The 72089-nt window shown below is 43.4% G+C and overlaps 3 protein-coding genes, 1 long non-coding RNA gene and 1 other non-coding gene across 8 annotated transcripts; all 5 read right to left on the minus strand.

Annotated features, from left to right (window-relative positions):
* Nucleotides 1-2055: 2055 nt before the first annotated feature.
* On the minus strand, nt 2056-2162 carry LOC125541847. The gene has a single exon (XR_007297692.1). It is a non-coding gene; the product is annotated as a small nucleolar RNA R71 (small nucleolar RNA).
* A 23939-nt stretch (nt 2163-26101) lies between these two features.
* LOC125540124 (cullin-3A-like) lies at nt 26102-31526 on the minus strand. The gene is made up of 2 exons (XM_048703713.1): nt 31191-31526; nt 26102-28318 (listed from the first exon to the last, which is right to left on the minus strand). Exons 1-2 carry the CDS (start codon nt 31349-31351, stop codon nt 26281-26283), a joined length of 2199 nt encoding a protein of 732 aa, XP_048559670.1. The 5' UTR covers nt 31352-31526; the 3' UTR covers nt 26102-26280.
* A 2314-nt stretch (nt 31527-33840) lies between these two features.
* LOC125534351 lies at nt 33841-35390 on the minus strand. Its single transcript, XM_048697602.1, has 3 exons — nt 34968-35390; nt 34723-34887; nt 33841-33872 (listed from the first exon to the last, which is right to left on the minus strand). Exons 1-3 carry the CDS (start codon nt 35289-35291, stop codon nt 33858-33860), a joined length of 504 nt encoding a protein of 167 aa, XP_048553559.1. The 5' UTR covers nt 35292-35390; the 3' UTR covers nt 33841-33857.
* A 203-nt stretch (nt 35391-35593) lies between these two features.
* LOC125534353 lies at nt 35594-36161 on the minus strand. Its single transcript, XR_007294459.1, has 3 exons — nt 35957-36161; nt 35776-35868; nt 35594-35693 (listed from the first exon to the last, which is right to left on the minus strand). It is a non-coding gene; the product is annotated as an uncharacterized LOC125534353 (long non-coding RNA).
* Nucleotides 36162-36172: 11 nt separating this feature from the next.
* Nucleotides 36173-37036, minus strand: LOC125534352. 4 transcript variants are annotated; one of them, XM_048697607.1, is made up of 4 exons: nt 36957-37036; nt 36784-36861; nt 36596-36688; nt 36173-36505 (listed from the first exon to the last, which is right to left on the minus strand). In XM_048697607.1, the coding sequence occupies exons 1-4, from the start codon at nt 36982-36984 to the stop codon at nt 36207-36209; spliced, it is 498 nt and encodes a 165-aa protein (XP_048553564.1). In that variant the 5' UTR covers nt 36985-37036; the 3' UTR covers nt 36173-36206. The 4 variants fall into 4 exon arrangements, with proteins under 4 accessions (XP_048553564.1, XP_048553563.1, XP_048553561.1 ...); XM_048697606.1 differs by having other exon boundaries at nt 36173-36508; XM_048697604.1 differs by having other exon boundaries at nt 36596-36697.
* Between the last annotated feature and the right edge of the window lie 35053 nt (nt 37037-72089).

Here is a 72089-nt window from a genome sequence, read left to right on the forward strand (position 1 = left end):
TATTCATGAAAGAGCATGTTGACTAGTGAATTGTTTGTTTTGCAGAAAAGTGCGCAAAGGCACTATAAACTTCAAGATTCGGTCGGACTGCCAAACGCGACGAGACTTGGGGCTTGAACGAGAGAACGAGGGACCCGAGCGAGAAGAAAAGGAGTAACCGAGGGGCAGAAGAATGATAGAAGGATCTTCTTGTGAAGAAGGAAGAAGAGATGAAGGGCCAATTAGCAAAGTGGCAGATGAGAGGAGGGGATCAAAATCCCTAGCAGCCTCCATTCCCAAACCGGGCCTGGATACACACATCTCTCCCTCACCCCTTCTTCTCCACCTCCGGCCGCCGCCATGGCCAGGCCGGCGTGGTGGTGCGCCCCTCACCACCGCGCCTCCATCTTCACCGCGACACCACCATGCTGGTCCTCCTCCTTCTTCTCCTCAACCTCCTGTTGTTGCCTCCTCTTCTCCAAGCCCCTCTACTTCTTCTCCATCACGAAAATGATGCCCCTCTCTTGCTGCGCCCTGCTGCTTCTTCTCATGCTGCTGCTACTCTCTATCCCCACGTCCCTGCTGTTGCATCTTCTCCTTCTCCTTACCTCGCTGCTGCTCCTCCTCTCACCCTGCTGCTCTATTTCTTCTCTGAACCTCGCTTGCTGCTACTTCCCCTACCTCGTTGCTGCTCTGCTTCCTTACCTCCGTTGTTGTTGCTTCTCTTCTGAACCACAAACTGCTGCTGCTCCTCTGAACCCCTACTGCTACTGCTCCTAATCTTCTCTCCAACCTCCTGTTGTCTCTCTCTTTCTCTCTCTCCCTCTCTCTCTGAAATATCAATGCAATTGAGATGTTTGAAACCTTGTAAGGTTCAGACTTTGTAAAATATAGAATTGAGATGTGTATGGCGTGTATTGTTTACATGACTAGTGCTCAAATTGCTATGTGTTTAGTTTTGTACTTTTAAATATAGTGCATCTTTTTATGTGTTCTTACTAGTTAATGTCCAGTTGATCAGAGAATGTTATGTCAGTGTGATTTTGCTCTGTGAATTAGTATTCTGCCATCCTATATGTGTATTCATGCATGTGTGTTCGTCCCTGTACTAGTTAATTTCTAGTCCTAGTATTGTTATCCTGACTTTTTATTTCCTGTTAGTAGTCCCTTTAGTAGAGCTCAATCATCTATAGTAAGTTCCCCTTTGTCCTGCTGATTTGTTGTGTGCCTTATTAAAATACAAAAATACCAGATCGACAGTGAGTGTATTCTAAACCTCCCTTTGCTATTTTGCATTGTCTTTGTGGATTATCTTCGGGAACAATCTTAAATAGTTTAGGGTTTTTTTGCTATTTTTATCACTCAAAATTGTATTACCTAGCTTTAGCCGAATATAGTTGTCGTCGCCTAGTCCCTGAGGAGAACACGACACTCGCAGTTTGGGTGCAAAACCCCACTGTATTTACATCTGATCATTTTGGCGCCGTTGCCGGGGACTAGCGTCAAGCGATGGTGTGAAGCTATAGACTAGGCTTAGTATATTTTTGTTTAAATTTCCAGTCAATTTATTTATGTGCTTCTTTTACCTTTTTTTTACTTTTTGTTGCTTCGGCTTATTAGGATACTAACTTTCTGACTAGTGTTTACTGTTTCTGAGTGTGCATAGGAAATCTGAACTAATTGCAGGTTGTTCTATAGTTACACTCGGTTAAGATGGCATTGCTTCGTGATCTTTGGATGCCCAAAAGTCAATGCTATATCACAGGACCGGTTTAGCCAACTATTGAGGCAGAGAACTTCGAGCTGAAACCTAGTCTTATTGTTTTGGTTCAACAACGTCAGTTTGGAGGACTGCCTACTGAGGATCCCTATGAGCACTTACACCGAGTCATGGAGTATTCAGGTACAGTCAAGTACCATGGAGTTCCTCAAGATGCTATCAAGTGCATGTTGTTCACATGCTCTCTCCGAGGTGATGCTCGTGCTTGGTATCGATCCTTGCCATCAAGATCATTTGGTTGGAATGAGATATCACGAGCTTTCTTGGATAAATATTTCCCACTACACAAGTAGTCCACAATTCAAGATGAGATCTTCAGCTTCGTTCAGCGTGAAGGCGAGAGCTTGTATGATGCTTGGGAGAGATACAAGGCCTTATTCAGGAGATGTTCTAATCATGGGCTCGAGAGGTAGTTAGAGCTACATATATTCTATGGAGGATTGACTTCAGACACTCGAGCTTACGTCGATATGGCAGCGGGTGGAGCTATTAAAAACAAGACACTTGATGATGCTTTTCTGCTGATTGAGAACATAGCCTTCCACCAACTTCAGTGGTACAATAAGAAGCCCACCTATGATTCATTGCCTTGCTTGCAACAAATCACTTCACCTCAGCAAGAATGTCTTACACAAAAGCCAGAACCAGCTTCTCTGTGTGACAAGATTGAGCTTTCATGGATTATCTTTGATGATGATGACACCATCTTAGTTGATACACACACTTCAGATCATATGGATACTAGTGTTGGAGATTCAGTTTTGCATTGTGATGATTCTTCCATGGACGAGCCTGAGCTGCAGGTAGTTGCTTTTGATATTGAGGAGTCACCTTCGGTTGATATAGATCATGTGCTGCCTGAACCATACATGGAGAAGTTCACCTTTTATGATGTTAGCCACATTGATTCTTCAACGCTTGAACCTGAGATGGAAATCTTCATTGTTGATTATGATGAGGTCACTTCAGATGTCAAGGAGCAAAGCTCTACTATTTCACTTGTCAATATGAGCCCGGTGAAAGTTTCCACTACCATGCCTTCCATGGTATCTTCAGTTGAGGTAGTCATAAAACTTCTCCAAGGCCATCTCAGGTATTATCTCAGCTTTCTGGATAAGTTATGCCATATCGCTGATATTGCCTATGCACCATGTGACTTGTTGTTGATACATGTTCCTGATTTGCTCAATAGATATACTTATATGATAGGGTACTCTATCGATGACTTAGAGGGCATTCTCTCTGTCACTTATATTGGCTAGGTTGTTGAGTGTTCTTTCAGGTTGATGCTTGTGCACCATTTACTGCGAGTTGACCGAGTTCGAGATGACATTCCCTGGGATCCTGGTGGATTCATGGCATGGTGATGAGGAGAAGCAATGGGCACACGCGAAGAAGAGTGGAGCTGGAGCAGGCATGGGGATAGAGAAGCAAAAGGAGAAGAGCTGCAGTTCAGAGAGTGATTGTGCGAGACCTACATCATATAAGCCCGGTGAGATGTTTCAGGACCCATTCTGAAATAATCATCCATTGATGCTTGCTGAATTAAATTGCTTTTTGGGTTGCTTGAGTCATTTCTTAAATATCGTCCCACTGAATTTTACCTTCGACATATGGTGCTTGATGTGAATATGTGAGTTGATTGTTGAATGCCTTGTAAACTAGTGATCTACACAATGCTTGCTTTATTGAAAGTAGTGGAAGCTATTAGTTTTGAGTGCTCAAATCCCTAGTACACTAGAAAACATCATCATTTTCTGCATTCACTTTGATACACGTAGATCATCAATTGTTAGATGTTGATTTTGTGCCAAGTGGGTTCCCCTTCAGAGCAATCATTCACCACTATGGAGTAGCATACTATGTTCCCTGGAACGGTAGTATGTGAACCAGACCTGGATGAGTGATGATTCTTGTTTCCTTTTTGTATTCATTTGTTAAAAAAGTAATAATGAATAAATAAGTCTGACTACCTACAGTAGCATGTCATGTTCCCTGGATTGGTGACATGTGAAATCGGGTTAGCTTGGGCAGTAATTAATAATAAAAATGTAATTGTCGAACCAGGTGTATACCATGTTCTCGGGATCAGTGGTATGTTCCTTTGGGGAGACAAACAAAAAAACTAATAATTGGTCGAGCCAGGTGTATACCATGTTCTCGGGATCGGTGGTATGTTCTTTTGGTGAGATCGATAAAATATTATCATTACTTCCTTCAAATTCAATAAGTGCTTCAACCATAATGTTATGTTCCGGGTAATAAGTTTTTTTTGGATCATGCTCTCTTTAGGAACCCTTTGGCACAATCAGCATTTGAACTTGTTGATCCACTTTTATCTTTGTAAAGTTTAAAATGATTGAGTTTACTAGTGTCCTATTGCTCTGTATCACTCTTAACCATTGATTTTCACTAGCTAAGTCCAAAGCATGCATTGTTTGGAGATTTACTTCACGGGGACATTCTCTAGTCAGTTCACTTTTCACTATCTTCCCTTTGTCATATTCCTTTGCTTGAGGACAAGCAAAGATTTAAGTGTGGGGAAACTTGATAAGCACATTTCATATACATAATTTTGGCATAGAAATATACCATTTGTTGAGTTATGACCATCAATTCTTGCTATGAAATATTTAACATTTGAATGATATTCATGAAAGAGCATGTTGACTAGTGAATTGTTTGTTTTGCAGAAAAGTGCGGAAAGGCACTATAAACTTCAAGATTCGGTCGGACTGCCAAACGCGACGAGACTTGGGGCTTGAACGAGAGAACGAGGGACCCGAGCGAGAAGAAAAGAAGTAACCGAGGGGCAGAAGAATGATAGAAGGATCTTCTTGTGAAGAAGGAAGAAGAGATGAAGGGCCAATTAGCAAAGTGGCAGATGAGAGGAGGGGATCAAAATCCCTAGCAGCCTCCATTCCCAAACCGGGCCTGGATACACACATCTCTCCCTCACCCCTTCTTCTCCACCTCCGGCCGCCGCCATGGCCAGGCCGGCGTGGTGGTGCGCCCCTCACCACCGCGCCTCCATCTTCACCGCGACACCACCATGCTGCTCCTCCTCCTTCTTCTCCTCAACCTCCTGTTGTTGCCTCCTCTTCTCCAAGCCCCTCTACTTCTTCTCCATCATGAAACTGCTGCCCCTCTCTTGCTGCGCCCTGCTGCTTCTTCTCATGCTGCTGCTACTCTCTATCCCCACGTCCCTGTTGTTGCATCTTCTCCTTCTCCTTACATCGCTGCTGCTCCTCCTCTCACCCTGCTGCTCTATTTCTTCTCTGAACCTCGCTTGCTGCTACTTCCCCTACCTCATTGCTGCTCTGCTTCCTTACCTCCGTTGTTGTTTCTTCTCTTCTGAACCACAAACTGTTGCTGCTCCTCTGAACCCCTACTGCTACTGCTCCTAATCTTCTCTCCAACCTCCTGTTGTCTCTATCTTTCTCTCTCCCTCTCTCTCTCTGAAATATCTGTGCAATTGAGATGTTTGAAACCTTGTAAGGTTCAGACTTCGTAAAATTCAGAATTGAGATGTGTATGGCGTGTATTGTTTACATGACTAGTGATCAAATTGCTATGTGTTTAGTTTCGTACTTTTAAATATAGTGCATCTTTTTATGTGTTCTTACTAGTTAATGTCCAGTTGATCAGAGTGTTATGTCAGTGTGATTTTGCTCTATGAATTAGTATTCTGCCATTCTATATGTGTATTCATGCATGTGTGTTTGTCCCTCTACTAGTAAATTGCTAGTCCTAGTATTGTTATCCTGACTTTTTATCCCCTGTTAGTAGTCCCTTTAGTAGAGCTCAATCATCTATAGTAATGTAACATCCCGGATGTAACTTACCCAATTTGTACTCCAACTCTTGCCGTTTCCGGCGTTAAGTTATTTTATTTTCTCGAGTTCGGGTTTTTTTGTCTCCGTGTGTTGTTATCGTTGTCATGCATCTCATATCATGTCATCATGTGCATTGCATTTGCATACGTGTTCATCTCATGCATTCGAGCTTTTTCCCCGTTGTCCGTTTTGCATTCCGGCGCTTCGTTCTCCTCCGGTGGTCTTTTCTAGCTTTCTTTCGTGTATGGGGATTAAACATTTCCGGATTGGACTGAGATTTGCCAAGCGGCCTTGGTTTACTACCGGTAGACCGCCTGTCAAGTTTTGTATCATTTGGACTTCGTTTGATACTCCAACGGTTAACCGAGGAACCGAGAAGGCCTCGTGTGTGTTGCAGCCCAACACCCCTCCAATTTGGCCCAAAACCCACCTAAACCTGCTCCATCACCTAGAGCGTTCGATCACGATCGCGTGGCCGAAAACCGCACCTTATTTGGACTCTCCTAGCTCCTCCTATGCCTATTTATAGACCCCCTCCTTCAAATTCACGGATTCCCCTCTCTGAAACCCTAAAAAAATCGCCTCCGCGCCGGCCGGACACGTCCGCCCCGACCGGACGCATCTCCACAGCCAACCGCCGCCGACCCCGCGCGCCGCCGCGGCCCGAGAGCCCAAATCCGGCCCCCGCGGCCCAGTCCCTCGCCCCGCCTTCGCCGCCTCCTTCTTCCCCGAGCACCGCCCGCGCCCGGAGCAGCGCCGCCGCGCGCCATTGGCTGCCACCACTCCGGTCGCCGTGGACCTCGTCGCCGGCCCGCCTGCGCCGCCCCGCCGCACTAGACGCCGCCGCGGCCACCTCGACGTCCGCTCGCGCCCGCGCCGACCTGCCGCACCGGATCCGGCGTCCCCCTCGCCGGATCGGAGATCCCACCTCGCCGGCCACCTCGAACACCGGCCGGTCATCCTCGTTATCCGCGCCGCCGCTACTGTGTTTTCCCGTCGGATCCAGATCCAGCTACAGTAAACCCTAGGTTGCCTCCTCTTTTTCCCTAAGTCTGCGATCCATGTGCTCATGTTCATAGCATCGTATCTCCTCATCCGTAGCTCCGATTTTGACGCATAGCATATCAAAATGTTCATCTCAGGGAGTACATCATTTCATTCCATTGCATCATTTTCATTTGAGCTCATCTTGATGCCCGAAATGTTGTTAGAAGAGGGCTACTTGAGATATTTGTCAGATCCGCTACTCCATTTAGATATTTGTCATTTTTGCCATGATTATTGTGTGCATGATATGCCCATGAGCTCTACATATGTTTTGATAAGGGTTTTGTCATCTTTCCAGAGGTGCAACCCATGTAGTTTTGTGATGTGTGTGGTGACTAGCACAAGCTTACGAAGTGAGGCACTTGGTAATTCTGATTTCAGGAACTTAGCAATTCCACTAAGTCCTTGAGCCATTTAGTTCATGCTGCCATATGTTCTTGTTGTTTCCTAGTGATCCTTGCCTCTCTTGAGGACGATCAGTAAGGATGTTTTGTTAATCTTGTAGTGCTCTATCCATCCATGTCTTTTTTTGCAATTATGGAGCACCCTAGCTTGAGTCAATCGAGCTCTACTTTTGCTACTTTGTGAATCTGGGTAGATTGTCAACTTGTTTGCAATTTTGCCGATGATGTTGTAGTTGATCCGTGCATGCTATGCTATTGTTCTTGCCATGTCTAGCTTGCTTTTTGTCTGTTCTTGATAGATGTATGCTTAGCTTTCCATGACTTGCTCCGTAGTGACTGCATCGAGCTCGTAAACATGCCTACTTGATATCTGTTTTCAGCATGTGCCAGTTTTCACTAAGTCTGAAAACTGATTATGCTTTTGCTATGTTCACATGCTTGTTAATATATTTTCTGATCCCTTTTGGCTCAAGGTCACTAAGGGACTTTTGTTAAGCTCTTTGAGTAGCTCCATGACATGCTTTACTTTGCCATGTTCAGGTCCTGTAGCATATAGTTTTGTTGCTCCGAAGAGTGCTACCTGATCTGAAATTCCAGACAAGTGTTAATTTCACTAAGTCTGAAATCTGTTTACCACATGCCTTTTTGCCATACTTGTTTGAACCTATTAATGGATGAATTGGCCGTAGCTTAGTGCTATACTTTTGTTAAGCATCTTGAATGCATCCATGCCATGTATTTTGTTGTCATGTTTGGATGCTGTAGCATGTTCATCTCATTGCATTTAGTTGGCTACTTGCTGTAAATCGCAGACCGGTGTCATATTTGTTTTGCTTGCCATTTCCAAACCGTAACTCCGATTCCGCCGTTCTTTATATCGTTTTCAAGCGATTTCATCTCATCTTTCTAGTGGCACACTTGGATTTCCAATTTGAGGCTAGGATCTTGCATTTCCTGTCAAATCTTGCATATGCATCCCGCATCGCATACCATCCTTGCATCATATTGTTTGATCCTTGCACGTGGTTGATTGTGTCTTTGTTGCTTGTTTGTCTTGTTTGGGTAGAGACGGGAGACGAGTTCGCTAACGAGGAGCCCGTTGAGTTTGCTTTCGAGGATCCAGTCAACTCTGACAACTTTGTAGGCAAGATGATCATACCCTCGAAATCACTACTATCTTTGCTATGCTAGATTGCTCGCTCTTTTGCTATGCCAATGCTACGATGCCTACCACTTGCTTTCAAGCCTCCCTATTTTCCATGTCAAACCTCTAACCCACCATGTCCTAGCAAACTGTTGATTGGCTATGTTACCGTTTTGCTCAGCCCCTCTTATAGCGTTGCTAGTTGCAGGTGAAGATTGGAGGCCGTTCCTTGTTGGAACATTTATTTACTTGTTGGGATATCATTATATTATCTTGTTATCTTAATGCATCTATATACTTGGTAAAGGGTGGAAGGCTCGGCCTCTCGCCTAGTGTTTTGTTCCACTCTTGCCGCCCTAGTTTCCGTCATATCGGCGTTATGTTCCCGGATTTTGCGTTCCTTACGCGGTTGGGTTATAATGGGAACCCCTTGATAAGTTCGCCTTGATTAAAGCTTTTCCAGCAATGCCCAACCTTGGTTTTACCATTTGCCACCTAGCCTCTTTTCCCTTGGGTTTCCGGAGCCCGAGGTCATCTTATTTAAACCCCCCCCGGGCCAGTGCTCCTCTGAGTGTTGGTCCACCCTGTCAGCTGCCGGTGGCCACCAGGGGCAACTCTGGGCTGGCCTACCCACCTAAGACAATCTGAGTGTGCCCTGAGAACGAGATATGTGCAGCTCCTATCGGGATTTGTCGGCACATTCGGGCGGTGTTGCTGGTCTTGTTTTAACCTGTCGAAGTGTCTTGAAGAACCGAGATACCGAGTCTGATCGGAACGTCTTGGGAGGAGGTCTATTCCTTCGTTGACCGTGAGAGCTTGTCATGGGCTAAGTTGGGACTCCCCTGCAGGGATTTGAACTTTCGAAAGCCGTGCCCGCGGTTATGGGCAGATGGGAATTTGTTAATGTCCGGTTGTAGATAACTTGAACCTTAACTTAATTAAAATGAATCAACTGAGTGTGTTACCGTGATGGCCTCTTCTCGGCGGAGTCCGGGAAGTGGACACGGTGTTGGAGTAATGCTTGCGCAGGTTGTTCTCTAGTTTCTCGCTCGCGCTTTGCCTCCTCTTCTCGCTCTCTTTTGCGAACAGGTTAGCCACCATATATGCTAGTCACTTGTTGCAGACCCACTTACTTTTACCTTGCCTTACCTATAAGCTTAAATAGTCTTGATCGCGAGGGTGCGAGATTGCTGAGTCCCTGGGGCTCACAGATTACTATTACACCAGATGCAGGGCCTGATGATTCCGCTCCAGGTGACGCGCTCGAGCTCAAGTGGGAGTTCGACGAGGACTCTCAACGTTATTATGTTTCCTTTCCTGATGATCGGTAGTGGTGCCCAGTTGGGGGTGATCGGGACCATGTCGCATGTTGGGTTATCTTTTATTTTGGCGCCGTAGTCGGGCCATGAGTGTTTGGATGATGTAATGTTATTTATGTACTTGATTGACGTGGCGAGTGTAAGCCAACTATGTTATCCCTTTTTGATTATCTATATTACATGGGATGTTTGTGATGTTTGCCTGACTTGCGACATATCCCTTCAATGCGATTATGCCTCTAATGTCATGCCTCTACACGTGGGAGATAGTCGCATCGGAGGGTGTTACAAGTTGGTATTAGAGCCTTCCCCGACCTTAGGAGCCCCATTGCTTGATCGTTTTTAGCAGCCGAGTTGTGTCTAGAAAAATGTTTTGAGTCATTTAGAATTATATATCGGAGAGTTAGGAATTCTTTTTACTTCCCAGTTCCTCATCGCTCTGGTAAGGCATCCTGACGTAGAGTTTTGACATCTTCTCTTCTCAAATTTCACTAAAAAAAATTTAGGATCACTGCGGGTATCTTGGAATCGTTCCGATGGTTTTATGATGAGAACATTGTCTTGGTGCCTCCTGTCAGGGGTTTTGTGGAAGTGTCCCGGGGAGTTGAGCTCTGAGGTGTTGTCGTCATAATTTTATCGTTGCAGTTCTGGAATACCTGAGTTTAGTACGCCGACATCGAAAATCTCTTTTATGCAGTTCGTTGGTGAGATAACCTCGACGCCACCCAGTACTGGGGCGGGAGTTCGGGAGTATCGCCATAACTTGTATAACGGATGCTTTTCGAAGGTTGAGGTAGATGGTTTCCGAAGTTTTTCGGTTATGTGTTGAAGGATGGGTACAGCTGGATGTAGGATTTGCTAGATTTGGGTGAGATATTATGCTTCCCCTGTATCCCCAACACCTGATTGCATAACCGGAAAGGTTCGGGAGTTTCATAGGTGGGAATTCTAGTAGCTCTAGTTCTTGTTCCACGGATATTGGTTTAGATTAGGATTTCTTACCGATTATTCGTTCTTGATCCGTACCTTATTGATTTATTTCTCTACCTTAATTCTACGTGGCTTCTCAATTTATGGATATGTGACCATTTCAAGAGGAATGCATTCGTTCATTTTGTTCGGATGTGAAGACTATATGTTGCAATTTTCATTCCGTTGGATTCAGCTTCAATATTTGTCTATCAATGTGCTAATGGATGTAAACCTCTTCAGGATGGCTCCTCCAACGCGCACGACTCCGAATCCTGATCCGCCACCACCTCCACCTCCTCCGGAGGCATGGCAAGCTATGATGGCCGCAACCAATGCTAACACACAGTTGATCATGCAAATTCTTCAAGAGCGCAATCAAAGCAACCAAGGGAACCAAGGCAACAATCAAAATCACTTTGCTACACTCAACCAGTTCCTTGCTAACGGGCCAAAGACTTTCAGTAATTGTGTTGAGGCAACCAATGCTGACGATTGTCTTGTGGATCTGTGCAAGCATTTCGAGTGCAGTAACGTCAGGCCTGAGGACTTTGTCAAGTTCGCTTCCTTCAAACTCAAAGATCAAGCTGCAGAATGGTTCCAGCAGTACAAGGACTCCAGAGGTGGACGTGTTATCACTTGGGATGAATTCCGTCAAGATTTCCGAGCTCATCATATTCCCTACAGCGTGGTTGAAAGCAAGCGTGAGGAATTTCGCAACCTGAAGCAAGGCTCTTTGTCTTTACAACAAGTTGTTCCAGAAGCTCGCCCGCTTTGCCAAGCAGGACGTCCCTGATGAGAAGAGCATGATATACCAGTTCAGGGGTGGTCTCAGAGAAGAAATTCAGCTAGCTCTTGTTCTCTTTGAGCCCTTGAGGTACGATGAGTTCTACAACATGGCATTGAAGCAAGAGGCCGCTGCTCAACTGAGGTGTGATGCTTCCAAGAAGCGAGTCAGAGATGCTTACTCCTTCTTCCTCTACTCAAGTGGCCAAGCAGCAGAAGTATTGGCTTCCTCCTCCTCCGTTCCGTCAGTCTATCAGCAGAAGAGCAAAGGTGGCAGTGGTTCTTCCCACCCACCCAACCCTGGCTTTCAGAACAAGACTTCGTCTCAAGCTCCAAGATCGAGTGCTCCGTATCACCGTCCTCTTTCAGAGGTCACGTGCAACAAGTGCCAACAGAAGGGTCACTATGCCAACAAGTGTTTCAACCAGAGGCGTCTTCCTCCTCCTCCTCCTGTGAGATCGGCAAGTACAGCTGTGGTCAAGCATAACCCCAAGCACGCCAAGGTCAACTTGATGAACGCAGCTCAGGCAGAGGACTCATCAGATGTCATCATGGGTAACCTTCCTGTTAATGATATTCCAGCTAAAGTTCTTTTTGACACGGGTGCATCGCATTGTTTCATCTCCGAAGACCGTTTTCATCTAAGCATGGTTTGGCTTTGCAAATTTTGCCTAGTCCATTAGCAGTTGTCTCTCCCGGTAGGCGCATGCATGCTAACTCCATTGCTCCGGATGTTACTATCACTTTGGGTGACTACAAGTTTCTGGCTTCTCCAACGGTTCTTGGTGACTCGGATATTGATCTTATTCTCGGAATGGATTGGCTTTCCAAGCACAAGGCTCAGCTTGATTGTGCAGCCAGGCAGATTCAATTGACTCATTCGTCTGAGGATGTAATTGTCTTTGCCGCTCGTGATGATACCATCCGTCTGTTTTCTCCCAATGAGAAGGGTGAACTAGATGCTATCTCGCAAATTCCAGTCGTTTGCGAATATCAAGACATCTTTCCAGAAGAGCTTCTAGGAATGCCTCCGCACCGGCCAGTTGAATTCGTCATTGATCTTGAGCCCGGCACGGAACCTGTGTGCAAGCGTCCTTACAAGCTCGGACCTGAAGAGTTGAAGGAGCTGAAGAAGCAACTCGATATTCAAGAGAAAATGGGTCTCATCCGGCCTAGTTCTTATCCGTGGGGTTGTGGTGTTCTTTTTGTGAAGAAGAAGGATGGAACGGACCGACTTTGTGTTGATTACCATCCATTGAACAAGAAGACCATAAAGAACAAATACCCACTTCCCAACATCAACGAGCTGTTCGAACAACTCAAAGGTGCCCAAGTATTCTCCAAGCTTGATCTCCGTATGGGTTATCATCAGATTCAAATCCGTGAGCAAGATATTCCCAAGACGGCTTTCAGGACAAGCTATGGTTCATATGAATACACTGTCATGTCTTTTGGCCTCATCAACGCTCCTCCGACTTTCTCTCGCATGATGAACTTCATCTTCAACGCCTACACCAGTGACTTCGTTTTGGTCTATCTCGACGACATTCTGGTTTTCTCGAAGAACAAGGAATATCATGCCAAGCACTTGCGTTTGGTGCTCGATAAGCTCAGAGAACATCAGTTCTACGCCAAGTTCTCCAAGTGTGAATTTTGGCTCGATGAGGTTCTTTATCTTGGTCATATCATCTCTGCCAAGGGCATTGCCGTGAATCCTGAGAAGGTGTCTGCAATTGTGAATTGGGAACCTCCTTAGAACGTGAAGCAACTCCGTAGCTTCCTCGGTCTCGCAAGCTATTGCCGAAGATTCGTTGAAAACTTTTCTAAGATCACGAAGCCTCTCTCTAATCTTCTCCATAAGCACGTCAAGTACGTTTGGTCTCTGGAGTGTGACATTTCTTTCAACACTTTGAAAGAGAAATTGATCACCGCTCCAGTTCTGACTCCGCCTGATGAATCTAAACCGTACGAGGTCTTTTGTGATGCCTCTCTCCAAGGTCTTGGCGCAGTGTTGATGCAAGAGAAGAAAGTTGTTGCTTATACCTCTCACCAGTTGAAGCCTAATGAGAAGAATTACCCCACTCATGATCTCGAGTTGGCGGCAGTTGTGCATGCTCTTTTGACTTGGAGACATCTTCTATTGGGAAGAAAAGTGGACATCTTCACTGACCACAAGAGTCTCAAGTACATCTTCACTCAGCCTAATCTCAACCTCAGGCAAACTCGATGGGTCGAAATGATTCAAGAGTATAATCCGAGTATCGAGTATACTCCAGGCAAGGCCAATGTGATTGCTGACGCATTGAGCGGGAAGGCTTATTGAAACAGCCTGATTCTTAAGCCTTATCAACCCGAGCTCTGTGAAGCTTTCCGCAAACTTAATCTGCAAGTTGTTCCTCAAGGTTTCCTCGCCAACCTTCAAGTCTCTCCTACCTTGGAAGACCAGATTCGCCAAGCCCAGCTTCTTGATGCTATGGTGAAAAAGGTGAAGATTGGGATTGCCAAGAGTCAACCCAAGTACAAGTGCTACCGCCTTGATGACAAGGACACTCTCTTCTTCGAGGATCGTATTGTTGTGCCCAAAGGTGACCTCCGTAAAGTGATCATGAACGAGGCTCACAATTCTCTCCTCTCCATCCACCCTGGGAGTACGAAGATGTATCAGGACCTTAAGCAGGCTTATTGGTGGACTCGAATGAAGCGCGAGATTGCTCAATTCATGAATGAATGTGATGTCTGCAGAAGAGTGAAGGAAGAACACCAAAGGCCAGCTGGTCTCCTCCAACCTCTCGCCATTCCAGAATGGAAGTTTGACCACATTGAGATGGACTTCGTGACTGGGTTTCCAAAGTCCAAGCGTGGCAATGATGCTATATTCGTTGTCATCGACAAACTCACTAAAGTGGCTCACTTTCTGCCTATCAAAGAGTCAATCACTGCAGCTCAATTGGCGGAACTCTATACCTCTCGTATTGTCTCTCTGCACGGTATCCCTCAAGTGGTCTCTTCAGACCGTGGCGGTATCTTTACCTCCAAGTTTTGGGATTCTTTTCAGAAGGCCATGGGCACCAACATCCGCTTCAGCACAGCTTTCCATCCTCAAACTAGCGGTCAAGTCGAGCGTGTCAACCAGATTCTTGAAGATATGCTCAGGGCTTGTGTGATCTCCTTCAGCATGAAGTGGGAGGATTGTCTTCCTTATGCTGAATTCTCCTACAACAACAGTTTTCAAGCAAGTTCGGGCAAGGCCCCATTTGAAATTCTGTATGGCAGGAAGTGTCGTACCCCTCTCAACTGGTCTGAAACCGGTGAACGTCAGCTTTTGGGTAATGACTTAATCACAGAAGCAGAGGAAATGTGCAAAGTCATTCGTGATAACCTCAAAGCATCCCAATCCCGCCAGAAGAGCTACTATGACACTAAGCACCGTGATTTGGTTTTCGAGATCGGAGATCATGTTTACCTCCGCGTCTCTCCTATGAAAGGTACTCGTCGCTTCGGTATCAAAGGGAAGCTTGCCCCTAGATACGTGGGACCTTTCAAGATTGTCAGCAAGAGAGGCGATCTCGCCTATCAACTCGAGCTTCCTTCAAACTTTGCAAATGTTCATGATGTGTTCCATGTCTCTCAGCTTCGAAGGTGCTTCAAGACTCCTGACCGCACCGTCAACTTCGAGGACATTGAGCTCCAAGAAGATCTCTCCTATCGTGAGCACCCAGTTGCTATTCTTGAAGAGACTGAACGCAAGACTCGCAATAAGTCAATCAAATTCCTCAAAGTCAAGTGGTCACACCATTCTGACCATGAAGCTACCTGGGAACGCGAGGATCACCTCCGTTCTGAGTACCCGGCGTTCTTTCAGTCCTAGATCTCGGGACGAGATCCTTTCGTAGTGGTGGAGTGTTGTAACACCCCGGATGTAACTTACCCAATTTGTACTCCAACTCTTGCCGTTTCCGGCGTTAAGTTATTTTATTTTCTCGGGTTCGGGTTTTTTTGTCTCCGTGTGTTGTTATCGTTGTCATGCATCTCATATCATGTCATCATGTGCATTGCATTTGCATACCTGTTCATCTCATGCATTCGAGCTTTTTCCCCGTTGTCCGTTTTGCATTCCGGCGCTTCGTTCTCCTCCGGTGGTCTTTTCTAGCTTTCTTTCGTGTATGGGGATTAAACATTTCCGTATTGGACCGAGATTTGCCAAGCGGCCTTGGCTTACTACCGGTAGACCGCCTGTCAAGTTCCATATCATTTGGACTTCGTTTGATACTCCAACGGTTAACCGAGGAACCGAGAAGGCCTCGTGTGTGTTGCAGCCCAACACCCCTCCAATTTGGCCCAAAACCCACCTAAACCTGCTCCATCACCTAGAGCGTTCGATCACGATCGCGTGGCCGAAAACCGCACCTTATTTGGACTCTCCTAGCTCCTCCTATGCCTATTTATAGACCCCCTCCTTCAAATTCGCGGATTCCCCTCTCCGAAACCCTAAAAAAAAATCGCCTCCACGCCGGCCGGACACGTCCGCCCCGACCGGACGCATCTCCACGGCCAACCGCCGCCTGCCACGTCACCGCCGCCGACCCCGCGCGCCGCCGCGGCCCGGGAGCCCAGATCCGGCCCCCGCGACCCAGTCCCTCGCCCCGCCTTCGCCGCCTCCTTCTTCCCCGAGCGCCGCCCGCGCCCGGAGCAGCGCCGCCGCGCGCCATTGGCCGCCACCACTCCGGTCGCCGGGGACCTCGTCGCCGGCCCGCCTTCGCCGCCCCGCCGCACTAGACGCCGCCGCGGCAACCTCGACGTCCGCTCGCGCCCGCGCCGACCTGCCGCACCGGATCCGGCGTCCCCCTCGCCGGATCGGAGATCCCACCTCGCCGGCCACCTCGAACGCCGGCCGGTCATCCTCGTTATCCGCGCCGCCGCTACAGTGTTTTCCCGTCGGATCCAGATCCAGCTACAGTAAACCCTAGGTTGCCTCCTCTTTTTCCCAAAGTCTGCGATCCATGTGCTCATGTTCATAGCATCGTATCTCCTCATCCGTAGCTCCGATTTTGACGCATAGCATATCAAAATGTTCATCTCAGAGAGTACATCATTTCATTCCATTGCATCATTTTCATTTGAGCTCATCTTGATGCCCGAAATGTTGTTAGAAGAGGGCTACTTGAGATATTTTTCAGATCTGCTACTCCATTTAGATATTTGTCATTTTTGCCATGATTATTGTGTGCATGATATGCCCATGAGCTCTACATATGTTTTGATAAGGGTTTTGTCATCTTTCCAGAGGTGCAACCCATGTATTTTTGTGATGTGTGTGGTGACTAGCACAAGCTTACGAAGTGAGGCACTTGGTAATTCTGATTTCAGGAACTTAGCAATTCCACTAAGTCCTTGAGCCGTTTAGTTCATGATGCCATATGTTCTTGTTGTTTCCTAGTGATCCGTGCCTCTCTTGAGGACGATCAGTAGGGATGTTTTGTTAATCTTGTAGTGCTCTATCCATCCATGTCTTTTTTTGCAATTATGGAGCACCCTAGCTTGAGTCAATCGAGCTCTACTTTTGCTACTTTGTGAATCTGGGTAGATTGTCAACTTGTTTGCAATTTTGCCGATGATGTTGTAGTTGATCCGTGCATGCTATGCTATTGTTCTTGCCATGTCTAGCTTGCTTTTTGTCTGTTCTTGATAGATGTATGCTTAGCTTTCCATGACTTGCTCCGTAGTGACTGCATCGAGCTCGTAAACATGCCTACTTGATATCTGTTTTCAGCATGTGCCAGTTTTCACTAAGTCTGAAAACTGATTATGCTTTTGCTATGTTCACATGCTTGTTAATATATTTTCTGATCCCTTTTGGCTCAAGGTCACTAAGGGACTTTTGTTAAGATCTTTGAGTAGCTCCATGCCATGCTTTACTTTGCCATGTTCAGGTCCTGTAGCATATAGTTTTATTGCTCCGAAGAGTGCTACCTGATCTGAAATTCCAGACAAGTGTTAATTTCACTAAGTCTGAAATCTGTTTACCATATGCATTTTTGCCATGCTTGTTTGAACCTGTTAATGGATAAATTGGCCGTAGCTCAGTGCTAGACTTTTGTTAAGCATCTTGAATGCATCCCTGCCATGTATTTTGTTGTCATGTTTGGATGTTGTAGCATGTTCATCTCATTGCATTTAGTTGGCTACTTGCTGTAAATCGCAGACCGGTGTCATATTTGTTTTGCTTGCCATTTCCAAACCGTAACTCCGATTCCGCCGTTCTTTATATCGTTTTCAAGTGATTTCATCTCATCTTTCTAGTGGAACACTTGGATTTCCAATTTGAGGCCAGGATCTTGCATTTCCTGTCAAATCTTGCATATGCATCCCGCATCGCATCCCGCATAGCGTACCATCCTTGCATCATATTGTTTGATCCTTGCACGTGGTTGATTGTGTCTTTGTTGCTTGTTTATCTTGTTTGGGTAGAGACGGGAGACGAGTTCGCTAACGAGGAGCCCGTTGAGTTTGCTTTCGAGGATCCAGTCAACTCTGACAACTTTGCAGGCAAGATGATCATACCCTCGAAATCACTACTATCTTTGCTATGCTAGATTGCTCGCTCTTTTGCTATGCCAATGCTACGATGCCTACCACTTGCTTTCAAGCCTCCCTATTTTCCATGTCAAACCTCTAACCCACCATGTCCTAGCAAACCGTTGATTGGCTATGTTACCGTTTTGCTCAGCCCCTCTTATAGCGTTGCTAGTTGCAGGTGAAGATTGGAGGCCGTTCCTTGTTGGAACATTTATTTACTTGTTGGGATATCATTATATTATCTTGTTATCTTAATGCATCTATATACTTGGTAAAGGGTGGAAGGCTCGGCCTCTCGCCTAGTGTTTTGTTCCACTCTTGCCGCCCTAGTTTCCGTCATATCGGCGTTATGTTCCCGGATTTTGCGTTCCTTACGCGGTTGGGTTATAATGGGAACCCCTTGATAGTTCGCCTTGATTAAAGCTTTTCCAGCAATGCCCAACCTTGGTTTTACCATTTGCCACCTAGCCTCTTTTCCCTTGGGTTTCCGGAGCCCGAGGGTCATCTTATTTAAACCCCCCCCCCGGGCCAGTGCTCCTCTGAGTGTTGGTCCACCTGTCAGCTGCCGGTGGCCACCAGGGGCAACTCTGGGCTGGCCTACCCGTACCTAAGACAATCTGAGTGTGCCCTGAGAACGAGATATGTGCCGCTCCTATCGGGATTTGTCGGCACATTCGGGCGGTGTTGCTGGTCTTGTTTTAACCTGTCGAAGTGTCTTGAAGAACCGAGATACCGAGTCTGATCGGAATGTCTCGGGAGGAGGTCTATTCCTTCGTTGACCGTGAGAGTTTGTCATGGGCTAAGTTGGGACTCCCCTGCAGGGATTTGAACTTTCGAAAGCCGTGCACGCGGTTATGGGCAGATGGGAATTTGTTAATGTCCGGTTGTAGATAACTTGAACCTTAACTTAATTAAAATGAATCAACTGAGTGTGTTACCGTGATGGCCTCTTCTCGGCGGAGTCCGGGAAGTGGACACGGTGTTGGAGTAATGCTTGCGCAGGTTGTTCTCTAGTTTCTCGCTCGCGCTTTGCCTCCTCTTCTCGCTCTCTTTTGCGAACAGGTTAGCCACCATATATGCTAGTCACTTGTTGCAGACCCACTTACTTTTACCTTGCCTTACCTATAAGCTTAAATAGTCTTGATCGCGAGGGTGCGAGATTGCTGAGTCCCTGTGGCTCACAGATTACTATTACACCAGATGCAGGGCCTGATGATTCCGCTCCAGGTGACGCGCTCGAGCTCAAGTGGGAGTTCGACGAGGACTCTCAACGTTATTATGTTTCCTTTCCTGATGATCGGTAGTGGTGCCCAGTTGGGGGTGATCGGGACCATGTCGCATGTTGGGTTATCTTTTATTTTGGCGCCGTAGTCGGGCCATGAGTGTTTGGATGATGTAATGTTATTTATGTACTTGATTGACGTGGCGAGTGTAAGCCAACTATGTTATCCCTTTTTGATTATCTATATTACATGGGATGTTTGTGATGTTTGCCTGACTTGCGACATATCCCTTCAATGCGATTATGCCTCTAATGTCATGCCTCTACACGTGGGAGATATAGTCGCATCGAGGGTGTTACAAGTTGGTATTAGAGCCTTCCCCGACCTTAGGAGCCCCATTGCTTGATTGTTTTTAGCAGCCGAGTTGTGTCTAGAAAAATGTTTTGAGTCATTTAGGAATTATATATCGGAGAGTTTAGGAATTCTTTTTACTTCCCAGTCTCCTCATCGCTCTGGTAAGGCATCCTGACGTAGAGTTTTGACTATTCTCTTCTCAAATTTCACTAAAAAAAATTTAGGATCTCTGAGTGTTGGTCCACCTGTCAGCTGCCGGTGGCCACCAGGGGCAACTCTGGGCTGGCCTACCCGTACCTAGACAATCTGAGTGTGCCCTGAGAAAGAGATATGTGCAGCTCCTATCGGGATTTGTCGGCACATTCGGGCGGTGTTGCTGGTCTTGTTTTAACCTGTCGAGTGTCTTGAAGAACCGAGATACCGAGTCTGATCGGAACGTCTCTCGGGAGGAGGTCTATTCCTTCGTTGACCGTGAGATTGTCATGGGCTAAGTTGGGACTCCCCTGCAGGGATTGAACTTTCGAAAGCCGTGTCTCGGTTATGTGTTGAAGGATGGATACAGCTGGATGTAGGATTTGCTAGATTTGGGTGAGATATTATGCTTCCCCTGTATCCCCAACACCTGATTGCATAACCGGAAAGGTTCGGGAGTTTCATAGGTGGGAATTCTTGTAGCTCTAGTTCTTCTTCCACGGATATTGGTTTGAGATTGGGATTTCTTACCGAGTATTCGTTCTTGATCCGTACCTTGTTGATTTATTTCTCTACCTAAATTCTACGTGGCTTCTCAATTTATGGATATGTGACCATTTCAAGAGGAATGCATTCGTTCATTTTGTTCGGATGTGAAGACTTTATGTTGCAATTTTCATTCCGTTGGATTCAGCTTCATTTTATCTGTCTTATGTGCTAACGGTGGTCAACCTCTTCAGGATGGCTCCCGCCGCTAAGAGTACTAGTCAGAATCAGAATCAAGATCCGCCACCACCTCCACCTCCTCCGGAGGCATGGCAAGTTGTGATGGCCGCAACCAATGTAAACACACAGTTGATCATGCAAATTCTTCAAGAGCGCAACCAAGGGAACCAAGGCAACAATCAGAATCACTTTGCTACACTCAACTAGTTCCTTGCTAACGGGCCAAAGACTTTCAGCAATTGTGTTGAGGCAACCGATGCTGATGATTGGCTTGTGGATCTGTGCAAGCATTTCGAGTGCAGTAACGTCAGGCCTGAAGATTTCGTCAAGTTCGCTTCCTTCCAACTCAAAGATCAAGCTGCAGAATGGTTCCAGCAGTACAAGGATTCCAGAGGTGGACGTGTGATCACTTGGGATGAATTTCGTCAAGATTTCAGAGCTCACCATATCCCTCAGAGCGTGGTTGAAAGCAAGCGTGAGGAATTCCGCAACCTGAAGCAAGGCTCTTTGTCTGTCTATGACTACAACAAGTTGTTTCAGAAGCTCGCCCGCTTTGCCAAGAAGGACGTCCCTGATGAGAAGAGCATGATATACCAGTTCGGGAGTGGTCTCAAAGAAGAAATTCAGCTAGCTCTTGTCCTCTTTGAGCCCTTCAGGTACGATGAGTTCTACAACATGGCATTGAAGCAAGAGGCCGCTCAACTGAGGTGTGATGCTTCCAAGAAGCGAGTCAGAGATGTTACTCCTTCTTCCTCTACTCAAGTGGCCAAGCAGCAGAAGTATTGGCTTCCTCCTCCTCCGTTCCGTCAGTCGTATCAGCAGAAGAGCAAAGGTGGCAGTGGTTCTTCCCACCCACCCAACCCTGGCTTTCAGAACAAGACTTCGTCTCAATCTCCAAGATCGAGTGCTCTGTATCACCGTCCTCTTTCAGAGGTGACGTGCAACAAGTGCCAACAGAAGGGTCACTATGCCAACAAGTGTTTCAACCAAAGGCGCCTCCCTCCTCCTCCTCCTCCTGTCAGATCGGCAAGTACAGCTATGGTCAAGCATAACCCCAAGCACGCCAAGGTCAACTTGATGAACGCAGCTCAGGCAGAGGACTCATCAGATGTCATCATGGGTAACCTTCCTATTAATGATATTCCAGCTAAAGTTCTTTTTGACACGGGTGCATCGCATTGTTTCATCTCAAGACCGTTTTCATCTAAGCATGGTTTGGCTCTGCAAATTTTGCCTAGTCCATTAGCAGTTGTCTCTCCCGGTAGGCGCATGCATGCTAACTCCATTGCTCCGGATGTTACTATCACTTTGGGAGACTACAAGTTTCTGGCTTCTCCAACGGTTCTTGGTGACTCGGATATTGATCTTATTCTCGGAATGGATTGGCTTTCCAAGCACAAGGCTCAACTTGATTGTGCAGCCAGGCAGATTCAATTGACTCATTCGTCTGAGGATGTAATTGTCTTTGCCGCTCGTGATGATACCATCCGTCTGTTTTCTCCCAATGAGAAGGGTGAACTAGATGCTATCTCGCAAATTCCAGTCGTTTGCGAATATCAAGACATCTTTCCAGAAGAGCTTCTAGGAATGCCTCCGCACCGGCCAGTTGAATTCGTCATTGATCTTGAGCCCGGCACGGAACCTGTGTGCAAGCGTCCTTACAAGCTCGGACCTGAAGAGTTGAAGGAGCTGAAGAAGCAACTCGATATTCAAGAGAAAATGGGTCTCATCCGGCCTAGTTCTTCGGGTTTGACGCTATATAACTGGTTTATACTAAACAATTTTACTTATTTTTTAAGTAATAAAAACCAAAATTTCGAGTCAGCGAGAACTTTGATCATGGGTGGCTATCATACTCTCCCGTGATCAAGTGAGTAGGAACTTCACTTTATTGTATCTGGTAGCTAAATAACTGGTTTATACTAAACAATTTTACTTATTTTTTAAGTAATAAAAACCAAAATTTCGAGTCAGCGAGAACTTTGATCATGGGTGGCTATCATACTCTCCCGTGATCAAGTGAGTAGGAACTTCACTTTATTGTATCTGGTAGCTAAATAACTGGTTTATACTAAACAATTTTACTTATTTTTTAAGTAATAAAAACCAAAATTTCGAGTCAGCGAGAACTTTGATCATGGGTGGCTATCATACTCTCCCGTGATCAAGTGAGTAGGAACTTCACTTTCTTGTATCTGGTAGCGTTATCACATAACAATATTGATGAATATGATAACATAATTTATATTATATAGTACAATTCAAAAGACTATCATTTGTTTTAACAAATGATTTTTCGGTAAACTAAACTTCATATTAATATGTAGTGTAAGAAAAACTAAATAAAAACATATTTATCAGTGGATTAGTTTGCAATATGTGGTTGTGCCTACGATATGGTTATGTCTACGAGATGTCTATATGTGGTTGTGTCTACTTAAGTACCTTCAACTATCTTTGCTAGAGTGTTCCATAATGTGCACGTGTACACGACTATCAAATGTCTAATAGATGTTAGTAACATAGGAACCACATACTACCTGAATGTGCACTTGAACCATTAGAAAGAAACAAAATGATGACATGAACTCTTTGCAACATACATCATCTGTTTCAAATACTAATTGAAATTCTAGGATTACTCTAAGTAAAACTTCATTGAGTTGATGAAGTATATATCAAAATCAACAACACCAAATATGTTTCATTATACCAAATATATATATTTGATATTGTCGGTCTTTGCAAATTTTTCTATTGACTTAGTCAAATTAAAAAGAGTTTTGACTTAGGATAATCCTAGAACTTTAATTATTATGAATTGGAGGGAGTAGATGACAGATATATAAAGTATGTGCCCATGTTTGAACATAACTTACCTATGCAAACTAATATACTAAATCAAGAAGCATGTTTCGATGTTGCTGTCTATCTGTACACAAGGAGCACATACAAGAGACCAAGGAAGATTAGGAATCAAATTTTTTTAATGTAGTCACAAGGCATAGAGTCATCATAGAAGCATTGAAATTTCAAACCCAAAATCAGCCTTGCTTGCCAACGAGATTTCGGTGGAGCAATGCTTTGGAAAACTATAGACACCAACATGCAAAAAAAAAAAACAAGGTAGAAGCATGGGTCTACTGAAGCAAACAAATTGGATTGAAAAACACGTATATGATGCTTATGAAGCATGGATATCGGAAGAATTTTTAGCTGTCACAACATAATGGTTTGAAAATAGCAAAATAGGAATGCTTGCCATGTACAAACAAAAAAATGCATTATAATTCATCTAGTGTTCAGTGTTGACACGCTAAACCAAGACAAGGTTGATAACATAAAGAAAATTTCATATTAGAATAAACCAATTAACTGGTAGCAAACACTGGATTATGAAACTAACAGTTTGGTCAAATAATTGTGTTACATGGATTTGGATTTCATAATAGACCGGAATATAGATGCATGGCTGGCTAGGCCAATTGAGGATGCGATGTGCGGATCTGTGCAGTCATAAGTATGAGCTTCCGTATCTGAGAGATTAAATTGCCGACGCAAGAGATGATGGAAGCATCCTTGTGCCACTGCTGATTGTGACAATACAGGTGAGCCTTTCCATTGTCGCCCGCCGTTGGGAAAGCGAGGGGACTATGGGCCGAGGGAGGGCGCTGCCGGTGTATGGAAGACAGAGGGGGAGCACGCGTAGCGGCGACGGGAGCAGAAAACTTTTGTTTGAGGGAGTCGATGGGCAAGAATTTCTTACGGCCATTGCCTAATCGGCGCTATATCTTTTTTTTTTTTTCGGGGTCATTCCCTAATCGGCGCTATATCTTCATTCTTTGTACACAGCGCTCACGGTTTTTGGAATTGGCCGAAGCATATAGTCGAGGATGTACTTCTCTTATAAGTTTTGGGACCAGAATGAAATGGGGGGAGCATACGAGCTTGCCTGAGCATCCATTGCGGCGCGCTAGAATTCTCCATGCCGGTTTAGGTGGCAATAAAATTTAGTAGTGGCACATACTATCTGAACAATCACCTACTCTGTCGACGAATTCCTAGTTTTTTTTTGTATCTCCCTAATTTAATTCATGACATAGTTTTTTTTTGAGGTTTTTTTTTTGAGACAATTTTTTGAGGTGAAGTGATTCCCTAGTTTAATTCATGACACAGGCAAGTCTAGCACAACAAGGCCTGCTTTGGGCCGCGGCCAGACGGCAAGGCCTGCTGCTTTCGCAAGTCCTATCCTGGGCCGCGCGAACAAAGAAAGTCCGACGGCACCGGCGCGACCGATCGGGTGCATCATGGGTAATCATCACACCCCGTAAAACTAGGGATCTTACTGTTACATATTTGGTTGGGATTCCCCCGATTTCCCGGGCGAGTTCATCACATGCGTCAGCCCTTCTTCTCTCTCGACGACCAGCGTATCGACGAGTGCGATGGGGACGGGCTGCCCTGGCCCGACGACGCCGTCGACGAGGCCCTCATCTCCTCCCTGCCCGTCTTGGACGACAGGTTCCTAGAGGCCCTCGGAGTCGACTGCTCGCCGCCGGCGCCCATGGACGTGGACGTGCACCTGCGGCTCACCCAGAGCCCGGCCGCCGGCCGGAAGACCAACTCCGGCGGTGCGTTCCCGCTCTGGGACGTGCCCACCAAACCGCGCCGCCAGCCGGCCGCCGCGCGCAAGCGGCCCTGGTCCCACCCGTCCATGTCTTTCGGAGTCCCGGCCGTTCACGAGGCGCCGCCCGCCCACGGCGGACACGGTGTCAGCGCGGACAACGCCGGGGTGTTCAGTTACGGCGGCGACATCAAACCCAGCAAGTTGATTTACGGCGGCAGCGACATCAAACCCGGCAAGTTGAGTTTGAGTTACAGCAGCGACGGCGGCAGCAAGGTCGACGACATGGGTGGCGGCCGCCGGCGGTCGTCGGGGCGGAAGCGGGAGCAGGCGGCGGAGGGCCAGGAATGCGGGCACTGCCACACGACGGAGACGCCGCAGTGGCGGAACGGGCCGGACGGGCCGGCCACGCTGTGCAACGCGTGCGGCATCCGGTACAGGATGGGCAGGGACAAGCTGGTGCCGGAGTACCGGCCGTCGACGAGCCCCTTCTTCCGCAGCGGCGAGCACTCCAACCGCAACAGCAAGGTGCAGAAGCTCAGGGAGAAGAAGGTGAAGGCCCTCAAGCTCTACGGCGATGGCGGCGGCTCCGGTGCACCTGGTGGCGCCATGACGACGGCGAAGGTCGCCGGCAATGTAGATACTAGTTCAGTTCTTTAGGATGCCCGTCAGGTCTCTTTGCGGATTTTTTAGCATGTTTAATTCAATTTGTTAAAATCAGTAGGTCCAAGAGGATGGGTCACCTTGTTCATGTAAATACTTTGTAGGTGATGTTAGACCAAATGATTAGACCATGAGTGAACTACTCGTCAGGTTTAGCAGCTTTGTTTTGGTTTATTAGCTCGATTGGGCATGAAATTGTTTATGTTAGACCAGATGAAATCGAGTTGCAATGGGAAAATCTCTCAATTAGATGTCCAAAAGGAATCATTTACCTACAAGTTATCACCTAAAATATGCTAACAAGCAAGATGCTAACAACCGAAAGATGCTAATACAGGAACACTCGTCTAAGCTCCTGCAATATATCTCAAACACTACACAGAAAAGGCAGCAGGAAGCATCAGGCAACAACTGCGGCTACCACCAAACCAAGCATCAAACCACAGAGCAACCAGCGGCAACAACCCAAGCATAAACACTGAGATATAAGATGGTTCTATATTATGTACCAAAGATGGCAGGCCGGAAGTTTCCAAGCCACCACGACTCTGCAGCAGAACTACAGCCAAGATCCAAGTCAACGGTACCGACGCGACATGTTTTTTCTTCATTCATGGACACTGGACGTCTAATGTTTCGACAGCAAAAGAAAACCTAATTACGCAAGATAGCGGTAGAGCTTCCTATCTACCTTGTCCCTCTCCAGGAACTCGCGCTCGATCAGGGACTCGATCCTCTTCTTGATCACCACCGGGTTCGGCAGGAAGCGCGCCTGGAGCTGCTTCGTCACCTCCGTCACTATGCTGTTGTGGTCCAGGACCCTCCTGGACTTCATGATCCTCACGATGGCCGCCTCGATCTGGGGCTTCCGGTCCTCCTCGACCCTGTGGCGGGTCTCCTGCTTCTCTGGCTCTGACTCCTTCTGCGCAACGACCGTGCCAATCTTCACCTTCACCAACTTGCTGCTGAACTTGTCGTTGAAGTGGAAAGCGTCGCTGTCGGATATGTCCTTGCTCATGGGCTCCTTCCGCAGCACGTTCTTGCCCTTCACACAGGCAAGAGACTGGAGGCAGCGCTTCAGATCAACAGGTGGTATGGCTGTGTTCTGCTCAATTTCCTTGTAGGTCAAAGTATCTGTTGAGTTGAATAGCATCAGGACACACATCTGGTAAGTCGAGACATTCAGCTCATGCTTGCGGTCTCCAAATGCTGCCTTGATGTCTGCATTCCCCATATTTGTCTGCCATGTCAGTCTCCTGCCATTGTGCGTGCCCAGGTAGTGTGCCCGGAACTGCTCAGAAACACCAAGGATCTCAGGTGGAAGATTGCAGGTAGCGCATGGCTGTGTTGGCCAAGATCCAGTGGTGAGTATCTGGACAGATATTGTTGGGCCGTCACTGTCACCAGCGAGATTGGCATAGAAACTTTGCATTGTATCCTGAGACGTCTTCAAATCAGTGAACATGCTCTCCAGCTTTGACGTAAACTGGTAGCCACATTCTGTCTTCAGCTTCACAAGCATGTTCCTCTCAGCTTCATCAGAACTAGTTTTCCCAGATAGAAGGCGTTTTGCCAAGTGCTGCTTGTAATACTTCTCAAAAACATCTTTCTCCTGCAAGTACCTGAACAGCATCATAACCTTGTCCAGAACTGTCTCAATATCCTCTTCATTGGCAGCACCTTTCACACCTTTCCGAAGCTTGTCATCAACATACAATGATATGAACTCAGGGGAGCGATTGTTTAAGTTGATGAAATGCTCAAATGAGGCATTTAAAGCATTCTGGAAAGTCTTGTCATTGCTGAATGAAACACTGACAATCTCATCATACTTGTCCTTCTCATTTAGAAGACGCTGGACGAAATCAACAGGATCCCTTAATCTCTCTGGGTCAGTCACCAAAATCTTTCCAGTCTCCTTAACATGAGAAGCCATGAGAGATCTAATGGTTGAATGCCCATCAGGGACACGTTTAAACAAGTCATACATCCTGGTCAGGTCTTCATGCTTGTCATTAATGAGCATATTCACAAGACCAGAATTCTCCATAAGAAACAACCTCTGCATGTGATTCGAGAGCATCTCTTTGTCCACAACATTAGCTATTTTGTCTGCAGTTTTGGCGTCCATATACAGCGAAACACGTTCCGATTCCTCAGCAAGCCGCTTCTCAGCATTCTTCAGGTACTCACCACAGTCGCAACGCTCGATGCACTGCTGCGACTCACCACTATAGAAACTTGCAGACACCTCAAGGAATGGCCTCTCAAAGTCATCCTGGTAGACAGACGACCCCAGTTCCATCAGCATCTTGGTCGTGTTCCTCATCAAACCTCTGTTTATCATCTCACCCATCCTCTCTCTATGAATGAGTTCCAGAAGTGTGTCGACCAATCTCCCATGAATTTTGGGGGAGCGGACAACAATATCTCTCCACAGTTCTAGACCATGCTCAAAGACAGGTGTCTTTTTGCTAGATGGAATAAATGTTCTATCCATATACATCAGTATATCTCTGATCATCTGTAAAGCCTTGATATGATCAGCCCACCTTCTCTGTAGCTCCTCCAAGAACAAACCACCTTGGGCAGCCTCTACTAATTTGCCCATTTCTCTAAGGTGTCCTTTCAAGTTCTCTGCCAATTTATCGTATAGCCTCCCACCATGCTTGTGAAGAACCATGTTATATGCGGTCCTGGCCAACACAAAAGGGAGTATTACATCATGAAATTTAAATAACAATATCTGCACAAACCAATAGCAACATGACAGAACAGTAATATATGGCCTAAAAATAATATTCAGATAATAAAGCAAGTCATTCCTCAGCATACCTCAAAACAGCACAGCCACCACACATAAGCTCTAAAACACAAACACAGACTAGTCTGCACTATACTTATGGCATCTTTAGTCAATAAGCACACTAAGAAATCCCAAAACCAACTCCCAAAATAAAGGCAGGAAAACACACATGCCAGCCACAATTTCTAAAACATTATATAAAGACAATTTTACAGGAAAAAAATTCATACAGTTTGTTATGCAGAAAAGTGTGAAAAGTATTTCTTTGAAATAATCTTCAGTGAACTAAATAAAAGCAGACAAGTCCTATATATGATTTAAATTCCGAGCTATCCAGTCTTCAAAAAAAAAATGCATCAAACAGGTCATTTATACTCTGCAATCTCATATGTCATATCTCTATCTATTCCATCTTAGTTAAAGAAGACCTTGCAAATGTACAAAGGAAAAATAATGATTCTTTCATAACATAAGCAAAGCCGTATGTACAAGGATGACAAAGCTAATGTAAAAAAAACTTGGGGTCTACTACCACTATCCAAAAAAGCTGGGCTTTCCTGAGACTAACTAAACAACCAGGATTTCCTAAATTCAGAAGGACCACATACACATGACTGCTATTATGGGCTAAATTCTTTATTGTATTTCATGATTCAGAAAAACAGTAGGTCCCAGAAGGGGAATGTGTTTCAGTGTTTGTATCATGATAACTTTATCTATTTGGCATAAAGAGAAGCCTAGATTGTATTATCTGGTAAAAGGCAACTTTCCCAGTTACACTACTCCAAAAAGACTTCTACTAAAAGGGAGTGTAAAATTTTATATGCAGCCTTACATTAATTCCCCAAAAGGAACTTCCAAATTATATAGCGACATCTTTTCATCAGGATGCAGGTTAAATTACTACTTCATTTGTAAAGAGATGATGTGTCAGACCTCTTTCCTTGTTCAAGAACAGATAAGTTTTTAGGAAAAAATATCATGGATTTTCCATTATACACCTATACCTAATTTAGTGGGTTGGACTTACCATACCCCAAAGAACCAGCATGGATGTCATTTTGGACTTACCATACCCCAAAGAACCAGCATGGATGTCATTCTCATTCTACAAAGTTGAATTCATTTCTACCCAATAGCCTAAGTCCCAGGATGAGTAAATGAATTGGGCTATTGTGCAAGCATGAATGGTTTGCTGAGAAAGTTCGCTACTCCATTAAACAATAAATTAGCTAACTACAACATTATTATGCGGGCTAGGGTGGTCACTTCAGCACCTACCTTAATTAATTCTATTGTCGAATACAGTGGTTCAAGTGCATCCAACATACCTTTTCCCAGTAGATATAGCCATTACTACTTGCAAAAATTACACCATATGTCATTATGGCAATAGTGTTTGTTAACGCCAGACAAGATCTTGGTTTCAAGATGAGAACTAAGTACTAAAACAATGTGAACAGCATTGGTACAGGTGTCTATTAGTACCCTTTTGTAACACCAATCTTTCCATGCTAGTCGTAGATAAGTTAAAAGCTATTGAGTCGAAAGGTTACAGTGGCAAGTAGCACTGGTATTAAATCCGTTATAACAACACAAGGACTTTGCTCATGGAAATCATACATTAACAATCAAATTAAGTCATGTCAACCTTCAAAATACTTTTTCTCAAAGAAATCTGGAACAAAAGTTAATAAGGGGCTTCCCGAAGATGAAGCGACACCAGAACCTAGAAACAAAATACTGCCACGGTAACACAGGGCAAAGTAAAGATATGGCCTTTTTTTAAGATATAAAACCCATATGCACATTCTAGACAATGCATCCTAACAGCTTTCATGCCCACCCCCTCACCCCAGTTTCCAAGTAATTATCTAAAAAAATCTCAGAGGACTAAGATGACCTATTATAAACAAGTAAATTTCAATTACTTTCATCATACATAACATTTGGATACATTATGACACAGACACACTATCATAATGATTTAAGCACAAAACTTTTTTGGTAACATTGTCTATAATACATTGTTTATGATATGTCATATCTTTACTCTGTGGACACAAAAATTAATTATAGCATAACAGCAAAAATATTATGCTTCACACAGCCTTGCAGACACACTGGCACGTCAAAACACGCACAAGCTAATTTTCACCAAAACTATGTGCTATATCCAGCGTTCCAAAACTACACCAGAGCAAGACATACAATTTCAAATGACGGTGTGCTAAAACCCATGCAACTAATTTCTACCAAAAGTAAGCAACTACGTCCAGACTCCAAAACTAGAATCAGAGCAACACATCCCAATATCCAAACAACAAATATAAACATGCGCAAGTCACAGCCACGCCAGCACGGGAAAACCCCATGCAACTCAATTTCTACCAGTATTAAGCGCGCCCTTTCAAGCCTCGGCACATCCCGATTTCTTGACAACAAACCACAAACTCGCATACCTAGGATAACCTAACAGAACAACCCCGGCCAACCAAAATCTTGGGAATTTACTGAGTATCCCCACAATCCAATCTATGGTCATACAGCAAAGCCTAAGAAAAACAGAAGACGCGATCGGCACACTATCCAGCGACGAATCCCGACCCGAATCTATCAAGCCACGAATCTATCTAGCGACGAATCCCAATTGGCGGCATCCAACACATCTACCGTCGGTCGCCGCGCCTCCCCGAGGACACGTGCACCACCAAAATCAACAGCGGAAAAAAAAAGAGGGGGGGCAGATCGGGGCTGTCAACCTGTAGAGCTCCTCGAAGGAGAGGCCGCTGGCGTTGTGGTTGTAAATCTCGCGGATGGCGTCATCGAGCTTCTTCCACGACTTGTCGAAGAACTTGGGGTCGACCTCGACCCGGTGCTTGAAGGGCTCGATCTTGGGGATGCGCTTCCGCTGGGGATTCATCGCCGCCGCCCGTGCGCCCGCGCCGCGGCGATCCGCCCTCCCTGCTGCTTAGGGTTCCGGCGAGGAGGGGAGGGGATGGGGATGAGACGATGGGCCTCGGCTCGGCCGTATAGGTATTTTGTTGTTTCGCTCGCGTGCGTGCGTGTGCGCTTATATTTTCCGGATTCTTTTGGGGGTTTCGCCTCGGTGGATATCCCACATCCGGGCCGCCCCCTATATTTGGCGCTTCGGGCCTCGCCGTCTCGGGCTCCTTTCCACGTTTCACGTTCGTATTCCGATTGTTCACGTTTTATATTTAAAAAAAATAAAAATAACTTCACAACACATCCACACGCCACATTGTTTTCCTTTTCAACAAGAAAAGGACCCAGGTCCAATTTTTTTTAAGTACGAGTAAGTATTACAAACACATCCTTATTATTACAAAAAAAGAAAATTGCATCTAAATTCTCAGGGGCGCCGAGATCTTCTTTGTCTTGCATACACCAAGGACGAGTCGTGAGCAAAGCTCGATGTTGCCTGTGGGCCTCGCATCGACGGAGCAAACTTGTTTCAACCCAAAAAGTTATAGCAGCGACGATTAGGAAGTCATCCACATAGATCAGGAGACGTCAACATCGTGATCTTTGAACTATGTAGATACTCTAAAGACCATAAACGTCAACAGAATCCAAATCCATGATGTTCCCGCTGCATGTCCTTGCGCAGTCAACCGTGCCATCGCGTGCTGTTGCCATCGCCTCGTGGTGATGTGATCGATGCCTTCACGCACTGGCGTCGTGTTGCCGCCCCGGGAGGAGGGGCGTCGTGGCCGAGCGCCTCCCGCGCGTACTGGCCTGATGTTCCAAAGGACTGCCACTCGATGGTTCCTTCTTCTCGTGTCGCCGATTGCTCTTGATAGAGTCTTCGTGATGATAATGTATTGTACAGCAAAAGTAAAAAGACAGATGAAGAGTCCAAATGATTCACTAGTTTTATTGTAATGTGGGAGACCCGCTTATATACATGATGAAAGGAGACATCGTTTCCCCAACATACATAGAACACAGGAGGCATCCCTCTCATACAATTGCACATGGTTTTATTTTTCAACACCTATATATGGAGCAAATCCCTCAACTTTTAAGCTTAGATGCTCCCTTCTTCATTCAGGAAATCCAAGACACCTCGAAATAAACCATGCATCATGCTAGTCCAGGACCGAACATTTTCGACCCTAGCTATTATCGAAAATTTTGGCACTCAATCAAAACTATCATCATTCCCTTTTTCCTTGGACTTCCACAACCTAAGCACGGACGTCGAACGTTCCAATGGGGCCCGCGTGATCTCCTCCATAAAAACGACATCGTCAAAATCGTTGATGATGCCTTCAAACCTATCTCTCTGCAAAACGCCCCACAAATGACATTGTCAAGCTTCTCACTAACAGACTAAAAAACCTCAGCCCCCACTACAAGGATTCGGGTCTATTGCAACAAAACCGTTTGTTGCAATACATGTTGTTTCGTGGCGATAAGTACCTGTTGCCACGAAACGACATTCGTTGGCAGCCATTGCGACTGGACACATGGTAATAGGTTATTACCACGAAAAAGGAATTGTGGTAATAAAGTGTGCTATTGCAACAACCATGCGGTAAGTTGCCACATGTTTTCCCGTGACAACACTCACCTGATGCCACATTTTAATTTGTGGAGATAGCTTTAATGCAACATGTAACGAATTGTGGAGACTGATATCTCGTAGCAATAGACATTTGTGGCAACAACCTATGCCAACGATGGCCATTTCGTGGCACAATACTCTTCCGTGGCAATAGTCAATTGTGGCAACAAACTATGGCAACAATCCTTGTTTTCGTGGCATTAGGCATGTTGCCACGACCCACTATACTTGTGGCAATAAACTATGGCAACAATCCTTGTTTTCGTGGCATTAGGCATGTTGCCACGACCCACTGCGCTTGTGGCATTACCTTATGGCAACAAATATTCGAATCGTCGTAACAGGAAATTGCAACATACTTGCTTTTATGGTGATAAATAGGTATCACAACAGGTAAAAACTTTGTAGCAAGAAGTTATTGCGACAATCTATACTTTTCGTGGCGATACTCTATTTCAACAAACTTACTTTGGTGGCGCCAAACTGTTATCGCATCGTGAAATCTTTTGTGGCGCCAAGCTATTACAACAATATAAAGTGCTCCGTTGCAACATCCTAGTGCAACAAAACAGAAAGGCGTAGCGAATGAGATATAACGCAACACTATATTTTATTGGTGCTAGCATGTGGCAACCGAAAGTGGGTTGTGGTAATAGTCTATTGCAACCATAAAAAAAATACAGGATTTCGATTACAATATTCAAAACCATACGTATAATATGCAGATTCACAAAATTCATAATTCTCATAGCAAATATCCATCAAATGAAACTCAAATGTAATTTAGCCATCCTAATTAACTTCGAAGACTAAACTGCCCATCTAGAGTCCAGTCCAGCTAGTTCTTTGGATCCTGCAATCAAGAAAAAAAGTTCTAGTTAATTAGTCGAACATAACATATGTCATACAATTATTCCAGCCCCATTGTTAAAAACTGTCGCCAGACTAACTGGACTAATACTGTGTCAGCAAGCATGTAACTAAGGGATCAGAACAACTATACAAGTGTAAATATCTGAAGCATAACCACAAGTACATCTACTAAAAGCTTCTTTTTGAGAAAAAAACATTGCTTTTAACTTAACGATGCCGGGTTGAATCACCCAAAGCACAGCCACAAGGGCTGGTACATCAGCCTCCCATTCCAAATAGTGGTTAGGTTCTAACATCCTACCAAGACTAGCAAGCTCATGAGCAACAGAGTTAGCGACGGCATACATTTATTTCATAATAAGAAAACCATAATTTGAGCGGGTACTTGGTATCCTCAATAGCAGCAGCATGGGCTGACAAGTCAACCTTATTGATATTAAGTGCTTCCATCAGGAGTTGCGAGTCCGTTTAAAAAACGACCCTCACGACCCCCATATCAGCGGCAAGAGATGCTGCATGGGACATTGCAGTGGACTCATCAGCGAAGGCATCACGCGCATGCTCATGACATCCTGCTCGTGCATACAGAATGGTGCCATCATCCGATCGTACATCTACTAAAAGCTTCTACTATTGATTTAAGTTATGACTAGATGTATAGTTTCAGTTAAGTTCATGTCCCTAGCTAGCACATATTCCTTTTTCATTTAAGTCGTGACTCGATGCAGCAACAACACATGGTAAAAGAGAAGAATCAGCTAGCTAATTATGAAGACCAATGACGTATAAAATGCAGGTAAACATGAAGAGAAAGCAAGGTTGTGACTTACAATTGCTTTAAACATTCGAGAATGCCTTGTTGCAGCTTGTATGAGCGCATTTGAAGAAATAGCAGTTGTCCTTGAACCTGGAGTCTTATTAGGACTAGATCTCTGTAAAAGAATATTTTGCAAGTTTGGATTACTATTCTCTTTGTCAACCCTCTTCGTAGGCACCTGTAAATAGAAGTGCACTTTTAGCAATGCAAGTAAGCAACATACATCTTACAAGGTCGGAAGCATATGACTGTAATCACCTGTTGGGTTCCCATCTGTTGGCTCAATACTACAAACTTTGCCATCATGTTTTTTTCAAATTCCAGTCTTGATGTTCGCTCCTCTTGCAACAATCTTTCCCTTTCAGCACACTCTTCTTTTAACCTCTCCTCAAGTTGTTCTCTCTCGGCACACTCCAAGTTAATCCTCTCTTGTGTGTTTGCACGTTCAGCTTGTAGTTGATCTTCTAATTCGTTGACCTGCTGGCTGAGCTGAGAGTTTCGCTCCTGGGTGGCTGCTGTAGCACGAGCTTGCTCTTCGATCTGGATACGAAACCTTTCAGAACCAGTTGAAGTTTTGGCCATGTATCCGTACCCACGAGGCTGCGATGACTTGCATTCCAGAGTGTCTTTGTAAGCGGTCTGGAAAATATTGTTTTTCTACTCACTTGAAAGTGGACCTTCAGTTTCTTTGATTTTAACCTCTTGAAGTGCTTTGTCCTAAAAATGGAAGGAACAATTATAGGTGCAGCATCAATATTGACACTATAAAAGATGAAACAAGAATAACACGGTCCAATGCATGAATAATCGCATCTGATGACGAAACATGCCGAATGCACATCATTGACTAACTATAGAATAACCAAAAGTCAGTGTACTCACGTAAACTTTCTGGGAATCTGTGTTAGACAATGTTCCATCGTTCGTGTGGGTGAGTTCCCACAGAGCAATACAATCTGGCTCTTCTCCAGTTTCCAAGTTTCTCTGCAAGTAATATACCAATGAGATGCTTGAAACATGACACCATATTTAGCAGCGAGGCATACATATTTAGTTGGACTCATACCTTCTCAAAACTAACTTGCGAGTAAGATTTTGATCCGATTATGTGTTTTGTCTTCTGTTTCTTACGGTTATCAGTGTTCGTTTGGCTGCGATCCTATCAATTCATTGAAACCAAATATAACCAGTGAGACTAGCCATTTCATCTTAACACATAATAGACAAACTGTGATCTTAGAGATAACCTGAAATTTTGAATCAGTGCCAAAGTACTCAATCATCCATTCCCACTCTTCTGGTTGCAAATCTTCCGGCAGATTAGCCAATCTAGCTGTATCTGTTTTGTATGCCTTGTAAGTGGAGCTTAGAGTTGATCGCCAGCCTCTATATTGCTCTTTCGCAATTTTGAGAACTTTTTCTTCTGTTTCTTGTGTATCTTCCAGGTCCCATTTGTCCTGTAAAGCATACAGCAAATAAATATACATAAGCAGTGCATTATTGATGGTAAAATAAGATAACACATGTGAAAAAGGTTCTACGCACTATCATATCTGCAACAATGAGTCGATGAATGGTAGGGTGAATGTCCGACCACGTCCTCACTCCAATGAGTGGTAGCTTTCTTTTCATTATGACTACCACGTCATCCTTGAACGAACGATAGTTCATTCCTACTGTACCACCCAATTTTTCAGAGAATGTAATATTTAGCTTTGCAGATCCATTGGCAAAACGCTTCTTAGATGCTTTAAAACCTTTTAGAACACCTCGCCCTTTCTTCTTCTGTCCACCAGCTTCTACAGCCCAAATCATACAAGAAAAATTGTATTACTTGGTATTAGATTGTAAGAAATGATGACACAAATGTAAATGAAAGCAAGTACCATCCTGTAGTAGCGCACGGTTGCGGCGAGCATGGGATGGCCATTCAGCAAGGGAACACAAGTCATTAGCAGACACTGGAGTGTCAGATTGTTCTGGAGTTCCTGTAAAAGATTTAGCAGTCTTGAAGGTTTAGCTATTTAACCCACACCAAGATTTTATGCATTATAGCAAATGCTAAACAATTTACCAGATCTGGGTTGTCCACGTTGGTTTTTGTATGCCGTTATACTTTCCATCCTTGTTAAGAGAACAGAGCCTTTCTTTACTACACACAAAAACAATCATGGGACTTAGCATTAACAAAGCATTGATGTTCTACACCATTCAGATAGGTGATTATGAAGTAAGGATGTTGTGTACCAGGAGCATCCTCCGTACAATTCATCATTGTGCCCTTGTGTAGGTAAACCAGACATAAAATTTTGAGTCAATTTAAGAAGCACAATACATCTATTAAAAGTATAAATCTATGTTGATTATTCCAACTAGAAAAGGTGCAACACGATATAAGAAAGCAATAAAAACAAAATATCTATTAAAAACTCATATTATAGTGGTCTGAATAACATGCAGAAGATGCACTAAACCTGAATCCTAGGTTCTCTTGACGTACGTTATTCAGAAGTATTAAGCATATGTCAATGACATGAAAGGCGATGTATCAGTGATAGGTTGTTCATGAAAATACTACTCTGAATCAATAGGAAAAAACATTTCCAATGTGACTCGTGTAAGACCAAATATCCATTAAAAATCATCTTATAGTAATCTGAATCAAATGCAATGTAGAGGATGACTAAACCTGAATCCTCTGCTCTGTTGACGCACATATATCATCTAATATCTACATAATGGTGCTCAAACAGCCAGTGGCGTACCGTGACAAGCTATAGGGTGGGGGAGGGGGGGGCAATTTTTAAACTGGCAGAAAAATATGCATAAAAACATATACGAATGACATGAATTTACAAGGTAATCGAACATATGGCAGTCATCTCATCAGCAGTCGTCGATTTGTCATCTTAACAATATAGGCTTTGTACATACAGAGTACGTCTATACCTTTCAGTTAATGGATCTAATGCTCAAAAACCAATGTAGATAATAATTAAATTGGCAAGAGATGATCCACGGATGGGCTGCACCAAAACGCTTAGTAATTAGTAACAAAATACAGTTTTGGAGGGGGGGTCACGACCCCCTTTGGCCTCCACGAGGAAACAGAGCGAATCAGGAGCAGAGATGCCGGAGAGGCCTGCAAGCACGCTGGGGTCGGGTGATGCAGCAACCAGCGCCTGCCCACCACGTCACGACGCCGGCGTGCACAGCCGAGACGGCTGCGGCCATGAACCGGGCCGGGAGGCCCCGTCGAGCCCTAGTTCTAGGCCGAGGCGAGCTCCATGGCGGCCAGCCTCCAGGCCAAGGTGAGGCGCTCCGCCGACCCTCCAGGCCGCGAGCGCCTCCGCCGAGGCGGCCAAATCGAGGCGCGATGGGAAAATGCCACCGGCGGCGGCCATGTCCCCTGCTCGGACTTCTTTTCTACGACCAAGCGGCGAGCGAGGAGAGAAGGGGCAGCCCCTCTGAATGGATCGGGATCGAGAGAGCCGCGCATCGAGGAGGAGCTTGCGGGGGAGGGGGTTTGATCCCGGACGGAGGCGGGCGGCGCAGAGGAGAGGGAGGAGGGGGAGATCGAGGGGAACTGGATTTTTCAGCGAGGGAGGAGATCGGGAGGACTAACCTGACGCCGTGCAGCTGCTGTGGTTCGCTCTGTTGACGCCGTCATGACGCCGGCAGCATAGATGAACAGAGACGAGGGCTCAGATCCAATCGCCCGTGAAGACGCTGTGATTTGATCTACAATTATATATTCGTGGGTTGTTATGAAGGTATTTAGCGGGAGGCTAATTTTTTGATGGGAACAAAGACACTAATTTGGGACTTTTAGCGGGAGGTTAAAAAATATTGGCGCAAACAATAGTACACCTAAATTAGGTGGTGGGAAAGTAATTTTTTGTTTTAAAAAAGTAATTATTTTTGGAGGAAATTTTCTAGATTGTAAATATATTTCGAGATGGAGGGAATACTAGTATTTATTAGTAAGAAGTTATATCGTGGTGAAAAAAACACCAAATCCGAGAATTGTGAAGGGGTGATTCGACGCCCTCCCCTGTAACGTTCTCGTCGTTGATATTTGTATAGTCGTCGTCATTTAAGAAAGCCAATTAACAAAAGAAAAGGAGTTTCCCTGTTTATATTGTAAAACAACCATCACATACATCGAAGCAACCGATACAAATGGATACCACACACACCCAAAGCAAGATACACGAATGTCGGGCACCGACACACAACCTCAATAACTAGCAAGCACCTATAAGATGTGCAAAAAAGGGATCTGCTTAGAGCCGACGGAGACCACCAGCACGAGGAGCGATCATCTTGGAAGATGTGCGACGGACATGCCGGACCGAGATCTCCAAGACGATGCCTCCAGGAAGGGCACGACCATGAACGTCGCTACCGTCCGATCCGAAGATCAAGTTTTCACCCGAAATAAGATAGAAGGAGTGGGAGGAACACGACGTCCACGGATGCCTTCACCGTCAACCAGTGGACGGACTGAGTAGGTGATGTACCACGCTGCTTCAACCCCTCCGCCGCAACCCCGGTCCGCCAACCACCCGTAGCCAATTAGGAAGGTGTTGTTTCATCAATCTACACTTAGGTTGGATATGTCAAAATTTTGTGCCTTGGTGAACTGTTGGTCAAAGCATCAGAAATTTGGCCAGCTCTAAACTACATGTCACAGAGACATCACGCGCCGCTCACTTTAAAACTATTAGGTTATACTCTTGTCTCAAAACATAAGTACTGAGGGGATGGGTAGATGAGACATTCGATCTATGTCAGTCTCGATCTTTAGATGGGATGATCTCATCATCTTTCATTTTTACCGGACATAATCATCTCTTGGCTAGCGATCTCTCCCGCCGCCTGCGAGGGCGACTCGGGAGGGTCCTCCATGCCACAGTAGGTCCAACATAATCATGTTCCTCTTGTTTTAACGAAAATAATAGAGATTCAACTATGTAAATTATCAACCAAACAAATTTAGTTTTGAGAGTTACTTATTGGCATATCACACATTTGTTAAAATAAATGTATTCAGATAAGGCCAACACCTTGTCTCTTCTTTATGTATTCACTAGCAAACATGCCCGTGCGTTGTAACGGGAGGAAAAAAATCATCCCTCATGCACACATCGACGACATAAATAAATCTCTTAAAATATTTCACGGTGCCTAGTTTCCGCTATCTCTTTATGGCTCTATTGTCGTTACTCCTCAGTGATGCCCAATAATTATTGCATTAGGATGAAAATCGCAAAATACATGTTAGTCCTCAACCTCTTCTGCTTCACATCCCTCCATGAAAGCGAGGAGGAAGAGCGGCGCAAGGCGGAGGAAGAGGAGGAGGCGTACCAGGCACGCCTGTCGGAGGACGGAGAGCTCGGGAATGGAGCGCACGGTCTTGGAAGCTTTCGATGGAGCCGTGACCGGAGTCCACCCAGTCGTCGAGGGCGACCCGATCATCGGAGGCGTAGTTAGTGATCACATGGGTGGTGTAGGACGTTGATACGTGCCGATTGTTGGCCGACATATGCTACCTACACTACTTAAGTAGGCAAAATAATGCAACCAAATTACTATATAAATATCAGTTTAATTTAAAAAATGCAAAAACAATGAGATCATTTGGATTTGTGGTTTAAAAGTTGCAGATAATCAAAGTTTGGTTAATAGAATTACTATCTTCTTTCAAACAAAAAAAGAAGGCCACGTTAATCACATATTTCAGTAATTTTATTTTTTTGCATGGACATATTTCAGTAATATACGCTATCCGACCTTAAAAAAAGTAATATACGGCAGAAGAGGTCACGCGCTGCACCAGACAGCGTGTCTGCCTGTCTGGTCACCCGGGCGATCGTGCAGTGGCGCGACCCACCAGACGGGTCGTCTGATCCCACGCGCGGCTGAACCACAAACCAGAGGAGGGGATCGAAGGAAGGGGGCGACTTCCTTTCTCTCGCCCCTGAACAAAAAAAAAAGATCGAAGCCAGAACAGACAGACAGGGGAGACACCAGATCGAACCAAGAAAAGAGAAAGGGGAGAGATCGGATCGAACGAAGAGGGAGGTGAGAAGAGGGTTTCAGGAGGCTGGCGGCGGCGGCCTCTCCTCCCTGACGGCGCGCTTCACGGCGGGGAAGCTTGAATCCTCGGGGCCCCTTCCTGCCGCCCCTGACCGCCGCTGCTCCTCTCCAACACGCTGCCGATCTTCCCCAAGGATCCTCTTCTGCTTCTCTTCTTAAAAGATCACGCACAAGACCTCAAGCCTTTCACGCAGAAGATCTTTTCTAGTTGTAAATCTCTGAAACTCTGTACTGTTTTGCTTTGATCTGCATATGACCCTGTGAATCGTTGCATGGACATGGGTTAATTGGTGAAAAATTACTGTGAGAATACTTAGTATGCTACCCAGTGATCTTGATTTCCTGTATGAGTAGTTATGAGCGGCTGAATCCTGTTTCACTTGCTAGTGGGGAGAGGGAGCTGGCGACCAAGGAAGAATGGGGAACGACGGGGAGAAATGTCAGGGCGGTGGGATTTTTTTTTATTTTTTTACGTGAAGCGGCTTAACTGAGGAACCGGCTCCCTGTCCATTGATATGGGCCAGAAAATTACCAAAAGTCCAATCAATCCAGCCCAGCCGTTCGTCTGATGCCCAGCGCTCGGCTGAGTTTTTTTACCGGCTAATTAGCAATTGCGTTCTTGAATCGGAAACCAAGCTAGCTGCTAGGTAGGCAACGAATGAATCATATCCAAAATTGAAGTATTTGTAAAGGTGTAGTTAGATTTCAGTTGACTTTGACTAAGTTGAGTGATATTAGCATGTTTATTTTTTTTTAAAATCACCTTTTTATTTGGATTTATGTTTTCTAAATTTTAATACATGAATATATTTGTCATTTTTTCAATTGCGACTCAATTAACTATTTTTATCTCTCTAAAAACAATCCAATATTTTATAATCCCTCTAAAAATACATGAAGACGGAGGAGGATCCCAAAGATAAATATTACTTCTGTACGTTAATATAAAACATGTTTCAGTTTAGTTTACAGAGGGCGTAGTACATAATGTTGTTTAGTTGTTGTTTTTAAAATAATATGTAAAAAATTATAATAAATTTATGTGATCATGATTTTTTTCATGAAGACATATCTGTGGATCGTGTATTACACGTGCGCTTTCATTGTTGGGCATGAGACATATTTCAATGGCTCGGTAAAAAAAAGCCCACTAATAAGATTTAAAATAGATTATTATTATTATTAATTATAATACGTGCGTTGCACGTGCATGCTTACTAGTATATATAAGGACTCCTCTTTTGTACTCCCAAGAGTACATACTCTCATCTCCTAATCGCAAGAGAAGATAAAACAGAACCGATGCATGCAACGACCACACACATGCATGTGTCTGATTGCTCCTAAAATTAAGGGATTCAATACCAGATGGCTAATCCGTCCATGTGCATGCACCGTTGGACAAAAAAAAAAAGAATCCATGCAAGAAGAAGAAAAGGGATATGTACTGTTTTTTGTTGAGTATATAGTACTTTTATCCGAACGAGTGTACTGTCCTTTTTTAGTGAGTATACATTGTTTCTCTTTTGCGTGTACAGTATATACTGATTGGTTTCATAATATGCATATACTGGGTTTTTTTCATTTGGAATGAGTTATTAATTGCTTGTGAACAAAAGAGGTACTACTGGTATTATTGAGTATATACTACTTTTATACAAATGAGCGTGTACTGCCTTTTTTTATAAGCATATACTGCTTTTTTTGGGCGGGGGTAGAGTATATACTGGTTGGTTGGTTTCATAATAGGCATATATACTGGGGTGTTCGCCAAAAACTGAAAGAAGTACACCTCACTTTTTTTCATGGAGTATAAACCATTTTTTCGTGACTGGATATCCACAACTTTTTCCAAACAGAGTATATTCAATATTTTGCGATTGAGTATGTACCACATTTTAGAGATGGAGTATATGTACCCAGAACAAAAGTGATGGAGTATATACCACATTTTAGAGATGGAGTAACTAAAGTATGTGTCGGATTGTTTTTCGTGAAAGAGTATATACCACTTCGGAGTGACCGAGTATATATCACGTTTTTGCCATGTAGTATATACTATTTTTTTTTGCGATGGAGAAAGTATATATCACAATGTGCATACCAGACCGACAATATATACCACATAACATGGATCGGGAGGAAGTATATACACCACTTGCCACTTGGTTTACAAAGGAGTATGTAAAACTACTATAGATAAGACTGATGTACAAATGAGCATGTAATACTAGTATTGTTCACTAAAAAAGGTACTGTATCAAGTTCTAAAAAAAGGTACTGTATAATTAATGAAAAGAGTATACTACATGAAATAGTAGCATGATTATTTAAAATCAAAAAAGTAGTATAGTTGCTTCAAATACTGATATTGTTCCACTGCAGAAATACAAAGACTCAAAATGTAAATATACGCGCACCACATTAGAGCATCATTCTATGATGCGTGATACAAACCATTCTATGATTGCAGTGTGGCGTTATCAGAATTGCCGACGAAGTCCCTTGTGTCTTGTAGCCTTGTAGGTGTAGCCGATCCAGGTGAAAACCTGATCTACTAGGAAGCAACGCCCTGCCAGGCGCCGGCTTGCGCGGCGCGTATAATACGATTCAGATCAGCTGTGTAGGTCAATCATGCTTGAGATATAAAGTAATTAGTCAAACAGGTGCACGCGGTCTCATCATACATGTATGCATGCACATGAATCAGCGAAGGTACCTTAGATCAATGCCGATGGGCGTGCATGTGTGCTCCATCTCTGGCCGCATGATACACAAACATCTTTTCGTCTTCTCGTGATACACGAACGTCAATTGCTAGTAGCAGATTCATCGACGCTGCTACAGATCTCGTCTCCGTCGTCGTTGTTGTTGGCCTCTCCATCAGTGCATCCCGTGTTCTCCGTAAAGCCGTCGTCGACTCGCGCGGACGGCCACATTTGGACTCCTTTAACCTTGGGAAATTTTATTAATCTGAGCGTGTAGGCAGCTTATCCTCCCTATAATTGTGGAACTAACTTTTCAACTAATTAAAGCATAATTAACTATAGAGAATATCGTTGCAATATCCTGCTTCTTTTTGGCAACACTAGAGGATTGTTGCATTATGTTGTACATATTACCATGGATGCTCAATTTGTCGCAATATGTAATAGTTATTGCAACGCAACGAAGATGAGGCAAAAGCCACCCTATTTTACAACCAATACATGCTTTGTTGCAATATGAAGCCATGTTTTTTGCAACAGTATCTATGAGTAGCGCCACAAGGCAGAATTGTTGCAATATATGTCTAAATATAACCACAAAGATTTACTTTGTTGCAATACCTAGCCTTTATTGCAACAAGATGACACATTCACGCACCGGGACGGAACTGTCGCAATAGCACTATCATATTGCAACGGCGATGCAGCTTGTGGCAATACATGGCTTCTATTGCAACAAAATGAGTACTTAGCGCAATGAAACAAAATTGTGGCAATATGTAGATCCTATTACCACAAACTGGAATTTTGTGGTAATATAACATTTTATTGCAACAAAAGATAGTTGTAGCAATAATTTTTGTTGCAATAGACCGGAATCCTTGTAGTGCCCCCTCCTCGTGCATGGCAATCAAACGGGATTCACTAATTAACGGTGGAAATATTGTTGAAAACTTCATTTCCGCAGCTAACCTCCTTAGTTGTTGTCAGTCATGTAAAGCTCCTACTATGGTCCTTAAGATGGGTTTTAAAAAAAGCTTCGGCTCGAGTTCTTGGGACTCCCTTCTCAGCATCCTAGCCCATAAAGGCTTCCTGAACTCTTAGTGTTCTTGGATAAAAAACATGCTTTCCTTTGCCAAAACAGTAGTCCTACTAAATGGTCTCCCTAGATCATGGATCAACTATAAAAATGGCCTTCACCAAGGTGACCCCTATCTCCCTACCTCTTCATCATCGTCGTTGACCTTCTTCACATGATCCTAGACGCCCACGATGTTAAAATCCTCCACCACCCCATCTACCCAGATATCCCCCACACAGTTCTTCAATATGCGGGTGAAACCTTATCATCATGCACGCCTCTACTGACGTTGTCGCTCGCCTTAAAGAATATTTGATAGTTTCGCCTTAGCTACCAGTCTTGCGATCAATTTCCGTAAAACTACCTTCATCCTTCTCCACTCTAACCACGACTCCGCTCATGTGATTTCAAACATCCCCGGCTACTCTGTCTCTTCCTTATGACAAACTTACTTAGGCCTCCTCCACTCTCACCAAAAGTTACCTCCACCCGTCTTCCAGCCCATTATCTCGGAAGTTTTCAGATATCTTGCCTGTTGGCTCCAACGTATCTATAATTTTTGATTGTTCCATGTTGTTATATTATCAATCTTGGATGCTTTATAATCATTTTATAGTCATTTTATATCATTTTGGTACTAACCTATTGACATAATGTCAAGTGCCAGTTGATGTTTTCTGCATGTTTTTTACACCGCAGGAAATCAATACCAAACGGAGTCCAAATGCAACGAAACTTTACAGAGATTTTTTTGGACCAGAAGACACCTAATGGGCCAAGGCTCCATCTGGGGGGTGCTCCGAGGAGAGCACAACCCACCAGGGCACGCCAGGAGGCCCAGGCGCGCCCTGGTGGGTTGTGCCCACCTCGGGTGCCCCGGACCGCCTATTTGCTCTATAAATACCCCCAATAATCCAGAAACCCTAGGGGAGTCAACGAAAATCAATTCCAGCCGTCGCAGGGTTCAGAACCACCAGATCCAATCTAGACACCATCTCGGATGGGGTTCACCACATCCATTGGTGCCTCTCCGATGATGCGTGAGTAGTTCTTTGTAGACCTTCGGGTCCGTAGTTAGTAGCTAGATGACTTCCTCTCTCTCTCGCTGAATTCTCAATACAATGGTCTCCTGGAGATCCATATGATGTAACTCTTTTTGTGGTGTGTTTGTTGGGATCGATGAACTTTGAGTTTATGATCAGATCTATCTTTTTATATCCATGAAAGTATTTGAGTTTCTTTGATTTATTTTATGCATGATTGCTTATAGCCTCATACTTGTTCTCCGATATTTGGGTTTTATTTGGCCAACTTGATATATTTATCTTGCAATGGGAAGAGGTGCTTTGTAGTGGGTTTGATCTTACGGCGCTTGATCCCAGTGACAGAAGGGGAACCGACACGTATGTATCATTGCTACTAAGGATAAAATGATGGGGTCTATCTCTACATAGATAGATATTGTCTACATCATATCATCGTTCTTATTGCATTACTCCATTTCTCCATGAACTTAATACACTAGATGCATGCTGGATAGCGGTCGATGTGTGGAGTAATAGTAGTAGATGCAGGCAGGAGTCGGTCTACTAATCTTGGACATGATCCCTATGTAATGATCATTGCCTGGATATCGTCATGATTATTTGAAGTTCTATCAATTGCCCAACAGTAATTTGTTCGCTCACTGTTTGCTATTTTTCTCGAGAGAAGCCACTAGTGAAACCTACGTGCCCTGGGTCTCTTTCTCATATTATTTGCCTTTGTGATCTATTTTTCTTTGCTTTTATTTTCAGATCTATTAAACTAAAAATACAAAAATACCTTGCTGCGTTTTATTCTTATTTATTTTATTTGGCGTTCGATCTATCAATCTACTACATTTTATCCACGTCCATTTGCCAATTTGTGGCACCGTTACCCGAAAAGGATTGACAACCCCTTTACACGTCAGGTTGCGAGTATTTATTATTTGTGTGTAGGTGTTGTTTACATTGTGTTGCTTGGTTCTCCTACTGGTTCGATAACCTTGGTTTCATATCTGAGGGAAATACCTACCGCCGTTGTTGCTGCATCATCCCTTCCTCTTTGGGAAATACCAACGTAGCTTCAAGCTGCATCATTGGGTATCTAGTTTGTTGTCTGACAGGGGTAGACATACTTTCTTTCCTCCGTCCTTGATTCACTCGCTGTTTATTTTATGTCGTCTTCATACTCACAAAAAAAGTGTTATAAGACATTAACGTGATTCATAGAGCCTTTTCCGAATAGCGGAAGAAACTTGCATTGGTGTCCCGTGCCTCATTGCTTGGAAAAATGTTTGCGAAACTAAGAAAAATGTGGTGATCCAGACATCAAAAACTTTTTTATTTGAAATAATTGCCTACTGATTAAAGTTGATTTTAAACTTCTCTAATCTGCAGACTTTCCTTAGGTTCTTTAGTTTCACCATTACTACTCCCTAGGCATTGCCAACAAAACCTCAAACCCCTCCTTCGTCCTGGGAAACTGTCAACTGCCACCTACCAACCTTACAAATCATTTATTTTGCCTTCACCAACAACTATGAAAGAACATGTGGTGCCCCCATGTTTGATTTTGGTAATCAATGACAATCTATATGGACTAATGGTTGCCTTGAGTTATATTTGAAGGGTTTGTCCATAGGATTTTCTTGAAGTCCATGTGTTGGGTTCAAGGAGTTTATGAGATGACCAAGGTGTTATTCAAGGAATTATCCAAAGATGGTCATGTAGAAGACATGATACAAGGTTGATCAAGACTAAGTTAAAGTGTGAATCTAGTTGATCAACACGCAAAGCGCAGAAGATGTACTGAAAGGGATCAAGTGATCCCATGGTATGGTAAGCATTGTCCATTACGCGTTGTGTATTAACCCATGGTCTACGTGAGAGTTCTTTGTGGGGCTAGGTATGTTTCCATGGACTTGCGTTAAGAGGAAGATCTCATACAACCCATGGAGGATGACATCAAGTGGTGATCGTCATCAAGATTGCGGTGTGCAAGTTCAAATGGAGCATCTCAAAGTGATCATGCTTGAAGCTTTCCATCCATTGTGGTGAAAATGGACTTGTGCAGATGTTCCAAAGAGTGGCTCACTCATAGTGGAGTATGGTGGAGCAATCAACTAGTCTTCACCGAGCCAACACAATCAAGATAGGTGGTCCAACTTGAGGAAGTCAAGACCGTCATCATCCAGCTCAAGTGGAGTATGTGCAAGGCAAAGGTTTTCCCTTGATAGGTTTTCTATTTTATCGGTCTCATGGTGGTAGTTCAGAGACCAGGTTATATGATCGGTTGTCGTACTATCAAGGGGAGCTCTCGAGTCAGTAGCTTGATCGTATCGTTCATAGAGAGCTCAAACCATTGCATCCTTGCATCATCATTCTTGGTTCTTGTTTGGTTCTTCTCCTTGTGACGTTTGGAGCTTATGTTCATCTTCATGACAAGCTCGAGTTCATTGAAAACGGAGTTCACATGCTTCTTCTATGATGTTTTAGATGTTGGGGTTTTTTCCAGTTCTTCCTTCGTAGAGGTTTCACATCTCTATATCATTGGAATTTTTCTACTACCTCTTCTCACTATAACCATAAGCTGTTTGGATAGTACTCGTCGTCATCTATCCAACAAGCTTGAGTTTTCTCAATTCGGTGCTCATTTGCAGAAGTTATGGCAGTTCAGGCTTTCCTGCTTCCATATGTTTTTCTTAGGCTTTTTGTTACACTCTAGCGGTAGTACCGCTTGCGCGGTACTTCCGCGGCTCCGGTCCCGCGGGGCACTTCCGCTTATTCTTAAGCTTCTGGATTCTTTTTCCTCTCAGGGTAGTAGAGCACGGTAGTACCGCTTGGACGGTACTTCTGGCCCTCTACTACCGCGGGAACCTCCGCTTATATTTTAGCTTCTGGATTTGGTTTTCCTCTGCGTGAAAGTAGAGCGGCAGTAGTGGGCGGTAGTACCGCCCCATGCAGTAGTACCGCCTCCTTGTTTTTCTTAGTTGCTCGTTACGGCTGAAAATACCGTGCCAGCGGAAGTACCGCTGCGAGCGGTACTACCGCTTGTGCATGGGTTGTGTGCATAACGGTTGGATTTGGAGAGGCCTATAAAAGGGGGACTTCTTCCCCATTGCATCTAATCCTTTGAGTTCGTGTTCTTCCCCCATTGTTGACCTTCTTAGAGCTTGCTATTTCTCAATCCCTCCAATGATTCTTGCTAGTTCTTGAGGGAAAAGACAGAGGAGATCTAGATCCACATTTCCATCAATCACTTTCTCCTCTTTGTGAGGGGAACCCCTTGGATCTAGATCTTGGAGTTCTTGGTGTTCTCCTTCTTGTTCTTCCTCTCATATTCCTCCATAGCTTTCGTTGCTTTGGTGGGATTTGAGAGTGAGGGACTAGGGCACTCCATGTGCCCTTGCCATTGTTTTGGTGCATCAATTTGAGTTCTTCACTGTGATATGTGGAGGTGAACGTTGAGAAGCTTATTACTCTTGGGTGCTTGGTACCCTAGAGCTTGTTCCTCTTGGATTCTTGGGCGCCCTAGACGGTTGTGGTGCCTCGAAGCTCAATCATTGTGGTGTAAAGCTCCGAGCAATCGCCGAGGTCTCCAATTAGGTTGTGGAAATCGCCCTGAGCAATTTTTACGGGTTCCGGTGACCGCCCCAAGGGTTGCCAAAGTGTACGGGTTTGGCGACCGCCCCAAGGGTTGCCGTTTGTATGGGTTCGGTGACCGCTCTCAAGGGTCCCTTAGTGGAATCACGACATCTTGCATTGTGCGAGGGCATGAGGAGATTACGGTGGCCCTAGTGGCTTCTTGGGGAGCATTGTGCCTCCACACCGCTCCATACGGAGATTATCATCCGTAAGGGTGTGAACTTTGGGATACATCGTCGTCTCTGCGTGCCTCGGTTATCTCTTACCCGAGCCCTTTACTTATGCACTTTTACTTATGCAAGATAAATAGATTAAGTTGGCCAGACAAAACCCAAATATCAGAGAAGAAATACGAGTCTATTAAGATATCATGCATAAAAGAGATCAAAGAAACTCAAATACTTTCATGGATATAAAAAGATAGATCTAATCATAAACTCAAAGTTCATCGATCCCAACAAACACACTGCAAAAGAGTTACATCATATGGATCTCCAAGAGACCATTATATTGAGAATCAAGAGAGAGAGATGAAGCCATCTAGCTACTAACTACGGACCCGAAGGTCTACAAAGAACTACTCATGCACCATCGGAGAGGCACCAATGGAAGTGGTGAACCCCATCCGAGATGGTGTCTAGATTGGATCTGGTGGTTCTGGACTCTATAGCGGCTGGATGAATATTTCATCGACTTCCCTAGGGTTTTGGGAATATTTGGGTATTTATAGAGCAAAGAGGCGGTCCCGGGGGCACCCGAGGTGGGCACAAGGAGGCCCAGGTGTGCCCTGGTGGGTTGTCCCCTCCTCGGGACCCCCCAGGTGCAACCAGGGCCCAATATCTTCCTTCTGGTCCATAAAAAATCTCCGTAAAGTTTCATGGCATTTGGACTCCGTTTGATATTGATTTTCTGCGATGTAAAAAACATGGAAAACAGCAACTAGCACTTGGCACTATGTCAATAGGTTAGTACCAAAAAATGATATAAAATGACTATAAAATGATTATAAAATATCCAAGATTGATAATAAAACATCATGAAACAATAAAAAATTATAGATACGTTAGACGTATCAGCATCCCCAAGCTTAACTCCTACTCGTCCTTGAGTAGGTAAGTGATAAAAAATAGAATTTTTGATGTGGAGTGCCGTTTAACATGTCATATCATGACTTTTATGTGATTCAAAGCAATAGTCTAGTTTTGACATAATAATTTAGATACTCAAGCATATCAACAAGCAACCATGTCTTTCAAAATATCAATGCTAAAATAAGCTATCCCTAGCCCATCATGCTCAAACATTGATCCATTCATGAAACACACTCGAATATTAGCTACACCCAATACTTAAGTACGATCATATTGCCTCCTAGTTGGTGCTTTTATAAGAGAAGATGGAGACTCAAAATAAAAATTGCATAATGTAAAAGAAAGGCCCTTCGCAGAGGGAAGTATGGATTTGTAGAGGTGCCAAAGCTCAAAGTGAAAAACTTAGAGATAAAAACATTTTGAGAGGTGTATCCATCCCACCAACGAAAACGATTTAGAGTTCCCAATACTTTCCATGCATAGATATATCATAGGCGATTCCCAAATAGAAAATAAAGTTCATTATTTTTTCCACCATAACTTTCACTTTCCATGGCTAACTATATCCACGGGTGCCCTCCATACCAACACTTTCCAAGGAATTTATTATTTGACAACATAAAGTAAATTCATTTGTTTTTTGCATTTCGGGACTGGGCATCCCTAATACCTTTGCCTTACTCTCATGCAATGACAAGTGAATAAACACTCATCTTGAGAATAACACATCTAGCATGGAAAATATTAGCCACCCCTCACCGCTCCGTGAGCGAAACAAACACACAAAAGAGAAGTTTATTTTGAAAATTAGAGATGGCACATGCAAATTTGCTTAGAACGACAAAAGAATACTGCATATAGGTAGATATAGTGGACTCATGTGGCAAAACTGGTTTAAAGGATTTTGTGCACAAGTAGTGATCATACTTAGTGCAAAATGAAGGCTAGCAAAAGATTGGGAAGCGGCCAACCAAGAGACGAATAATCCCATAAAAAAGCATTAAGCATAATTAACACCAAATAATACACCACAAGTAGGATATAATTTCACTGCATGATTATTGACTTTCGTGCACGCATAGGGAATCACAAACCTTAACGCCGATATTCCTACTAAAGCATAATTACTCATCAAGATGACTCACATATCACATCATCATATCTCAAAACTATTACTAAGAATCAAGTTTATTTTGTCCAATGATCTTCATGACATTTTTCTTTTTTTATCCTTCTTGGATATCTATCACTTTGGGACTAATTTTCATGTGTTGCTTGATACGTCTCCAACGTATCTATAATTTTTGATTGCTCCATGCTATATTATCTACTGTTTTGGACTATATTGGACTTTATTTTCCACTTTTATATTATTTTTGGGACTAACCTATTAACCGGAGGCCCAGCCTAGAATTGCTGTTTTTTTGCCTATTTCAGTGTTTCGGAGAAACAGAATATCAAACGGAGTCCAAACGGAATAAAATCTTCGGGAACGTGATTTTCTCACCGAACGTGATCCAGGAGACTTGGACCCTACTCCAAGGAGTCAAAGAGGAGGTCACGAGGGTGGGGGGCGCGCCCCCCTAGGGCGCGCCCCTGCCTCGTGGGCCCCTCGGTGCTCCACCGACGTACTCCTTCCTCCTATATATACCTACGTACCCCCAAACGATCAGAATAGGAGCCAAAAACCTAATTCCACCGCCGCAACTTTCTGTATCCACGAGATCCCATCTTGGGGCCTGTTCCGGAGCTCCGCCGGAAGAGGGCCGTCATCACGGAGGGCTTCTACATCATCCTAGCCCCTCTGATGAAGTGTGAGTAGTTTAACTCAGACCTTCGGGTCCATAGTTAGTAGCTAGATGGCTTCTTCTCTCTCTTTGAATCTCAATACAAAGTTCTCCCCCTCTCTTATGGAGATCTATTCGATGTAATCTTCTTTTTGCGGTGTGTTTGCTGAGACCGATGAATTGTGGGTTTATGATCAAGTCTATCTATGAATAATATTTGAATCTTCTCTGAATTCTTTTATGTATGATTGGTTATCTTTGCAAGTCTCTTTGAATTATCCGTTTGGTTTGACCAACTAGATTGGTAGTTCTTGCCATGGGAGAAGTGCTTAGCTTTGGGTTCGATCTTGCGGTGTCCTTTCCCAGTGACAGAAGGGGCAACAAGGCACGTATTGTATCGTTGCCATCGAGGATAACAAGATGGGGTTTATTTCATATTGCATGAATTTATCTCTCTACATTATGTCATCTTGCTTAAGGCGTTACTCTGTTTTAACTTAATACTCTAGATGCATGCTGGATAGCGGTCGATGAGTGGAGTAATAGTAGTAGATGCAGAATCGTTTCGGTCTACTTGTCATGGACGTGATGCCTATATACATGATCATGCCTAGATATTCTCATAACTATGCTCAATTCTGTCAATTGCTCAACAGTAATTTGTTCACCCACCGTAGAATACTTATGCTCTTGAGAGAAGCCACTAGTGAAACCTATGGCCCCCGGGTCTATTCTCATCATATCAATCTCCATCACTTTAATCTTTCTTTGCTTTTTTACTTTGCCTTTACTTTTACTTTGCATCTTTATACCAAAAATATTATATCTATCAGATTTCACTCTCGTAAGTGACCGTGAAGGGATTGACAACCCCTAATCGCGTTGGTTGCGAGTAGCTATCGTTTTGTGCAGGTACGAGGGACTTGAGCGTGGCCTCCTACTGGATCGATACCTTGGTTCTCAAAAACTAAGGGAAATACTTACGCTACTCTGCTGCATCATCCCTTCCTCTTCGGGGTAAACCAACGCAAGCTCAAGACGTAGCATTGCTTTTCATAAGCTCAAACAAATATAAGTGAAGATCATGAGCATAATATTTCTTTCTCTCAAAATAATTTAAGTGAAGCAAGAGAGAATTTCTTCAAAATTTTACTCACTCTCAAATAAATCTAAGTGAAGCAAGAGAGCATTTCTTCAAAAATACTAAGCACACCGTGCTCAAAAAGATATAAGTGAAGCACTAGAGCAAGTCCTAGCTCATAAAAGATTTAGGTGAAGCATAGAGAGGAATTCTAACAAGTCATGATATAATTTTAGCTCTCTCAAATAGGTGTGTCCAGCAAGGATTGATGACTTAAAACACAAAATAAAACATGCAAAGACACATCATACAAGAGGCTCCAAGTAAAACACATATCATGTGACGAATAAAAATATAGTCTCGAGTAAAATACCAATAGTTGTTGGAAGAAAGCGGTGATGCCACTCGGGGGCATCCCCAAGCTTAGTTGGTTGCTCATTCTTGGATAATAGCTTGGGATGCTGGGGCATCCCCAAGCTTAGGCTCTTACATCCTTCCTTCATCCATCGTAAGATAACCCAAAACTTGAAAACTTCAATCACACAAAACTCAACAAAACCTTCGCGAGATCTGTTAGTATAAGAATAATAAACCACTACTATAAGTGTTGTATCAAACCAATTCATATTTTGTTTTTGTATTATATCTACTATATTCCAACCTTTTTATGGCAAAAACTAATCAAAGAAAACCACAGAGCCATCAAAATAAGCACACAACACAAAGAAAACAGAATCTATCAAAACAGAACAGTCTATAGCAATCTGACTATTTCGAATACTTCTATAACTCAAAAAACTCTGAAAAATTAGGACGACATGAAAAATTTGTATATTGATCTACTTCAATTGGAACGGCTATTTTATTGCTCTCTGGTAGAAAATTAAAATTAATTTCGTGAGCATAAAAGTTTCTGTTTTTTTTCAGCAAGATCAAACAACTATTGCCCAAGAAGATCCTAAAGGCTTTACTGGGCACAAACACTAATTCAAACATAAGAAACACAACCATAACAGTAGCATAATTGTGCTAACACTCAAAAACAGGGAGCAAAAAGCAAAAATAAATTGGACAAGATCTATAGTTTTACACACTTAGCTAGGCATAAAGCAAGGATCTAAGTATTATCATATTTGGTTCAAGATCCATAAGTGAAGGAAATATGCCCTAGAGGCAATAATAAAGTTGTTATTTATATTTACTTATATCATGATAAATGTTTATTATTCATGCTAGAATTGTATTAACCGGAAACTTAATACATGTGTGAATACATAGACAAACAGAGTGTCACTAGTTTGCCTCTACTTGACTAGCTCGTTGAATCAATGATGGTTATGTTTCCTAACCATAGACATGAGTTGTCATTTGATTAACATGATCACATCATTAGAGAATGATGTGATTGACTTGACCCATCCGTTAGCTTAGCACGATGATCATTTAGTTTGTTGCTATTGCTTTCCCCATAACTATACATGTTCCTATGACTATGAGATCATGCAACTCCCGAATACCGGAGGAACACTTTGTGTGCTACCAAACGTCACAACGTAACTGGGTGATTATAAAGGTGCTCTACAGGTGTCTCCGATGGTGTTTGTTGAGTTGGATGGATCAAGATTAGGATTTGTCACTCCGATTGTCGGAGAGGTATCTCTGGGCCCTCTCGGTAATATACATCACAATAAGCCTTGCAAGCAATGTAGCTAATGAGTTAGTTATGGGATGTAGCATTACGGAACGAGTAGAGAGACTTGCCGGTAACGAGATTGAACTAGGTATTGAGATACCGACGATCGAATCTCGGGCAAGTAACATACCGATGACAAAGGGAACAATGTATACCGTTATGCGGTTTGACCGATAAAGATCTTCATAGAATATGTAGGAGCCAATATGAGCATCCAGGTTCCGCTATTGGTTATTGACCAAAGATATGTCTCAGTCATGTCTACATAGTTCTCGCACCCGTAGGGCCAGCACGCTTAACGTTCGGTGATGATCGATATTACGAGTTTATATGTTTTGATGTACCGAAGGTAGTTCGGAGTCCAGGATTTGATCACGGACATGACGAGGAGTCTTGAAATGGCCGAGACATAAAGATCGATATATTGGAAGCCTATGTTTGGACATCGGAATGGTTCCGAATGAGTTCGGGCATTTTTCGGAGTACCAGGAGGTTACCGGAACCCCCGGGGAGTATAAGGGCCTTATTGGGCCTTAGTGGAAAAGAGGAGAGGGAAGGAAGAGGTGGGAGGCGCGCCCCCTAGCCCAATCTGAATTGGGAGGGGGTCGGCCCCCCTTTCCTTTCTCCTCTCCCCCCTTCCTTCTCTCCTACTCCTACTACATGGAAGGGGGGAATCCTACTCTCGGTGGGAGTAGGACTCCCCTAGGACGCGCCATAGAGTGGGCCAGCCCCTCCCCTCCTCCACTCCTTTATATACGAGGGAGGGGGCACCCCATAGACACACAAGTTGATCATTGATCTTTTAGCCGTGTGCGGTGCCCCCCTCCACCATAATCCACCTCGGTAATATCGTAGCGGTGCTTAGGATATTCCGGTAGCAACATCATCACCGTCATCACGCTGTCGTGCTGACGAAACTCTCCCTCGAATCTCTACTGGATCGTGAGTTCGCGGGGCGTAATCAAGCTGAACGTGTGTAGATCGCGGAGGTGCCGTATCTTTGGTACTAGATCGGTCGGTCGTGAAGACGTACGACTACATCAACCGTGTTGTCATAACGCTTCTGCTTACGGTCTATGAGGGTACGTAGACGATACTCTCCCCTCTCGTTGCTATGCATCACCATGATCTTGTGTGTGCGTAGGAATTTTTTGAAATTACTGCGTTCCCCAACAATAAAATGCCCTCATGATTGATTCATAGGGTGGCTTAATTCTAGTTCTAGGAAAGTGTTCCATACCCTTCCTCAAAGGAAATTGGAACTTAATATTGCCTTCTTTGATATCAATCACGGCACTGATAGTGCGTAAAAACGGTCTACTAAGAATAATTGGACAAGACGGATTGCAATCAATATCAAGGACAATAAAATCTATGGGCACATAATTTCTATTTGCAAGAATAAGAACATCATTAATTCTTCACATAGGCTTTTTAATAGCAGAATCCACCAAGTGCAAATTCAAAGGACATGATTCAATATCTGTAAGACCAAGCACATCACATAAAGATTTCGGAATTGTAGAAACACTAGCACCCAAGTCACACAAAGCAAAATACTCATAATTTTAATCTTGACTTTGATAGTAGGTTCCCATTTATCATGCAATTTTCTAGGAATTTAAACTTCTAATTCCAACTTTTCTTCTAAAGCTTTCATCATAGCATCAACAATATGTATAGTAAAAGCTTTATTTTGTTCATAAGCATGGGGTGAATTTATCATGGATCGTGATAACCCACAAGTATAGGGGATCAATTGTAGCCTCTTTCGATAAGTAAGAGTGTCGAACCCAACGAGGAGCTAAAGGTAGAAAAAATATTCCCTCAAGTTCTATCGACCACCGATACAACTCTACGCACGCTTAACGCTCCCTTTACCTAGAACAAGTATGAAACTAGAAGTACTTTGTAGGTGTTTTTGGATAGGTTTGCAAGATAATAAAGAGTGCATAAATAAAAGCTAGGGGCTTTTTAGATAAAGACACAACTAAGTTAGTTTTAGTAGAGAGCTTTTTGTCACGAGAAAGTTATTTGTCCCTAGGCAATCGATAACTAGACCGGTAATCATTATTGCAATTTTATTTGAGGGAGAGGCATAAGCTACATACTTTCTCCTCTTGGATCATATGCACTTATGATTGGAACTCTAGCAAGCATCCGCAACTACTAAAGATCATTAAGGTAAAACCCAACCATAACATTATAAGGCATCAAGTCCTCTTTATTCCCATACACAAACAACCTACTTACTTGGGTCTGTGTTTCTATCACTCACGCCACCCACCATAAGCAAATCATGAACATATTGCAAACCTTACAACGGGGATCCTTCACGCTTGCATGACACAGAGAGCACCATAGGACAACACCAATAATAAAACATGCAACTCAAACCAATCACGATCATCAATTAACCCATAGGACAAAACGGATCTACTCAAACATCTTAGGATAGCTATACATCATTGGGAAATAATATATAGCGTTGAGCACCATGTTTAAGTAGATATTACAGCGGGTAAAAGAGGGGTTACACCACTGCATAGAGGGGGGAAGAGTTGGTGATGATGGCGGTGAAGTTGTTGGTGTAGATTGCGGTGACGATGATGACCCCGACGGCGTTCCGGCGCCACCGGGAGAGAGGGGGAGAGAGCCCCCCTTCTTCTTCTTCCTTGACCTTCCCCCTAGATGGGAGAAGGGTTTCCCCTCTGGTCCTTGGTCTCCATGGTATGGGAGGGGCGAGAGCCCCTCTGAGATTGGATCTGTCTCTCTGTCTCTCTCTGTTTTTGTGTTTCAGATTCTGGCCTTTCACCATTTCTTAAATTCCTGGAGATCCGTAACTCCAATTGGGCTGAATTTTGGACACGATTTTTATCTGGATATTAGCTTTCTTGCGGCGAAAGAAGGGCACCAACCGCCTTATGGGGTGGCCACGAGGGCCCAGGGTGTGCCTGACCCCTTGGGGCGCGCCCCCTGCCTCGTGTGGCCCCCTCGGGCATCATCTCGCGTTGATTCTTCTTCCCAAAAATCACATATATTCCAAAAAAACTCCGTTAGTTTTTATCCCGTTTGGACTCCATTTGATATGGATTTTCTGCAAAACAAAAAACATGCAACAAACAAGAACTAGCACTGGGCACTGGATCAATATGTTAGTCCCAAAAATAGTATAAAAAGTTGCCAAAAGTATATGAAAGTTGTAGAATATTGGCATGGAACAATCAAAAATTATAGATACGACGGAGACGTATCAGCATCCCCAAGCTTAATTCATGCTCGTCCTCGAGTAGGTAAATGATAAAAAAAATAATTTTTGATGTGGAATGCTACCAAGCATAATCTTGATCATGTAATATAATCATGACATGAATATTAAGACACGAGTGATTCAAAGCAATAGTCTATCATTTGACATTAAGGCAATAATACTTCAAGCATACTAATAAATCAATCATGTATTTTCAAAATAACATGGCCAAAGAAAGTTATCCCTACAAAATCATATGGTCTGGCTATGCTCCATCTTCACCACACAAAGCATTCAAATCATGGACAACCCCGATGACAAGCCAAGCAATTGTTTCATACTTTTGATGTTCTCAAACCTTTTCAACTTTCACGCAATACATGAGCGTGAGCCATGGATATAGCACTATAGGTGGAATAGAATATGATGATGGAGGTTGTGAGGAGAAGACAAAAAGGGAGAAAGTCTCACATCGATGCGGCTAATCAACGGGCTATGGAGATGCCCATCAATTGATGTCAATGCGAGGAGTAGGGATTGCCATGCAACTGATGCACTAGAGCTATAAGTGTATGAAAGCTCAAACTGAAACTAAGTGGGTGTGCATCCAACTTGCTTGCTCATGAAGACCTAGGGCATTTGAGTAAGCCCATCGTTGGAATGTAGAAGCCAAGTTCTATAATGAAAATTAACACTAGTTATGAAAGTGATAACTCAAGAGACTCTCTATATGAAGAACATGGTGCTACTCTGAAGCACAAGTGTGGTAAAAGGATAGCAACATTGTCCCTTCTCTCTTTTTTTCTTTTTTTCCTTTCCCTTTTTTTCTTTTTTTTTTAGGCTTGTTTGGCCTCTATCTCTTTTTTTGGGGGCTTCTCTGGCCACTTTTATTTTGATCATGGGACAATGTTCTAATAATGATGGTCATCACACTTTTATTTACTTACAACTCAATACTAGAACAAAGATATGACTCTATATGAATGCCTCTGGCGGTGTACCGGGATGTGCAATGATCTAGTGTAGTAATGAAATCAAAAAATGGACAAACCATGAAAACATCATGCTAGCTATCTTACGATCATGCAAAGCAATAAGACAATGAATGCTCAAGTCATGTATATGATGATGATGGAAGTTGCATGGCAATATATCTCGGAATGGCTATGGAAATGCCATGATAGGTAGGTATGGTGGCTGTTTTGAGGAAGATATAAGGAGGCTTATGTGTGATAGAGCGTATCATATCACGGGGTTTGGATGCACTGGCGAAATTTGCACCAACTCTCGAGGTGAGAAAGGGCAATGCACGGTACCGAAGAGGCTAGCAATGATGGAAGGGTGAGAGTGCGTATAATCCATGGACTCAACATTAGTCATAAAGAACTCACATACTTATTGCAAAAATCTATTAGCCATCGAAACAAAGTACTACACGCATGCTCCTAGGGGGATAGATTGGTAGGAAAAGACCATCGCTCGTCTCCGACCGCCACTCATAAGGAAGACAATCAATAAATAACTCATGCTCCAACTTCGTTACATAACGGTTCACCATACGTGCATGCTACGGGAATCACAAACCTCAACACAAGTATTTCTACAATCCGCAACTACCCACTAGCATGACTCTAATATCACCATCTTTATATCGCAAAACTATTGCAAGGAGTCAAACATATCATATTCAGTGATCTACAAGTTTTATGTAGGATTTTATGACTAACCATGTGAATGACCAGTTCCTGTCATCTCTCTAAATAGATATAAGTGAAGCAAGAGAGTTTAATTCTTTCTACAAAAGATATGCCCACGCTCTAACAAATATAAGTGAAGCAAAAGAGCATTCTACAAATGGTGGTTTTCTATGTGAAGAGAAACAGGCAATCCAAACTTCAAAAGATATAAGTGAAGCACATGAAGCATTCTATAAAGCCATACTCAAAAGATATAAGTGAAGCACATGAAGCATTCTATAAAGCCATACTCAAAAGATATAAGTGAAGTGCAATGAGCATTCTATAAATCAACCAAGGACTATCTCATACCAGCATGGTACATCGAAGAAAAGTGAAAACTAAATGCAAAAGACGCTCCAAGATTTACGCATATCATGTGACTAGCTCCAAGTAAAATTACCGATGATTGTTAGAAGAAAGAGGGGATGCCTTCTGGGGCATCCCCAAGCTTGGTTACTTGGGAGTCCTTGAATATTTCCTTGGGGTGCCTCGGGCATCCCCAATCTTAGGCTCTTGCCACTCCTTATTCCTTCATCCATCGTGATCTCTCCCAAAACTTGAAAACATCAATTACACAAAACTTAACAGAAAGTTCGGTAAGATCCGTTAGTATAATAAAGCAAATCACTACTCTAAGTACTGATGCAAAACAATTCATATTTTGTTTTTGCATTGTAGCTACTGTAATATAACTTTTCCATGGCTTAATCCACTGATAGAAATTAATAGTTTCATCAAAACAAGTAAACTATGCATCAAAAACAGAATCTGTCTTAAACAGGACAGTCTGTAGTAATCTGAACATTCACCATACTTCTATTACTCAAAAAATTCTGAAAAATAGGAAAAATAAACAATTTTTATAGAAAGACAATGAAAAAAGTTTCAGAACCGTTTGACTTTCCAGTAAAAAATGTAAAATCGCGCACTACAGCCAAAGTTTCCGTTCTGCACCGCACAAACCAACAAGCAATGTAAACATCCTAAAGGCAAATCTTGGCACATTATTTTTATAATACAATATAATTGTACAGGGGGATAATTATTTTTGTTGAAAAGTTTCTGTAATCAAGATTCACAAAGTTTCCGTGAGCATGAACAAAGTTCAAGGAGCTCCCCCACTTCAACAATGCTTGTCTCTCTCACTTTCACTTTCCTTTTTGAAATTTTTTGGGTTCCCCTCTTTATTTTTTTGTTTTTAAACTATATAAAAGCACTCAACAGAAATAAATGACTCTCTAAAACTTCAGGGTTGTCTCCCAGGCAGCACTTTCTTTAAAGGCATTAAGCTAGGCATAATGTGCTCAAGTAATGGATCCACCCGGATCCCAAGGTATATCAAAGCCAATTTTAATTAACAATGATTTGTGATTTAGTAGTGAGCACAAAGTAAACATAAATAATGCAACAACGAAGTCTAACTCTCTTCCTATGCATCGGCATGTCATAAAAGAACAATGAATGCACACATAGTAAAGGCCAATGCATAGTATAAACAGTTTCTTGCAATTTTATCATATTGGAAACATGGAGAGGCAGAGAAGTAGTTCCTCTCTCATAATAATTGCAAGTAGGAGCAACAAGCACATGCATATTATATCTGTCAAAATCATCATGTGTAGTAGTGAAACGCAACCCATTAATATAATCCTTAATAAGGGCAAACTTCTCCGATATAGTGTAGTCGGGAGAATTCAAATAGATAATAGGACTATCATGCGTGGGTGCAATAGCAACATTTTCATGTTTAACATAGGAACTATAGCAAGTTCATCTCCATAAGCATAATTCATATTGGCATCTTGGCCACAAGCATAGCAAGCATCATCAAAAAGGGATATTTCAAAAGAATGAACGGGGTCATAATAATCATCATAGCAATCATCCTTCGGTAAGCACGAAGGGAAATTAAACAATGTATGAGTTGAAGAGTTACTCTCATTAGAAGGTGGGCACGGGTAGCTAATCCGATCTTGCTCAATTTGTTCTTCACTCTCCTCATCATCTTTTTCATCCAATGAGCCCCAAGTTTCATCAATTCCTTCTTCCATAGACTCCTGCAAAATATTAGTCTCTTCTTGGACAGTGGAGGAGTCCTCAATATATGGTTTAACATAGGCATTAGAAGCATAATTATCATAACAATATTTAAGTATGGCATTTCATTTGTTGCTTTGCATGAACATTTAGATATTGGAAATCGAACTCCCTGAATTAGGAATTTCATAGACAGAGAAGGATGGGCAAAAAGAGAGACTGACTAACTACCCGGATCAATGCTGATTGACGACTGAATAAATAGCCGGAAGCAACAACTGCACAAGAGAGAAAGAGCGAATCCAACTAAGGAAATGCAGTACCTGTTCTGTCGGAGCTAATCATGTAAAGCTAGCGTAGCGCCAAATTTTTAGATTTGTAAAGAGTAGCATCATACTTTCCAATCAAAGAAGCAATTTCATAAGCACCCTTAAAAGCAACAAATTCTTCAATTTGTTGAACATCATAGTAATTATAAACACCCTTAGCATACGAAGATACGATTCCATTATCACTAAACTCACATTGGTAGGGAAGGTGTTTCTTAGGGTCTTCAGAACAACAAGTAAAATCATATTTTCACATAAATTCCAAGCATAGCATTGCAAACGATGAATTTAATCCAGTAAAAGTTTCCCTTTTTGAGATAAGCGGTGTCGCACATAACAAGCATGCTCATCTAAAGATTTTCCCTCAACTAAGCTAGTTGGGTTTCAGCACGAGCACATAGGGATCAAAGATGATCCAAGTAAAAAGCTTCAGGAGTGTGATAGATTTTGAGTGGTTCTTCAAACATTGGTGTAGTAGTTACAACTATTTTTTTGGCATTTTGCGTTTCCTACCCATAACTAAAGATAGAAAACAAGAGCACAAAATATAAACTACTTAGTGATAAAGCAAACAAGCACACACGAGAATATTCACCCCACGCTATAACTCCCCAGCAACAGCGCCAGAAAAAGGTCTTGATAACCCACAAGTATAGGGGATCAATTGTAGCCTCTTTAGATAAGTAAGAGTGTCAAATCCAACGAGGAGCTAAAGGTAGAACAAATATTCCCTCAAGTTCTATCGACCACCGATACAACTCTACGCACGCTTAATGTTCGCTTTACCTAGAACAAGTATGAAACTAGAAGTACTTTGTAGGTGTTTTTGGATAGGTTTGCAAGATAATAAAGAGTGCATAAATAAAAGCTAGGGGCTGTTTAGACAAAGACACAACTAAGTTAGTTTTAGTAGAGAGCTTTTTGTCACGAGGAAGTTATTTGTCCCTAGGCAATCGATAACTAGACCGGTAATCATTATTGCAATTTTATTTGAGGGAGAGGCATAAGCTAACATAATTTCTCTTCTTGGATCAGATGCACTTATGATTGGAACTCTAGCAAGCATCCGCAATTACTAAAGATCATTAAGGTAAAACCCAACCACAACATTATAAGGCATCAAGTCCTCTTTATTCCCATACGCAAACAACCTACTTGGGTCTGTGTTTCTATCACTCACGCCACCCACCATAAGCAAATCATGAACATATTGAAAACCCTACAGCGGCGATCCCTCACGCTTGCGCAACACGGAGAGCACCATAGGACAACACCAATAATAAAACATGCAACTCAAACCAATCACAATCATCAATTAACCCATAGGACAAAACGGATCTACTCAAACATCATAGGATAGCCATACATCATTGGGAAATAATATATAGCGTTGAGTGATGTCTACTACACAACCTTCCTCTTGTAGACATTGTTCGGCCTCCAAGTGCAGAGGTTTGTAGGACAGTAGCAAATTTCCCTCAAGTGGATGACCTAAGGTTTATCAATCCGTAGGAGGCGTAGGATGAAGATGGTCTCTCTCAAGCAACCCTGCAACAAAATAACAAAGAGTCTCTTGTGTCCCCAACACACCCAATACAATGGTAAATTGTATAGGTGCACTAGTTCGGCGAAGAGATGGTGATACAAGTGCAATATGGATAGAAGATAATAGTTTTTGTAATCTGAAAATATAAAAACAGCAAGGTAACTAATGATAAAAGTGAGCTTAAACGGTATTGCAATGCGTTGAAACAAGGCCTAGGGTTCATACTTTCACTAGTGCAAGTTCTCTCAACAATAATAGCATAATTGGATCACATAACTATCCCTCAACATGCAACAAAGAGTCACTCCAAAGTCACTAATAGCGGAGAACCAACAAAGAGATTATGGTAGGGTACGAAACCACCTCAAAGTTATTCTTTCCAATCAATCCGTTGGGCTATTCCTATAAGTGTCACAAACAGCCCTAGAGTTCGTACTAGAATAACACCTTAAGACACAAATCAACCAAAACCCTAATGTCACCTAGATACTCCAATGTCACCTCAAGTATCCGTGAGTATGATTATACGATATGCATCACACAATCTCAGATTCATCTATTCAACCAACACATAGAACCTCGAAGAGTGCCCCAAAGTTTCTACCGAAGAATCACGACGAAAACGTGTGCCAACTCCTATGCATAGGTTCATGGGTGAAATCCGCAAGTTGATCACCAAAACATACATCAAGTGCATCACGTGATATCCCATTGTCACCACAGATACGCATGGCAAGACATACATCAAGTGTCCTCAAATCTTTAAAGACTCAATCCGATAAGATAACTTCAAAGGGGAAACTCAATCCATTACAAGAGAGTAGACACTACTAGGGAAAACCTTATACACAGAAAATTAGCAGTAGTGCCGGCTAAAAACGCACGTTGGTGCTAATTAGCAGCAGTGCGGTATTTTAAACCGCGCTACAGATACAGTTATAGCAGTAGCGCACCAGAGTACAAAAGTGCTACTACTAAAATTCCCACGGCTTAGCCGATAGGCTACAAATAGTAGTAGCGATCTACGTAGAACCGCGCTACCGCTACTTGTTTTGTAGCAGCGCGTTTACGAACAAAGGCGCTACTGCTAACAAAAATAAAATTAAATGGAAAGCAAATAAAAAAGAGAAGGAATAGCAGTAGCGCTTGTTAAGAAACGCGCTATAGCTACCGTAGCAGCAGCGAACTTCCTGGAACGCGCTACTGCTACTTTTAACTTAACCGCACGGTTCGTTCTTCCCCCACGGCCACTTCCCCCAAATCCTACTCCTCCGCTGTCGTCGCCCTGCATCGCCGTCGGCCGCCGCGCGCGACCCATCGCTCTCCGCACACCCTCGACCCCGCCCCCGATCGCACGACCTCGACGCCGCCCCCGACCCCGACCTCGACGCCCCCTACATCGCCACCCTCCGCCGTGCGCCCGCTGCCCCGACCCCGACCTTGACGCCGCGTGCCCCTCTCCCTAACTCCACCGGCGCCAGAGGTGAGCACGCCCTCCTCCTCCTCCTCCTCCTCCCCTACCTCTGCCTAGCTAGGGTTCTTAGGGTTAAATTTAAGAGTTCATCTAATTAGTTAGGGTTCATCAAATTAGATGCTAATTATTGCAGTAGTTGTTAAATATAATTAGTTTTAGAGTTCATCGAATTAGTTAGGGTTAAATTTTAGAGTTCATCAAATTAGTTAGGGTTAAATTTTAGAGTTCATCAAATTAGTTAGGGTTCATTAAATTTTAGAGTTCATCAAATTAGTTAGGGTTAAATTTTTAGAGTTCATCAAATTAGTTAGGGTTCATTAAATTTTAGAGTTCATCACTTAGGGTTAAATTTTAGAGTTCATCTAACTAGTTTTTTTTTACTATTTTTAGTAAGTGTTTAATAGAATTAGTAAGAAAATTAATATAACTAGTTGAACTAGTTTATTTTTAGTAAAAACTAGTTTATTTTTATTCATAGTAAGTGCTTAATTGAACTAGTTGAATTAATACAACTATTTTATTTTTAGTACAAAAATTAATAGAACTAGTTTACTTTTTTAGTTAAAGCAATTATTCCCGCATCGACGTCGACGATGCCTATCCCGCATCCTCGTCGTCGAGTCGGCGGAGGACACCTGCGTCACTAGATGGGTCATGTCCGGGACTGGGCTCCGCCGGGGTGGTACTGGGAGGCGCTACCTACCGGGGGGCGTAGGTTGGTGAGGAGTCAGCCCGTCGTTGACCCGAACCTTCTTTGGTGGTGGTCGCGTGGGCCAGTGACGGTCCAGAGGCTTGTGGACCCCGCGGAGGTGGTACGTCACCGTGTCAGTGAGGAGGACGCGCACGTCCGTCGCTACTTGTTTGCGTTGGAGCACAGGTTCTCCAATACCTGACAGGTTCTCCAGGGATCTCACTGGAGCTATGATCCTGTGATGGTTCCTTCTCTGTGGGTGTCCACCGCCCGCGCCGATACCCGTCGTGCGCTAGGGTTTTAGTTGTATTAGTGATGTTATATGTATGATACTATTCGGGATGTATTAGTGATAATATTCGATGATGTACGGACGCATGAGATGATTTACTTTTGCTTATTGAATGCATGCTAATTTGAATACTTACTTATTTTACGATTTGGTTTTGCTTATTGAATGCTCATGTCAATATGAGTCCTATAAGATATTTTGAAGTGTATATCTTGTGTTGCTCAAATAGGATATGTGCTTGCCCAAGTGGCCGGTCATGTTTGCAGGTTACACCTCCGAGTGGCCTATGTTTTGCTGGAGTGTTGATTCATTTCCGTTCCGGCAAATTTCAGGCGCTCGATATGTCCTATTTTAGCAAAGGTCATGCCGGATTTTTCCGTGAATTTTGGCATGACTTGTGCCAGAATATGTAGGAAATATCGAGTGTCCTGGATTTGTGTGTTGAGTATCCTGGTAGTTGTCTTAGATCGATTTTCAATTAATGTTTCAACTATGAACATAGGAAATGTCTGACGACGAAAATGATTTTGGTATTTGCAAGTACTACGAAGACGAGCGCGGCCTGTGCGAAAGAATCTTCCTAGATGATGATAGGCGCTTCAGCATCAAGCTGGACGAGAACTTCGAAGTGGACATAGTAAGTCACAACGACAAGTCTTTTTTCGTAACTAAGCATAACATCTCCTTCATTTGCTTCAACTTATAATTTAATTTTTTTACTATTCTACTAGCGTATCCCCTGCCATGCAAGAGTTTTTGTCTTGGATAAGATAGGTTTCAGTCGTACTATGGAGGTAAAGAAAGTTTACTTGAAGACCGAGCATGGTTATATTTTCCACGCAAAATTATACAACGAAGACGACTACACCTATTTTGGATGCAAAACTTGGCGAGCACTATGCAAGACTTATGCATTTGAGCCTGATATGGTTATCACCTTTGATATTCGTCCGGAAGATGATATTGAAGGTAATACCGACATCTGGGTCAATGTGCAGACGCCTCCAGTTATACCATTATGTGAGTTTCTTAACCATATTTATGTCTTTGATATTGTTTATTCAAAAATAGTTGACAACTAATTTCTATTGTCAGCTTATTTCCGTTCAAGCAAACATGACCAGCGCTTGGTAGACAGGACCTACTACTGTCCCGGGGCTGAACTAAACTGCGAGGAGCTAAGTCATTATGTTTCATGGCTTCAGGATCTTGATACTGTCAAGACAAATTTTCGGTCCTGCACTTAGAAATGTTAGTACTGAAAACGTGCGACCAATAGTGTTTGTACTGAACTACGGTCACATCTATTTAGGAAAGATGGTAAGATTTTTTACTATTTGTCCTCAGTTCATCTTTTGCATACATTATTTTTAAGCTAAACTTCATTGCTAAGTATGTTACTATACGATGTTCTTCAACAGGGACTCCCGATGAATGTTGTGCCTGATTGGATCGAGACTAAAGGTACCATGAATATTGTTAGCTTACGGCCAAGATATCCTACAATGCACTTTAGTGCATTCAGGATTTCTAATAGCGAGGAATGCTTAATAGTGAAAGACTGGAGCAAAATTGTGAATGATCGTAGAGAAGTACTAGGGGGCAACAATCAAAAGCGCAGCCCACGATTAGGAGACAGGTTCATCTGCATGCTCCAACTTGATGAAGGAGGAGTGCTATACATGTTTTATGTTATTTTACCTGAGAGAGAGCAGCAGGAGTGATTAGCTAGCTAGAAATGAGTTTGAAGATGATGATGTGCTACACTATGACTATGATGATTAAATAGCTAGTGTTCGTGGTAATGACTATGATGATTATTATTAGCTAGTGTTGGTGGTGATTAGATAGCTATCGCAGCTAGTGTTGGTGGTGATTAGCTAGCTAGAATGAGTTTGAAGATGATGATGTGCTACACTATGACTATGGTGATTAAATAAATACTGTTGGTGGTAATGACTATGATGATGATTAAATAGCTTGTGCTGGCGGATTAGATTCAAGTGGAGGCAACATGTGGTGCACATCGAAAGTACTACTAGTCCAAACTAGATCAAGTTTGTATTAGCAGTATACTTTTGACATGCACCACATATTGCCTCCACTTGAACCTAATCCACCTTCATTTGACACATTGTTATGGACATAATGATATAAACCTCATAATTGGTATGGTACCAAAATTTGTATAACGTCGTATAAATACACTAAAAATGAAAAAAGAGTACTAGTAGCGATGGATAAGAAACACGCTACAACTAGCTAGATTAGCAGCAGCGTGGGACAGAACAAGCGCTGCCGCTATGTGTCTTAGCAGTAGCACCTGTCGCATGCGCTACTACTAAGTAATAGCGGTAGTGCCTTATTGGTTTTCCCGGGTTGCTTTCCTTCCAAAAATAGTGGGATTTAAACCCGCGCTACTACTAGGGTTTTCCCTAGTAGTGAGAGAGGAGAAGAAACATCATAGGATCCAAATATAATAGCAAAGCTCGCGAGACATCAAGATCGTATCACCTCAAGAACACGAGAGAGAGAGAGAGAGAGAGAGATCAAAGACATAGCTACTGGTACATACCCTCAGCCCCGAGGAAGAACTACTCCCTCCTCGTCATGGAGAGCACCGGGATGATGAAGATGGTCACCGGAGAGGGATTCCCCCCTCCGGCAGGGTGCCAGAACGGGTCTAGATTGGTTTTCGGTGGCTACGGAGGCTTCCGGCAGTGGAACTCCTGATCTATTGTGCTCCTCGATCGTTTTAGGGTATATGGAGATATATAGGCGGAAGAAGTACGCCAAGGGATCCACGAGGGGCCCACGAGGGTGGAGGGCGCGCCCAGGGGGGTGGGCGCGCCCCCTGCCTCGTGGCTTCCTTGTTGCTTCCCTTACGTGGACTCCAAGTCTCCCGGGTTGCTTTCCTTCCAAAAATAAGTTCCGTGAAGTTTCAGGTCAATTGGACTCCGTTTTATTTTCCTTTTCTTCGAAACCCTAAAATAGGCAAAAAACAGAAACTGGCACTGGGCTCTGGGTTAATAGGTTAGTCCCGAAAATAATATAGAAGTGTTTAATAAAGCCCATAAATATCCAAAACAGATAATATAATAGCATGGAACAATAAAAAATTATAGATACGTTGGAGACGTATCATTGAGCACCATGTTTAAGTAGAGATTATAGTGGGTAAAAGAGGGGTTACACCGCTGCATAGAGGGGGGAGGAGTTGGTGTTGATGGCGGTGAAGTTGTTGGTGTAGATTGCGGTGACGATGATGGCCCTGGCGGCGTTCCGGCGCCACCGGGAGAGAGGGGAGAGAGCCCCCTTCTTCTTCTTCTTCCTTGACCTTCCCCCTAGGTGGGAGAAGGGTTTCCCCTCTGGTCCTTGTGTCTCCATGGCGTGGGAGGGGCAAGAGCCCCTCCGAGATTGGATTTGTCTCTCTCTGTTTCTGTGTGTCAGATTCTGGCCTTTCACCGTTTCTTAAATTCCCGGAGATCCGTAACTCCGATTGGGCTGAATTTTGGACATGATTTTTGTCCGGATATTAGCTCTCTCGCAGCGAAAGAAGGGCACCAACCGCCTTACGGGGTGGCCACGAGGGCCTAGGGCGCGCCTGACCCCCTTGGGCGCGCCCCCTGCCTCGTGGCCCCCTCGGGCATCGTCTTACATTGATTCTTCTTCCCAAAAATCACATATATTCCAAAAAAATCTCCGTCAGTTTTTATCCTGTTTGGACTCCGTTTGATATGGATCTTCTGCGAAACAAAAAACATGCAACAAACAGGAACTGGCACTGGGCAGTGGATCAATATGTAGTCCCAAAAATAGTATAAAAAGTTGCCAAAAGTATATGAAAGTTGTAGGATATTGGCATGGAACAATCAAAAAATATAGATATGACGGAGACGTATCAGATTGCAACAAATAAATACAATTAATCAAAGAGCAACTATCATAATTAAAGTCTTTGTAATCCAAAAGAGTGGGTACATCACTAGCTAAAGTTTTGACCTCTTCAAACCCACTTTCATCAATTTTTTCAATAAGTTTTTCACCCTTCGAAATATTGGGACGCCTTCTACTTAAAGTTGACTCTTCTCTAGTCCCTTTTCATCAATATTAACTTTACTAAACAAGGAATCAATAGAAGAAACACCAATCATTTTAAGATCTTCATCACTTTTATCTTCTAACGAGATTGGTTTAGCAACCATTTGATTTACTAAGGTAGCTTGTTGATACGTCTCCAACGTCTCTATAATTTTTGATTGCTCCATGCTATATTATCTACTGTTTTGGACTATATTGGGCTTTATTTTCCACTTTTATATTATTTTTGGGACTAACCTATTAACCGGAGACCCAGCCCAGAATTGCTGTTTTTTTGCCTATTTCAGTGTTTCGAAGAAACGGAATATCAAACGGAGTCCAAACGGAATGAAACCTTCGGGAACGTGATTTTCTCACCGAACATGATCCAGGAGACTTGGACCCTATGCCAAGGCATCAGAGAGGCAGTCACGAGGGTGGGGGGCGCCCCCCTAGGGCGCGCCCCCTGCCTCGTGGGCCCCTCGGAGCTCCACCGACGTACTCCTTCCTCCTATATATACCTACGTACCTCAAACGATCAGAAGAGGAGCCAAAAACCTAATTCCACCGCCGCAACTTTCTGTATCCATGAGATCCCATCTTGGGGCCTGTTCCGGAGCTCCGTCGGAGAGGGCCGTCATCACGGAGGGCTTCTACATCATCATAGCCTCTCCGATGAAGTGTGAGTAGTTTACCTCAGACCTTCGGGTCCATAGTTAGTAGCTAGATGGCTTCTTCTCTCTTTTTGGATCTCAATACAAAGTTCTCCCCCTCTCTTGTGGAGATCTATTCGATGTAATCTTCTTTTTGCGGTGTGTTTGTTGAGACCGATGAATTGTGGGTTTATGATCAAGTCTATCTATGAATAATATTTGAATCTTCTCTAAATTCTTTGATGTATGATTGGTTATTTTGCAAGTCTCTTCGAATTATCCGTTTGGTTTGGCCAACTAGATTGGTAGTTCTTGCCATGGGAGAAGTGCTTAGCTTTGGGTTCGATCTTGCGGTGTCCTTTCCCAGTGACAGAAGGGGCAGCAAGGCACGTATTGCATCGTTGCCATCAAGGATAACAAGATGGGGTTTATTTCATATTGCATGAATTTATCTCTCTACATCATGTCATCTTGCTTAAGGCGTTACTCTGTTTTTAACTTAATACTATAGATGCATGCTGGATAGCGGTTGATGAGTGGAGTAATAGTAGTAGATGCAGAATCGTTTCAGTCTACTTGTCACGGACGTGATGCCTATATACATGATCATGCCTAGATATTCTCATAACTATGCTCAATTCTGTCAATTGCTCAACAGTAATTTGTTCACCCACCGTAGAATACTTATGCTCTTGAGAGAAGCCACTAGTGAAACCTATGCCCCCCGGGTCTATTCTCACCATATCAATCTCCATCACTTTAATCTTGTTTTGCTTTTTTTACTTTGCCTTTTACTTTTTACTTTGCATCTTTATACCAAAAATACCAAAAATATTATATCTATCAGATCTCACTCTCGTAAGTGACCGTGAAGGGATTGACAACCCCTAATCGCGTTGGTTGCGAGTAGCTATCGTTTTGTGCAGGTACGAGGGACTTGAGCGTGGCCTCCTACTGGATTGATACCTTGGTTCTCAAAAACTGAGGGAAATACTTACGCTACTCTGCTGCATCATCCCTTCCTCTTCGGGGAAATCCAACGCAAGCTCAAGAGGTAGCAAGAAGGATTTCTGGCG

Source organism: Triticum urartu, chromosome 2 (genome assembly GCF_003073215.2).
Source record: "Triticum urartu cultivar G1812 chromosome 2, Tu2.1, whole genome shotgun sequence".
Lineage (NCBI taxonomy): Eukaryota > Viridiplantae > Streptophyta > Magnoliopsida > Poales > Poaceae > Triticum > Triticum urartu.

What these genes read in the sequence shown, in the direction of transcription:
- LOC125540124 (XM_048703713.1), bottom strand. Translation starts at nt 31,351, where the DNA reads ATGAATCCCCAGCGGAAGCGCATCCCCAAGATCGAGCCCTTCAAGCAC. An exon ending in TCCTTCGAGGAGCTCTACAG is followed by an intron (nt 28,319 to 31,190) that starts GTTGACAGCCCC and finishes TGTGTTGGCCAG; the next exon opens with GACCGCATATAACATGGTTC.
- LOC125534351 (XM_048697602.1), bottom strand. Translation starts at nt 35,291, where the DNA reads ATGGCCAAAACTTCAACTGGTTCTGAAAGGTTTCGTATCCAGATCGAA. An exon ending in AACAGATGGGAACCCAACAG is followed by an intron (nt 34,888 to 34,967) that starts GTGATTACAGTC and finishes TTCTATTTACAG; the next exon opens with GTGCCTACGAAGAGGGTTGA.
- LOC125534352 (XM_048697603.1), bottom strand. Translation starts at nt 36,984, where the DNA reads ATGATGAATTGTACGGAGGATGCTCCTG. An exon ending in TTGTACGGAGGATGCTCCTG is followed by an intron (nt 36,862 to 36,956) that starts GTACACAACATC and finishes TTTTGTGTGTAG; the next exon opens with TAAAGAAAGGCTCTGTTCTC. An exon ending in CCGTGCGCTACTACAGGATG is followed by an intron (nt 36,509 to 36,595) that starts GTACTTGCTTTC and finishes TTTGGGCTGTAG; the next exon opens with AAGCTGGTGGACAGAAGAAG.